Below are 62,961 nucleotides of genomic sequence, written 5' to 3'. Positions count from 1 at the left end.
CATGATCCCACCTAAGTAAGTGATACTTCATTTCTTCCTCAATTACGCATCATTCTTTCAATTTTCTTTATCACTGAGGCTGACACTTGAATAAGAGACATCAAGTAGATTGATAAATTAGATAAACAAGAACTTAGCAATGTAACCCTACCACCCATAGACAGGTATTTCGATTTCCAAAGATCCAACTTCACTTGAATTTTCTCTAACATCTTACCCCAAACTGTTATAGAGTGCCTAGAATTTGAGATTGGCATTCCCAGATAAGTAAAAGGAAAAGAGCCCACCAAGCAACTCAAAAGATTTGCCAAATATTGAATCAAGGTCGGAGAACAGTTAATACCCATCATTGAGGTCTTATGAAAACCCAAAGCCACCTCACAATAATCTAAAAATCGAGCAATGTTTTTCACTTGCGTCTCATCTGCTTCATAAAAAATAAGCGTATCATCTGCATATTACAAATGAGAAACTCTTGGACCCATCTCAGCTATTATAAATCCAAAAAAATTCTCACAACCTTCCACTTTATGAATCATTAGGCTAAAACATTATGTATAGATAGAAAAAATGAATGGTGACATGGGGTCCCCTTGGCGAAGACCCTCGAAAGCCTTAAAGAAACCAATAGGGCTTCTCTTAAAAAGTATTGAGAAATGGGCAGCGGATAAACATCCAAATATCCAATTCCTCCATTTAGCCTCAAATCCCATATTCTTAAAAATTTCCATAAACACATTCCATTCAACTCTGCTATAAGCTTTTTTCATATCAAGTTTAATATTGACTCCAGGAATTTGACTTTTCACTCTAGAATGAATACACTCTTGAGCCACCAAAATACTATCGGTGATTAACAAATTGAGTGTTAGAGATAAGAAAAGGTAAGACTGACTTCAATCTTTCAGCCAAGACCTTTGCCACAATCTTATAAAGACTGGTCAGAAGACTGATGGGCCTAATATCTAATAACTCTGCTATCACTGATTTTTTAGGGAAAAGAGCTATATAAGTGGCATCAACCCCTTTGAATATCTCACCCCTAGTTATAAAAGCTCCAACCATCGCTAATAATTCAGACTTAATCAAGTTCCAAAATCTATAGGAAAAAGAGAGAGGAAATTGGGCCTAGAGCCTTATCACCAGGTAGAGCAAAAACGGCCCCCTTAATTCTTCCATAGAGATGTTATGCTCCAAATTAGAACTCATCTCTACTGTCAAAACTTTAAAAGATACCCTTTCCAGTTTTGGAGTGAACTTCACCTCCGTCGACAAAGCCTTATTAAAATGGTCAATAATCGCCCTTTCCATTGCCATACTATCATCTGCCTCAATACCAGGAATAGTTAATATCTTGTCTTCCTTTATCTTGGGGATAGTTTCTTATGGAAAAGTATAGAAAGCTTTAGCCTCTTTTGCCAAAACGAAATAAATCTGACGACGCTAATTGGCGCTGTGGATTTTTCCCGTTTAAATTCAACTAATTTCTCTAACAAATAGAAAATTCCAAGATCATGCACACTGCATTTGTTTATCTTCGTTTATCTTGGGGACATTTTCTTATGGAAAAGTATAGAATGAAATCATTTACCTTTGGTACAAGGTGGTCGCATTAATCTGGACCATTAGATGTAAAATTGTGTGGCTACAATTATTCCATTGACTAAGCTCAAACTTCAAAAGAGATTTTTTTGAAATTCGTGATACATCAAGTGTTCATCAAATCGAACCGAAACGGTTAACCGGACATGAGGCCTGAAGCGGTTTAACCGCCCTAACCGGTAAATCGGTCGATTCAACTGTTCTAACCGAGCAAGTCCTAGGCGGCCAAAAAATAGTTGAAAAAAATAAAAAAAAATAAAAAAAAGTACTAAAATATGAAAAACATTGAAAACAAAACACATTCAAATGAAGTTGAAAAATAATGAAAAAATGGATTTTAAAAGTGAGTATTAATGATCAAAACAATTTTTAATATTAACCATAATATAAAAAATATTGAAAAATATATTACAAATCAAATTCCTTATTTTTGGGATTTTATAGATATTTTTTGATTTTTTATTTTTAAAATACCGACCGATCACAAAAACCGCCCGAAACTGGAATTGGCAAGGGGCCTGTTCCGATCTAACCGAACAGTTACCGATTAGATCGAGCGGTTTTTTAAACAATGGATACATCCAAGCTATCAAATTTCATATCCGATAATTGTAAGTAATTGTGACCATCTTATATCAAAAGTAAATGCTCTCATCGTATACAATCCCTGTTCTTATTGTGCTATTCTTTAAATACTTAAGCCATATCTCTTTCTTTTTTCTCTTGTTCTTTAAAGTGGTGTAAATATATCGTTAATCACGCACTTTCTCTATAGTTCTTAGAGGCGCATTATTGAAAATCTCAAACTAGTTCTTAGTGGCACATCATTAAAAGTCTCAAAATAGTGATTTGAGAATGTTACCAAGGCATATCCCTTTTATTTTGCTTGGAAGTTTAATTTAGATCAACAATTAAATAGGCTAAGTACAGGCACCGAGTTGAAGTGAAAGAAAAGAATCACAATCCAATGTTTCGAAAATACTACCAAGATTTTAAAAATATCATAGATTTTTTATATATAGGTCTTTCTCTCTCCTCTCTCTCTCTCTATATATATATATATATATATATATATATATATATATATATATATATATATATATATATATATATATATATATATATATATATATATAAGTGTCACTTCTCAGCCATTCGATTTGAATGGACGGCTGGGATTGCTCATCACAATGTCATGCAAAAATACTTCTTGATTTTTAATTTTTTTCCTCTTGTGTACAGTTCTTTCTCTAAAATGGTGCAAGAATATCGTTAATTAAGCACTTTTTCTTTGAGACACATCGTTGAAAATCTCAAAACGGTGTTTTGAGAATGTTACCACGGTACATGCCTCGTATTTTATTGAAAAGTTTAATTTATTTCAGCAATCAAATAGTCTAACTATCGGCATCAAATTGAAAGGAAAAAAAAATACAATCCGATGTTTTCAAAATAATGCTAAGATTTTTAAAATATCATAAAGTTATTTATGGGATAGTATACTATGAGACTATTTATTTATTTTACAAGAAGGCCACCATTGCTTTTGTCCGTTCAATGTGAAATCCAATAGATGAAAGTGTATCACAACATTGTATATATTTTGTTTTCGATATTATGCCCAAACAATAACACTTTTTCCAACCACCCGATTTTAAATCCAACAATGATTGTGACCTCCTTATCAGTAGGAAATATGGTTTTACTATTTGCATCATGTAAACTATATCAGATGTATATAAGTCCAAAATTTGGCTACAAATTATTTATAGAATATAAAATAAAAAAAATACTATGAGCCATCAAATCAAGATCTGACGCTCGAGAACTAACTTGTGACATAGTAATCAATGCCACCCTAGCGGACTATATAGATGTGACAGCTGCTAAGAGTAGGGTTCACATATCTATATATTATATATTAAGTGAAAGCAACACCCTCTTTATGGAGGATTCCTTCAAAGGACTTCTTGTAAAGGACATCGTCTTTGATCAAGAAGTTGATTGAGAATCTTCTTAAAGCATCCCTATCTCTCTTTGAAGCTCCTTCGGGGTACGTTCCATCTTTGAGTAAGACTGATACATCATGATACCAGGGTTTATCTTTGACTATCTGGTTGGCCCCGAGGGTGAACATTTCTTCTCCCCTCTTTGATTCTTGATCTTGATCTTCTGACTCCATCTTGAAAGGAGAGTGATCACTCTTGTGTCTAATGTAGAATGATTGGATACTCATTTGGGGAGGAATGTCCACCATTAATGCGAGAGTCGTCACGGTATCGGCGAACCAGTTGTTTACCCGAGTCACATGTTGAAAGGTTACTTTTTTGAAACATTTTGACGACTTTACAACTGAGTCCTTGTAGAGCTGGAGCTTTTTGTCTTTATCCTTCCATTCTCCGTCAAGTGTCCCTATTTTCTCTTTCCCAATAAATCTCTCCCCCACCACGTTTTTCTCTTTCTTCATCAATATTCTCATGTACTTCCTATCTCTCTCTCCTAATAAACCAACTTCCTTAAAATTTCTCTTATATTTACTCACTCTTCATAAATCTCTCCCCCAACTTTTTTTTCTTTTTTCTCTCTCCTCACCAATATTCTCATGTACATCTACTCTCTCTTTTTGCTAACAAATTAAATTTCTTATAAATATTTCAACATTTTATCTCTTTTTCCTAATAAATCTTTCCACCTCTCTCTCTTATTTAAAAGTTTTTAATTTTAGGTTTACTACAGTTAATTTTGATGATTTTCTCTATATAGGCAAATCACATAATTTACATAGGCAGCTAGAGGTGAGGTTATTAGTAATTTTTTTTTCAATTTCCTATTTCCTTGCAGTAATTTTTCTACACAATTTTTAATGAATATAATTTTTCCCAATCCTTCACTTGAGTAGGAATGGTTGAAAAATGACAAACCATTAAATTGTAGATAAAATAGAAAATTCTTTATGAGCATAAATGCATACTATGAGTACATCTCTAAATTTTATTTTCCTGAAACTATACCTCTATATGTGTGTGTTAAGTATGTTGACATTTCAATTTTCCTTGATTCCCATCAAATTGCAAAGGAAATAGAAGTTAAAAATAATATTTCTTCAAAGGCATAAGGCATCACAATTGGACATGATTGCTATCTCCAGAGAAGATCAAAACCTTGATTTATATTCTTTTATAAATATATTCACTAATTTAGCATTGAAACTATAATATATTAATAAACTTATTCTTCTTTTTGGTAAATCACAACATATTATCAAAAAGAATAATATTAATATGAATAAATCATCTTTTTAAATATTTTTGTAATTAATATAATCTAAATTATGATATATTAGTAAATAGATTATTTATTGCTGAAAATTATTTGTTGCTTTGAATTTACTTTGGCTATTATTGTATTTGGATATTTTATTTTTCATCTATTTTCTATAATGTCTTGTGATGTTAAGCCAATCTATGCTTAAATTTTTTTGGGTTGAATACAAATAATATGATTAGAAATAAATTCTAATTAGATTGTTTCATAATTTGCTTAACTCTATATGAGCTTTTTTGTATATGCCAATGTGGTCCCTCTCTCTTTTTCTCTAATGCCCAACCCTAAAAATTTATTCTAAAAATATATTATTTTCAGTTTTAGGTTAATTAAGTAGTAATGAATTATTTTTTAATTTTAGGTCTATTACATTTAATTTTGATGCTTTTATCTATACAGGAAAATAACATAATTTACATGGGCAGCTAGAGGCGAGCTTATCAGTATTTTTTTTTCAGTTTCCTTGCAATAATTTTTCTAAATAATTTTTAATGAATAAAATTTTCCTCAATCCTTCACTTGAGTTGGAATGGTTGAAAAATGGCAAACTGTTAAATTGTTGATAAAATAGGAAATTCTTTATGAACATAGATGTATACTATGAGTACAGCTCTAACATTATTTTCTTGAAACTATGCCTCTATGTGTGTGTGCTAAGAACGTTGAAATTTCAATATTTCCTGATTCCCATAAATTGCAAAAGAAATAGGAGTTACAAATAATATTTCTTCAAAGGAATACGGCATCACAATTGAGCATGATATGTTATCTCCACAGAAGATCAAAACCTTGATTTATTTTCGTTTATAAATATATTCACTAATTTAACATTGAAATTATAATATATTACTAAACTTATTCTTCTTTTCTGGTAAATCATAACATACTATCTAAAAGAATAATATTAATATGAATAAATCATCTTTTTAAGCTTTTTTATAATTAATATAATCGAAATTATGATATATTAGTAAATAGATTATTTCCTGCTGAAAAATATTTTTTGCCTAAAAGTACAAATAATTATAGATTATTATATAAAAATCTAAAAATAATATTAGACAACATAAATCAAATTATAACATATTGGTAAATATATTATTTTATGTAAAAATATATTTTTAAAAATAACATAAGAATTTTCTTTTTCATTTTTTTTGTATTTTTGTCTTTTTTGTTTTTATTTTTGCAACTTCTAACACCCACAACAAAATTGAAAAAAAATACTCTATCACTTTTATTTATGCAATTTGAATTATTTAATTGTTTATGTTCTAATTTGTGACAAATGGATATGTGTTAATTAAATAATTTTTAAAAAATGTATCAATTATAATTCCTTGATATAATATTCAATTTCAAATATTCCTCTAATTAAAATAGCAATTAAAATTTTCTGATATCTTGCTAATCTTATTTTATCACAAATAGTACATCTAAATTATTTATTTCTTTCATGGTTTTAAAAAAATTATAATTATCTCATAAAATTATTCAATTGTGGGAATAAATTCAATAATTTCTAAGATCATGTTTTATTAAAAATATTTTCATTGATAAATATGCTTCAATGATAAATATTAAATATCACTTGCAACGCACATGCATATTACTAGTTATATATCAAGCGAGAGCAACCCCACCCACCCTATTATTGCGCCACGTGTCCCTATTTTCTCTTTCCCAATAAATCTCTCCACCCAACTACGTTTCTCTCTCTTCTATCTTGTCACTAATATTCTCATGTATCTTCTCTCTCTCCTAATAAATCAACCTTTTTAAAATTTCTCATATTTTCTCTCTTAATAAATCTCTCCGCTAATGTTTTTCTCCCTCTTCTCTCTCCTCACCAATATTCTCACCAACCTCTACTCTATCTCTTTGCTAATAATCAACTTTCCTATAGATATTTCCACCTTTTCTCTCTCTTTCCTAATAAATCTTTCCACATTTCTCTTTTATTTAAAAGTTTTTATTACAATTTTTTAAAAATATCTCTATCTCTCTCCCCCTCCCTACATTTTTCTCTTTCTTCTCTCTCCTCATATTCTCACGTATATCTCTCTCACTCCTAATAAATCTTTCTACCTCTCTCTCTCCCTCTTATTTAAAAGTTCTTACAACATTCTTAAAATCTTTCTACCGCTCTTCCCCACGTTTCATAACTTATCTCTTTCATATCTTCTCTTAACTCCCCCTTGTTTTCTTCTATTTTTTCTCTCCTACCCAATTTTCCCACTTACTCTAAATGTTTATAAACATTTAAAATTCTCTCATATCTCTACCATTTTGCAAACTTCTCTTCTAAAATGCTATTATTTAAAATTTTCTCCTCTCTGTCTACGATTTTCGCAACATTCTCTCCCTCTCTACGATTTCTCTATCTCTCTCTACCATTTGTCTTTCTCATCCTCATGGGCAAGTGCGTCCACATTTCTCCCCTCTCACGCTCTTTCCGTCAAATATGGGTATGTTTGAACTTACTTTGGCTATTGTTGTGTTTGGATATTTTATTTTTTAGATATTTTATTTTTCTCCTCTTTTCTCTAATGTTATGTGATGTTAAATTAGTCTATGCTTGAAATTTGTTGGCTTTTTTTTGGGGGTTGAAATACGAATAATATGATTAGAAATAAATTCTGATTAGACTGCTTAATATTTTGGTTTACTCTATTGGATTTTTTTTGTAAGTTCCAATGTGGTCTCTCTCTCTAATGCCCAACCCTAACAATTTATGCTTCTAACTTATTCTAAAAATATTTTATTTTCAGTTTTAGGTTAATTAAGTGGTAATAAATTATTTTAATTTTAGGTCTATTACAGTTAACTTTGATGGTTTTCTCTACACAAAGAAATCACATAATTTACATGGACAGTTAGAAGTGAGCTTATTAGTATTTTTTTTTCAATTTCCTATTTCCTTGTAATAATTTTTCTACATAATATTTAATGAATAATTTTTTCTCCAATCCTTCACTTGAGTTGGAATGGTTGAAAAATGGCAAACTGTTAAACTGTTGGTAAAATAGGAAATTCTTTATGAGCATAGATGCATACCATAAGTACATTTCTAAACTTTATTTTGCTGAAACTATAGCGTTATGGGTGTGTACTAAGTATTTTGACATTTCAAATTTCTTTGATTCCCATCAAATTGTAAAGGAAATAGGAGTTACAAATAATATTTCTTCAAACGCATAAGGCATCACAATTGGGCATGATTTTCTGTCTCCACATAAGATCAAAACCTTGATTTATTTTCTTTTATAACTATATTCACTAATTTGGCATTGAAATTATATTATATTAGTAAATTTTTTATTCTTTTTGGTAAATCATAAGATACTATCTAAAAGACTATTAATACAAATAAATCATATTTTTAAGTATTTTTGTAATATAATCTAAATTATGATATATTAGTAAATAGATTATTTCTTACCAAAACAGATTTGTTGCTTTGAATTTACTTTGGTTATTGTTGTGTTTGGATAATTTATTTGTCTTCTCTTTTCTCTAATATCTTGTGATGTTAAGCCAGTCTATGATTGAAATTTTTTGGTTTTTTTTTGGGGTTGAAATACAAATAATAAGATTAAAAATAAATTCTAATTAGACTGCTTAATATTTTGGTTTACTCTATAGGATTTTTTTTGTATATGCCAATGTGGTCTCTCTCTTTTTCTCTCTAATGCCCAACCCTAACAATTTATGCTTCTAACTTATTCTAAAAATATATTATTTTCAGTTTTCGGTTAATTAAGTAGTAATGAATTATTTTTAAATTTTAGGTCCACTACAGTTAATTTTGATGTTTTTTTCCACAAAGGAAAATCACATAATTTACATGGGCAGCTAGAGGTGAGCTTATTTGTATTTTTTTTTTCAATTTCCTATTTCCTTGCAATAATTTTTCTATAGAATTTTTAATGAATAAAAATTTCCCCAATCCTTCACTTCAGTTGGAATGTTTGAACAAGGGCAAACTGTTAAATTGTTGATAAAATAGGAAATTCTTTATGAACATATATGCATACTATGAGTACATCTATGAACTTTATTTTCCTGAAACTATACCTCTATGTGTGTGCTAAGCATGTTGACATTTCAATTTTCCTTGACTCCCATCAAATTGTAAAGGAAATAGGAGTTACAAATAGTATTTCTTCAAAGGCATCCGACATCACAATTGGACATCATTTGCTCTATCCACAGAAGACCAAAACCTTGATTTATTTTCATTTATAAATATATTCACAAATTTAGCATTGAAATTATATTATATTAATAAACTTGTCATTCTTTTTTGGTAAATCATAACATACTATCTAAAAGAATAATATTAATAAGAATAAATCATCTTTTTGAATATTTTTATAATTAATATAATCTAAATTATGATATATTAATGAATAGAGTATTTCTTGCCGAAAAAGATTTGTTGCCTAAAAGTACAAATAATTATAGATTATTATATAAAAATCTAAAAATAATATAAGACAACATAATTCAAATTATAACATATTGGTAAATATATTCTTGTATGTAAAAGAATATATTTTAAAAATAATATAAGAATTTTCTTTTTCATTTTTTTTTGTATTTTTTTTTCTTTTTGCAACTTCTAACATCCATAACGAAATTGGAAAAAATACTCGATCACTTTTATTTATGCAATTTGAATTATTTAATCGTTTATGTTCTAATTTGTGCCAAATGGACAGTATTAATTAAATAATTTTAAAATTATGTATCAATTATAATTATTAATACAATATTCAATTTCAAAGATTCTTCTAATTAAAATAGCATTTACACTTTTTTGGTATCCCATTAATCTTATTTGATCACAAATAGTATATTTTAAATTTTTTTGTACTTTTCATGTTGCCTTTGGTTTTGTTACACTTTTATATTTTACATTTTTTAAATAAATTTTTTGATTTTAGAAAATTTCTTTTTATGTTGCATTTAATGAAAGTTTCACACACACTCTCTCTAAAATGTCGCTCTCCACTCTCTATGGGCTGGAAAGAAACTCTCGCTCTAAAATCAAAATAATCTCCCTCTCATAGGAATGCCTTAAAAGATTATTTCCCTCTTTTGTAAATTTAAAAGTTTCGAAATGCAATGTATCACCATAAAGACATGTAATTTGGAGGGTTTTAAATGTCAAGAGTGTCAGGTTTCTTTGAAGAAACTCAGTTTCCATTAAACATATGAATATACAAGCTTGTCTTATATAGAAAAATATAAATGACAAGAATATCAATAAATCAATGATTATTATACTATATCTAAACTTACCATAAATAAAAGATATTCTATCTACCATTCTCAAATATACAAATTACAATGTACACATTCCATATTAACCTGGTAGACAATATATACTTTCTTTCACACTCCCGCTCAAACTCAAGATGGTATGAGAGAGAGCAGCTGCAGTTTGAACACTTATTGAGGAAGCTAGCAGTTGGATCTTCAAGTGTATAGCGTGACCAGTAGAAGCAGTGGTTGTCATACTCAGATTACTTGAACAACATGCATATAAAGAAGCAGCAGATCAACAAGCCTTAGAAATAGGAGGCTCGAATAGAGCAAATATGAATAGCAACAAATCAGCAAGCCTCAAGAATAGACGGCCATATCAGAGTAAGCTTAAGCAAGAGACAAAAACTCCATATCTTCTCTAGAGACCGAAAAACAGTTGAGTCAACGAGAAAATAGAATGACACTTGGAATAGCCAATATAACTCATTGCATATCTGAGACAGATTCGACTGCTCCCAAATAGTTAGACATGATCGAGGAACATAACAAGCAAACTCTATCATTAGACATGATCGAGTAACAGAAAATTCAATCATTATAAAAGATCATTTGAGAGGGGTGACATTTAAGAAGGTGGACCATGAGATCAAGATCCAAAGGCAAAAACAGGCAGAGGGTTAGTTTAGAGCTTTCTTTTTTGTTAACAAAGAAAATTGGGCGTCACATTTTATAAAAGTGGTCCATCACAATTTACTGGTACAAGCCTAAAATATTCACATTTTTCCATCGAGTCAAGCGCAAAACTATATGTATCACTAACAGTTGCACGACCAAATGAACACAGTGGACCACCAAGAACAATATGGGCCACCAACTCTATTTGTCTTTTTCAAAGCAAAATTCACCCAATCTCGTTACTTCAAGAATACTTCAAAGACAGAGAGAACAAGGTAAGAATTAGTAGTAGAATATGACATGAGTTTTGGGGAGAGAAAGCGACGGAAATAGTTTCAAGGACGATGTGGATTAGCAGAAAACAGTCACCATATCAAAAGGAGAGATAGATAGTCAAGGTTAGTCCAAACCCAGTCTTCAGGAGTGAAACAAGAAATCAAAAACAAAAAGAGACAATAGAAGGCTTGGACAGTGGCTGATGGGTCAGTAAAATAATTGCGGAAGGTGTCAAAAGAACAACAAATTGGGCCAAGGATGATTTTTTGGCAGATCTCTACTATTTTTTTTTTTTTCGGTAAATCTTCTATCAAATTGGATGTTCCTGTTAACTAGGTCAGAATTCAGATGGATCTAATTAGGATAGGAATCGATTAACAACAAATTAACAGACTCGATCGTACATGAATGAATACGACGAAGATAAATCTGGCTATGATACAATGTGACAAGTCTCAGGTTTATCTGAAGAGACTCATGGTCTATTAAACATATGAATATACAAGCTTCTCTTATATAGAAAAATACCGATGACAAGAATAGAAATAAATCAGAGATTTATATACTATACCTAGACTTACCATAAATATAAGATATTTTATCTACCCCTCCCAAATATATAAATTACAATATACACCTTCCATATTAACCTGATAGACAATATATACTTTCCTTTCACATCAAAATGGTAGACAATATATACTTTCCTTTCACATCAAAATGGTAGACGATATATACTTTCCTTTCACATCAAAATGGTAAACAATATATACTTTCCTTTTACATCAAAATGGACCATGTCCCGATCAGGTTTGGGTCAAAACATAAATGGTTAGGGGTCAGGTCTGGCTCGACCCATCTCTATTTGGTCCTGACTAGACCTGATCAGACTCTACTCTCATGTCACTCCTTTAGGGGGGGAGAGGGGGTAGAGGGCGGGGGGGCTGGGGGGTTTAGTCTAGTGGTAGGACTTTTAAGTTGGGATGCAGCATAGCAATTGTCAATATGTTAGCCAATCAAGCCCAAGCCCATATCCTAAACCCAATAATTCTTTTTTTTTTATATGTATTAATACATTCATCCAACATGACATTAGAACTTCAAAGTCTATTAGTTGTCATCCAAACAAAAATGCTTATGAAATTTTAGAAACACACCTGGCATTCCTGGCTGTCTTTGGGGTCTGAAAAATGGGAGAGGGTAGATATAGAAAGGTGTGGCCACAGGTTCAATCTTCCAAACTGAAACTTTGTTGTGTCGTTCCAAAGAACAAGAAGTAGTTTATTCTTTAACTTTCTTTTTGTTGCAAAGGCCAAATGTTTTAAGGTAGAGATTATAAGACTATTTGAAAGAAAACAGATGAAGCATTGCATGAAAAGAAGTAACATCCAACCTGAAGGTTACGCCAATGCGAACCTTTCCATCTTATGGGATCCAGATCACTGATGCCTGTAGTTGTTCCATATACCTAGGCACCCCTGAGTCTTCTGTCTTGATCATCGTCCTGAACTTCATTCCAAGGATGCTTAGGAACCATAGATTGATTTGTTGTATTTGGATAAAGGGATGACAAATTCTTAGGGACTTGTCCTCGGATCCATTAAGTTAAAGATCTTAGTAGGTAAGCAACTCAAGCGTAAAATTTAATGGGAAATACCAGTTATTAATTCATCATCTTCAGTTGAATGAGAATGGTGATGGACAGAGAGGGACCCACAACGACAAGATATCACCTCCCCAATGGTAGTCCCACTCTCTCTCTACCACTTCAATTGGCAGTTATCTGTCAATGGGCAATGGTGTTCCAATGGACTGTGGTTTTCCCATAATTCGTTTAGTTTATTTAATGTTCCCATGCTTAATAAGCATTTTGAAATGACCATATAAGATTTGAGGTCTTGAAAAGTACACCTTGGAATGTAAAATATAAAATATAGAGAACAGACTGTTGTTTGCAACAACAAAAATTCCAATACGCATGCTATTACTAGACAAGACTGAGGATGACAAAGTAGGCAGCTGCCTATTGGCACGCCTTACTCCCAAGCAAAGTTGAGATTCCTCATCTCTGAAATACAAAGTAGGAGAAGGAGAACAAATTTCTAATGGGGCAATTTTAACATTAAAATTAATGGGGTCTAATTTTCAGCCACTCTTTTAGTAGGTGCACCCATCTATGAATTTCAGACCCATACACATTCAACTCTTCTCACACATAAACAATCTGAATTGCTCCGATGGGTTTAGCTACTAAATAAGCAGGCCAAAACTTGCCTCCTGATTAATTAACCCAATTGATCTTATTTTTCATACCGTATAAATATGACGGAATCACCAGCAAAGAGTCTCTTTGTACTAACTAGCACACTCCAACCAATTGTACACAGATGTCTTTTTTGTTGACCTGCAATCACACTTTCAAGCATAATTACAAAGGAACTTCCAAACCCATAATTTGGTCCAAGCCCTAAGACACACATGCATCAGTTGTTGTGTTCTATAATCTCCCATACGTATTAAGAATCAAGATACTTACGTTATTCTACCATTGTTTCTAATGCAAGCTTGACAGTCAAAACTACAAGTCAACATCTCTGTATGCGGACATGATTCCACAACTATGCTTTCTAATGTGAATGGAGACATAAAAGATTCATTGGTCAATGATTCATTAATAGCCGATTAAGTCTTAATAGACCTGTAAATCCAATCGAGGGAAGAAGATTAAGCTTCGATCAACAAGAACAAGTCGACCAAAAGCAAAAGGGTCCAATGAAACCAGTAGGGTATAAAATGATAAAATTACTTGTGTTCCTAGGTAATTCTGAAATTTTACCTTCTAAAAATTTACAAAGTTTGAATGTTTCTAGAATTCAAATAGGAAGAAATGAAGAAATCATATTTTCTCACAATCAAAACAAGAAAAAGTATTTGTTTGTTTTAGGAGAATTCAATTTTTTGATACAAACCATATCACCTTGATATTCTAATTGACACAGGGGCTACAACATGCGCTGGTAGTCCTACAACACTTCCATTAGAAAAATGGGAAAAAACGGCAAGCCCATTATGTGCAACTGGAATGATGGCAATAATACTCTAATCGAGTATAAGGCCATTTTCGAAGTAGAAACTGAATCTGAATCTGAAGACAGTGATTCAAAAATAGTTTTTATGATGAATGATGACACTATTTCAGAAGCTTCAACATATGAGACTTCAATTGAAGAACATCAAGTTCTTAAACTTGGAGATATAATACAAGAAGAAATTACAGATATAGCATCTGCAACTTCTTTTTGGTTTGTTGTTATTTTTCTTAACAATATAATTTTTTTTTGTTAATGTTCATTCAAATTTGTTCCATTTCCACTTTTTCTATTTAACTTTTTTCTGTTTGAAATTTTCTTCTGATATTTTTTATCACATCCAAATTTTAAATTATTTTTAAGAATTTGGTTACACTCTTTTAGGTTAAATCCATTTTTAACTTGTTTTGTTGCTTTTAGATTTAGGCAATAAGTTTCAATGTTTTTGAAAACATACCTAATTCTATTTTCAAGGGTATTTTTAGCAACTGTATCTGTGACATGCTTTCCTAAAATTTGATATCATTTTTGGTGTTCTTTTGCAAATGGTTCGAAATTTTGAATTTTGCATAATTTCAGTTTTGACAAAGTATAATCCGCATCTCTTTGCAGATTAAAATCTTCAACCTGTCCACAAAATTCTTCTTATTTTTCTGGTCTATTTAAAGACTCCAAAAACAACATAAAAACAATAATATATATTAATCATGACGAATGGTGCTATGATGCAATTTATTGGGGAATCGCTGGTAGACTAGTCTTTGAGCATCTAGAATGGATGCAAATAAGACACTTCCCTAATTTCATAAAAAGTATGCTTTATAAAGTTTCAAAGTCATGGAAATAGTGACTTAATAAGTTGTCCCTAGAATCCAAGAAAGAATAATGAACAAAAAAACGTTACAAAAAGTGCTTTGCATGGGCTATTAAGTGTAGAAAGAAAAAACGACAAAGTAGTTGTATAACCTCTCTCTCTCTCACACACACACAAATAGTGATTATATAATCTTTCAACATACATTAGACATAATGAATAAATATGAGTATTGTTATGCTAATCTTGAAATTCATAATGTGTGTGTGTGTGAGAGTTCAAGTGAAAGGAAAAAAGCAACATTATGAATTCATAGAACGGATAAATATGAGTATTACCATGCTAAACTTGAACGTCACCTTTTGAAATGTTGAAAATAGACACCTAACTGAAAAAGGATAAGCCATAGTTACCTAAATCGATTTGAAAACTGAATTGATTTAAGAATCAGAAGCAAGGAATAGCCTGCAATTGGAAGATTCTTATTTGTATGAATCGAGATTCGATCAAAATAGAATCGAGATCCCTATATAGATGACCAAAATAGAATCGAGATCCCTACATAGATGACCAAAATAGAATCGAGATCCCTACATAGAAGGAATCGAGATTCCTAGCTCTTTGGGATTGAGTTTCCAACCAAGTTGGAATCGATCGACATGGAATCGAGATTCCTTCATTTATGGAATCAAAATTCCTTAATTTATGAAATCAAAATTCCTTCATTTATGGAATTGAAATTCCAACGTCTTTGGAATCGAGAGGGACCTGAGAGAGAACCAATACACAATAATGTCATTGATTGATCGACATACCATACATACATTATTCTAACATCTTGGAGTTGCGATCATTCCATTGGAATCAATCAATGCATACTTAGAGAATTAAGTAGAGAACATTTACCATCACTTTGGTTTCTATTATTCATTTTGTACCAAACCTTGTAGCTTGATATTGTATGTCTAGCTCGAGTAGTTTCAAGCCTTGAAAACATCATATCTCAGAAAAAAAAAAAAAAAAAAAAAAAAGGTGGAGTGGGGGGGGGGGTGTTTGAGTGGTAGAAGTGCGAAAATGTGGAAACAAGTTTAACATGTAGAATGAGATTCGCCAATTGTGTAGTCGAGAATCATTAAATATTAGACATAACATGCATTTAGAATAATAGTTAAGTGATTGGAGATATTTCAGAAAAAATCCAAAGAAGAAAAACATAAAAATGTGAAATATGACAATAAAAACTCGCAAATCGTTGTACATGCCCAAGTTCTCTGCTAAACAAACAACCAAGTCCAAGTAACTTGACCAAGTTTTGAGCTATAATTGTGTGTTATACATTCCTTTAGCTGATTATATTAGTTAGTTATTGCTCATGCCTCTTTCATACTATCTCCTTTTAGTCAATTCACCAGATGCCTTTGGTTGTTACCCGTGCTTCATTCTCATGGTTCCTTTCCTACTTGTGACTACTTTCTATTGTGAAGTACTTGTGTACAAAAAATCGACTCAGTTGATGTACTTGGGCCTTGGGCAAGACAAGTTACTTGGGCGAGTCCAAGTAATACGCTCAAGTTCAGCTTGAGTTAGACAAACACAAATAAAGGGAAAGAAAATATGATATATATAAGGAAAAAGTTTATATAGAGTCGAGGCTCTAAACAATCAAATTAGAGCCCACTTCAAAAATTTCACTAGAAGAGGTTGTTATGATCCCCAAATATCCTCAAATTGATCATCTCGACATCAAGAAGCATGGACATGAGAAAAAAATGGATTTCCAGTTCTGGAAATAGTGCATCTTGTAACGCAATTTGGACCGTCAATTTTCAAGATTTTAAAAAAAACTACATTAATTGACTTAGGTTTTTTCTCAAAACATCCAAATTTAATATTAAAATATATGTCTAGTATTCAAAAGTAATTTTATTGCATTCACCTACCAAGTCTTTACAACTACAAAACAAGCTATAAAGTCAATATTACAATTTTATTTAAAATAAAGTATGACTAAAGAATGGTTATCAAAATCTTGACAAAAATTTCTTTTTCGCAAATTTGAAGACTTTATGAAGAGATCATCGTTACATGCAATACATCATATTACTGGACATTATTAGGAGGATGGCCAATAAGACCGAGTTCTATCAGAACACTCCCTTCATGCTTACATATTTGAATGAGCCACATCCATATCTCGTATCTCATACTTAGGGCTCAAAGCCCTTAATCAAATCACACCTCCATGTGTATGACTACCTTAAGTAGTTCATACGCTTAGCACAAGGAGACGCTATAACACATGGTATTTATAAACAGACTATTTCAAATTTGTTAGCACATGTCATTCAATGTCCATATACTCCATACATATTCATAAAACAATTAGCCAAAATATATAACTAAAGCGTATAAAAAGTTACTGAATCATCTTTCCCTATATGACCTTACCATGTAATATAAGATATATTTCATACCTCAAAATCATGTAGTGTGGTACCTGGGTTTTTTTGATTCATTGTTTTTATAATTGTTTGACGATGTTGGAAGAGTACACCATTGATGGAGAATACAATGGCCTTTGCTTTCTCATGTCGTGATGTGTCAATCTCTTCGGCATTTGGATACTTCATTGTATCACACTATGAAGGAAAACATCTTCTTCATCCCATCATTTTAAATATCATAAATTTGATTCTCTCATTGATCTTTAGCTTTTCTTTGCTACCTCTAAGCCTCTCTATGTATCCCTCTATTTTGAAGAAATCAATACACTTTTATAGGTATTGTGTTTCTTTTTCTTTCTGCTATTCCCAAATCAAACATTCTTCATATAGAGTGTCGTACCTTACAAACTCTGTATTATTTCTATCTGAAGTTTTATTATAATAAACCATATGCATGGCACACGATAAAATCCCTTTTAAAAGTGACCTAAAAAGATCTCCATTACTAATAATCTAAAGATGTGCATTAATATGTCACATCTTTTGATTTACTGTAGAATAGAACATGAGCATTCTATGATAAAAACATTGTATCTCTTAACTCATAAAGAGTTTGTCTCCAAATCCTTTTGAGTACTGAAACAAAGACTCAAAAAATATAAAATAGTGCTAAGTTCCATCCAAAATCACACCATTTCGTGAGTCTATCTTTTAGTGACTTTTTACATCACAATGCAATTTTCTCAACAGAAAATCAGGTTGAGTATCTCTCAATAAAAAAATTGTTTATCTCAAACCTCAAAGAATTTCTTCTTGAAATCTCGTGTTGAAAGCTAGACTCAAAACCAAATCATAACATTATGGTGTGAATCCCAAATAATATCCTTCCTTCAGAGAAATAAATAAGTTGACATATACATCATAAAATAACTCATACTGCAGAATTCCTGGATGAACATTGTCTAGTAAAATTGTATTTTCTTTCTACCTTTGTGGAGTTTTCCTTTCAAACTAATTTTATTTAAAAGTAGACACATAATGTTAGGATATATATTTCCACAAGCCTCATATCACTCTGCTAAGTATGCTTGACAATTATAGATATTTAAGTCTCAATGAAGAGCACACCATAATTGTAGAAAATTCAGGATGACCTCTCTTCAATCCAAAATTTTTATTCCTCTCTCTCCATAGATTTTTCTCTCTCAAATAAATTTCATTAGAAACTAAACTCAAAGGAAGTCTAAAAACTTAGTGTGAACCATAAAATATTTTGTTAAGAATAGAAATAAAATCTTGACTTCCAAGTCATGAAAATAATTTTCATTGCAGAAAACAGCACTTGCGTACCCTTCAATAAATCGATTATATCTTTCAAACCACAAGGAATTTTTGATGAAACCTTTTTTGTTTGAAAGTATACTCAATTTTATGAGTCACAGTAAAATTTTAACAAAAAATAAAATCAGATCATTAGAGGGAAAAATCACGGAACTCAATGGACAGTTCTTGAATTTTGCAGAGTCAAAATTAGCACCCTTCATTTATGAGTCCATAACTCTCAATTCCTTTAGAATCTCCCACTGAAATTTTGTTGGTAGATCCTACTCTCAAAGACACACAAAGTCATTAAAGTATGTAATAGAAAAATACATAATATCTTTTATATAACTACTCCAAAATAGCACAGAATACCCTTTCTGCATTGTGCCTTTTTCGGTGTTTTGAATATTTCAATAATTCTTAACCGGGGTGTATTACGTGATCACAAAGAGTACTAGCTTTCTCATATCTCATTCCCAAGCTTGCTCTTGACTCAATAAAGAGAAAATACATTTAATGGTATCAAATATGAACATCGCTCTGATACCATTAGAAGTTCGACCAATATGATCTTTATCGAAGATTTTTTTATTTATTTTTCACCCCTTTCCTTTTCTTTTCTTTTCTTTAACAAAGATCACTTGCAAGTAGTCTTATTACAATAACTCTTGCGTCAAATAAAATAAAAATTTACCAATCCAGGATCTCAATAACTTTGATGCCATTGAACCAATTTTCTTTAACCAAGAAAATAATCACAAATCTTGTGCTTGAGAATATAAAGACTATAGAATTAAATATTCAAGAATCAAAAGAGAATGCCGGAGATTACCTCAACTGGGCTTATTATACCCCACACGGAGTCACCACCATCCTATGACGCGTGATTGACGGTCTTCGTTCAATCTTAACTGGGAAAGCTAATTTCGACCAACCTCTTCAATTGAAGCTTCCTCAATGGAACCATTATGCTTATCCAAAACTCTTCAGGATCAATCCTAAAAAAAATCACCTAAAAATTTTTTCATTTTTAATTTCTTTTCAAAGCCCAATACTAGAAATAGAAGAGAGTGCTTTTAGAATGGGGTGTGGCCTCCCTTTATATAATGTTTAGGTAGAGAGAGAGAATGAGGCGGCCCCCCTTTTATCTTCTATTGATAAAGCATGATGACAAAGAGTATGAGATAAAAGAAAAAAATGAGATAAAGTAGGAGTTACGTGAGAGGGAGGAGAGAGCGAGTGAGTTGGATAAAGTATGAGAGAGAGAGATTTTTTGGATAAAGTATGAGAGAGGAAAGGAGTTTGGTGAGAGATGCTGACGTGAACCTCATATTTATTTCCTTAAAAAATAAAATTTTGAGAGAAGAAAAAGGGGTATAATATTGGATTTAACCTTCCCATTGCTTGTCTGACAAAATTGAATCTGAATCGTCATGAATGCATCCACCTAAGGCTTCAGTGATGCATGAAAGTATGTGTGAACTTACTAGTGAGATAGATTCATGTTCTTAGCTGTGCAAATTTATGCGTGATGTTTTGTATGCATGTAAATATACGAACACATACTAGCACACATACATATTACATTCTACATTGAAGCGTATGCCCGTCAACAACCAAGTGCTTGTAATGCATTCATGAAGACACATGGACATTGTAGGCTCATGTTCTCATAATAAAAGACACATGCATGTGTTCATCTAGATATATGTGCATGCCGTTGTATTTGGGTATGGTCATGCGCTCGTATAAAACAACTTCCACATGCATAAGCTCATAACTCGAATGCATGTGTTCATGTTGATGCATGTGCTCATGTTGATGCATGTGCATGCCATTGTGTTTGTGTTTGTTCATGAGCTCATGGCATATAATCCGGGCATATGTTCGTGTAGATGCATGTGCATGCCATAGTTTTTATGTACATCCATGCTCAGAGCAAGGAAACCCACATGTTCACCACCCCCAATGAAAACATCCTGAACACACACATGGATCTCAAAGGAAGGGCGATCAGCTTAGGCATTCACTTGGGCTTATACAACTATGGACCCAACTGGCTACATAAACCATTTATAACATAATCACAAGAGAACTATCAAAAGAAAGTGGTACATAAACCAAATAGAATTAAACCAATCTATATGAAAGAGCACTGTACTTAGAGATAATGCAACCTATAAGCCTAGTAGTCATGAAGTAGAAAAACAAAATCTAAAAAAAAGAAAAGAAAAGAAAATGGAGGGTGAAGCTTTCAAGTACATGAAAGTAAACAAAATTAAAAAAAAAATAAGAAAAAGAAAATAGAGGGTGTAGCCTTCAAGTACATGAAAATAAACGAAATGTCAAACCATAAACAAAATGTCAAACCAACCAGCCTACAACTACAAAAAGAGGTGAGGTAGACTTCTCATGGCCCATGACTAAAAGAGTTGCAACCTACCGTCCCAAACTGCCATGTCCATACATACCTAAGTCATTGCTTTCCCAAAAAATGTCTTAAACTGATCCTCCTTATGGTATCTTTGTTGATGGGCAAAACTATGCATTTCCATAAGGAGCTCTGGAAATATATCTTCAAATGGTTTGTAAATTTCAATGCAACAATTAGAAAAGAATTTCTGCAAGGTACATTAAATATAACGTATGAGAAATTAGGTAGTTTTTATTTCCTTGTATATACAAATAGGCTAAATACTACTAACATAATAAATTTTATAGAACTAAATGTATCCATTACCTTGATTTCTAGTTGTAGATCATTAAAATGGACAGATATGTTCCGAATAAAACTTAGGAGATCGGATGGCAACTTAAAATCGTAATCAGGTTTCTTCTAATGTTTTGTATATTTTGCCGCTTCTAGTTGTTCCATAGCCTTGAGCATCTCCAGTTTCAAATGACAGTCTCATTTATATCTTTTCTACCATTGTGCTCCACATGGTGATTTTTTAGTACTTTTATGGGATTCTTATCCAAAGCCATCTTACCATATCCATCAACTCAACCGTAGAGCTCTACAAAAAAATGCAATCGCTTCCAATCATCCCAAAAGATGGGATGTTACAAGATTTGATATGCGCTGAAAAGCAAACATGTACAAAGCATATTTCTAATCAGCATTAAATTTATTGAGAGGTATATAGAAAACAATTTATGAAAATGTGGAAATAATACACTTGCCTGGGGGATCATGTTTAATCATGATATTTGTGAACTTTTTGAGTTCTATGTAACCTTTAACGTGCTCTTCGTCATGTTTTAAATCAATGATATCTTTGAATATTATCCTAAGCTATTAATATCTTTTAAATCAATGATATATTTGAATATAATCCTAAGCTATTAGTATCTCCAACCGTGATAAGTAAATAACTGTAAAAAAAGTGTACAACAAAATAGCCATCAAGAAAAAAGCTTTATATGAGAAGCAAATAATGAGGCTGATTCCCTAACAAAGGTAGCTACAACCTTGTATCATGCCAATCTGAGTCCCCCCTAAGGGACTATTTTTGGCTCGGTTTCCTAACACAAATTGGAATTGATATCATTAATGGCTCAGTTCATGTAAAGTATTTTTTATCTAGCCATGATTTTTGTACAAGGCGCCCCTTTGTGGGTAGCCTATTTTTTGGCCAGAGCCCGTATGTGAGAATCCTGCTCCCCTTTTTTCACACATTTTGTACTCATTTTAAGTTTAATAGTCAAAATATTAACAAAAAAAACATTCAACCATAATTCAACTGATTTGACGTATTAAACCCACGATACGTATGCAGGGAAATAAGATCGATTTCTCAAAGTATTTGACCTCAAAAGGCTGCAAGATCACATTCATGCACAACCTCACTGTCGGCTTCCGAAGCATCGAGGAAACTGAAAACAGCATTCCCATCAAATCCAACGAAGTGAATGTTTTGAAGTCGATTTTCAACATGCACTCAACATTAGTGCGATGCTGCACCTGTTGCGGAGAAGATGCAGAGCCCAATTGCTCGCATCTCTGATAATTGCATCATCATCATGGCACAATTTTGCACTGCCCTGCTTTATTTGCATCAATTGTTGCCTTCAGGTTTGTTGGGGTGACTGGTGCAACCTATGAATGGTTTGTATATTTAGTAATATAATAGATGTCTCTCATTTCTTTTCTTCCCCTAGTCTAGTTGTAATTTAATAGTTGAATTGGACTCGGACCCAATGCATCCCCGACTCAACCCACAGATCTAGGTCTATAGAGAACGAAATATATGAAAAATATAGTATCTTATATTACATCCTTAATAATATTAGCACGTATTTGTATTAACGTACATTGAGTTAGGTCAGGTCGAGATGACCTGACCCGTTATTATCTATGCCAGATCTGGACTAGGACTCGAACATGAATCCAACCGAGTTGGGTCAAAGGTCGAGTAGACCCAATCCCAACCCCTTGGGTCCAAAATCTGGGTCTAAACTTGAATCCAATCTGGTCGACCTGACATAATTCGCACCCCTCATTCTGACTATTGTAATTTGTTAACTTAAAATGAGTTTATATTGTAACACTACTGTGTAGTATGTCCGAGTGACAACAAAAAAGATTCCCATCTTTGGAGAGGATGTAGGATTGTCTTAAAAATGGAGAGTTTAGGGCAAATAACACAAGGTATATTATCCTTCCATCATCTCTCTCTCTTGATCAACAGAAAACCTCGCTTAGCTCCTGCCATCAGCCCTCTCTCTCTCTCTCTCTCTCTCTCTCTCATATTTTGCTCCTTGCATGTGGTTACAAGGTAAACTTCCAAGTTCTGCTCCATTGAGTCTCCTTCAATAGACGTCTCTCTCTCTCTCTCTCTCTCTCTCTCTCTTAAAACCACATACTAGGAGTTACTAAATCAACCACCCTACGACAACAATACCACTCTTAACCGGCCTTTCAGATCTTGGGAGAGACGAGGCATGAAAAAAAATGGTTTGCTCTGAAAAATATCCATGAAAAATAGATTCTTGTTGTTTGGATGCACCCTGGAATTCCCTACACTTTAGATACATCGTATCCTTAAACATATTATTGTGAAAGGAAGAAGTCCAATCAATATTAAATATCTACACCTCAAACATATTAAGAGTGAAATGATCATCAAGCAAAACACTAAACTTATTGAATCTAAATCAAGGTATACAAAACTAGACATCCATAAAATAAGTGTGAAAATAAGTGCGAGGAAGGGCCTTGTAAATCTGTTTTTCACAAATGTAGCTTGGTTCAAAAGAGTTCTTTACTCAGGATTTTATTAAAAGTCCTTTCTATTGTTGCTCAAATCTAGCTTTGAGAAAGAGCCATTTACTCGAGGTTTTCTTTCCAAAAAAACATAAAAAAGAAAGAAAGATAAAAGACACTTTTACTCAAGGATCGCGACTATGAAGCTGTTGATATTGAGATGGAGAGAGAGACCACTAAGTAGAGACAACAGAGAGAGACCAAGCTCGCTTCAAGCAAGGCATGGTTGAGATCATATTTTTTGCATTACAAAATAGATGAGCACCACTTATTTCAGCTGTTATGACTTCTCTAAATCAAGACCACGACCAGATTTCTTACTAGATTCAGCTCTTACCAGTTTTTTGGAACTTAGAACATTGAACCTGTCTTGCATCACATTCTCCAACACATGTTCATCGACCTGTACTTCATCACCTGAACCTACCAAGATGTGATGGAAGGTCTCTTGTATTTTGCTGACTCCTTTTCTCCACAGGCTCTATTGCTTGGGTTATTGTTAGAACCACATCCTTCACAACCTGGAATTCACAACCTGAAATTCCATAACCAGTATGTATGAATGTCAATGTAGGCATTTAGAACATATTATGCACATGAACATGTAAAATAGATGAGTCATCATAGTCATGAATGCATCCACCCAAGGCTTCAGTGATGCATGCAAGTTTGAGTGAACTTACTAGTGAGATAGATTCAAGTTCTTGGTTGTGCAAATATATGCGTGATGCTTATGTATGTATGCATTTAAATATACGAACACATACTAGCATACAGACATATTACATTCTACATTGAAGCGTATGCCTGTCAACAACCAAGTGCTTGTAATGCATTAGGCTCATGTTCTCATAATAAAGACATGCATGTGTTCATCAAGATATATGTGCACGCCGTTGTGTTTCTGTAACGTCATGCGCTCGTATGGAACAAACTCTACATGCATGCTATTGTGCTTGCTTATGTCCATGAGCTCACATAAGCTCATAACTCGAATGCATGCATGTGTTCATGTTGATGCATGTGCATGCCATTGCGTTTGTGTTTGTTCATGAGCTCATGGCATATAATCCAACATGCAGACATATGTTCGTGTAGAAGCATGTGCATGCCATAGTTTTTATGTACATCCATGCTCAGAGCAAGGAAACCCCAATGTTCGCCACCCCCAATGAAAACATCCTGAACACTCACATGGATCAAAGGCAGGGCAATCAACTTAGGCATTCACTTCGGCTTATACAACTATGGACACAACTAGCTACATAAACCATTTATAACATAATCAAAAGAGAACTATCAAAAGAAAGTGGTGCATAAACAAAACAGAATCAAACCAATCTAAATGAAAGAGCACTGTACTTAGATAATGCAACCTATAAGCCTAGTGGTCATGAAGTAGAAAAAAAAAATTAAAAAAAAAAGAGTAGAAAAGAAAATGAAGGGTGAAGCCTTCAAGTACATGAAAGTAAACAAAATTAAAAAACACACAAGAAAAAAAAATGGAGGGTGAAGCCTTCAAGTACATGAAAATAAACGAAATGTCAAACCGCAAACAAATGTCAAACCAACCAGCCTACAACTACAAAAAGAGGTGAGTGGCCTTCCCATGGCTCATAACTATAACTAAAAGAGTTAACCCCAAACTGCCATGTCCATACATACCTGAGTCATGGCCTTCCCAAAAATATCTTAAACTGATCTTTCTCAGGGCATCTTTGTTGATGGGCAAATCTATGCATTTCCATAAGGAGCTCTAGTTTGTTGATGGGCAAATCTATGTATTTACATAAGGAGCTCAAGAAATATATCTTCAAATGGTTTGTAAATTTCAGCACAACAATTGGAAAATAATTTCTGCAAGGTACATTAAATATAACGTATGAGAAATTAGGTAATTTTCAATTCCTTATATATACAAATGAGCTTAAATACTAATAGCCTAATAAATTATCTAGAACTAAATGTATCCATTACCTTTAAAACTTAGGAGATCGGATGACAACTTGAAATCATAATCAGGTTTCAGCTTATGTTTTTCATATTTTGTCTCGTACTTTTCTAGGATTCTGATCTAAAGGCATCTTTTTCTGAGATTATGATCCAAAGGCATCTTACCAGATCCATCAAGTCGACCGTAGAGCTCTACAAGTGCAATCGCTTCTAATCAGCCCAAAAGAAAGAATGTTGCAAGATTTGATATGCGCTGAAAAACAAACATGTACAAAGCATATTTCTAATCAGCATTAATTTATCGCGAGGTATAGAGATAGCAATTTAGAAATACACGAATCATCCTAACATGAAAATGTGGAAATATTATACTTGCTTGGGGAGATTATGTTTACTCATGATATTTGTGAGCTTTGAGTTCTAAATAGCCATCAACATGTTTACTCATGATATTTGTGAGCTTTTTGAGTTCTAAATAGCCATCAACGTGCTCTTCGTCATGTCTTAAATCAATGATATCTTTGAATATAATCCCTAAGCTATTAATATCTCCAACTGTGATAAGTAAATAATTGTTAAAAAACATGTAAAACAAAACAGCAATCAAACAAAAAGGAAAGGCTGGCTAGCTCTATTGGAGAAAAGCAACACACGCAAGCACGCGAACACAAAAAAAAAGATTTATACGAGGTGCGCACCTTAAAAACTCAAACTGAATGAATGAACTCACTCTCAAAAAAGAAGAAAACATATTCTCCAAACTACTACAAAATTTCCATAAAAAACGCAAGGTAGATGATTGCAATCAAAGAAAAGAACAAAGAACTCCTCCTTGATTGTTATAGTGCCTAAAATTTTTGCACCAAGTGCATTCAATTGTAAAGAGAAAAAATAGGAGAATAAGTAAGAAATAAGACATTAACAGACATCATGCTCAGTCTATCAAGAAAGGAGATGAGCAAAACAAAGAACATTTTGGTAGAACATTTTGGTCGAAATGGCTATAGATATATACATTTTCAAGTACCGGCATAAGGAAAATGATAATTAACCGAAATTTTTATTTAAAAAACTAGAAAGAAAAACAGAAAATAGCTCTAGCTAAACTATCCTTTGCGATACACTTTAGGAAGAAAGTCCAATGTCCCAAAAAGAAGAGAGAAAAAAGATGTGCCCACATAAACCAAACTAAAGAAGCACCAATTCATGAATAGCAATTTCAATACCATGAGCTCACTTCAGCAAATGCTAGAGAGAGAGAGAGAGAGAGAGAGAGAGAGAGAGAGAGAGAAGTTTTTTATACAAGTGAAAATCTAACCATAAATTAGAAGAGGTTATAGCTTTAACCCCAGAAAAGGTAAAAATCAATACAAATCGAAACAACTGATACAAATTAATATTAAATTGATACAAATTAAAACAAAGTTATATCAAATTTATACAAATTGACATCAAATTTATACAAATTGAGTTTGAATAAATACACATAGCTTCAACATTAAAACAAATCCTAAAAAACGTTTCAGTATTAGCATCCCAAAAAAACTCACAATCCTAAGCTCATAACTCTAATGCATGCACGTGTTCATGTTGATGCATGTGCATGCCATTATGTTTGTGTTTGTTCATGAGCTCATGGCATATAATTCAGCATGCAGGCATATGTTCGTGTAGATGCATGTGCACGCCATAGATTTTATGTACTTTCATGATCAGAGCAAGGAAACCCACATGTTCGCCACCCCAATACACTCACATGGATCAAAGGCAGGGCAATCAGCTTAGGCATTCATTTGGGCTTACACAACTATGGACCTAACTAGCTATAAAAACCGCGCGAATCAGTTATAACATAATCACAAGAGAACTATCAAAAGAAAGTGGTACATAAACCAAATAGAATCAAGCCACTCTATATGAAAGAACACTGTTCTTAGATAATGCAACCTATAAGCCTGGTGGTCATGAAGTAGATAAACAAAATTAAAAAAGAAAATGGAGGGTGAAGCCTTCAAGTACATGAAAGTGAACAAAATATCAAACCAACCAGCCTACAACTACGAACAGAAGTGACGTAGCCTTACCATGGCCAATAACTAAAAGAGCCCATAACTAAAAGAGTTGCAACCTACCATCCCGAACTGCCACGTACCATACATACCTAAGTCATGACCTTGCCAAAAAATATCTTAAAACTGGTCCTCTGTATGGTATCTTTGCTGATGGGCAAATCTATGCATTTTTCTAGAAATATATCTTCAAATGGTTTGGAAATTTCAATGCAACAATTGGAAAAGAATTACTGCAAGGTACATTAAATATAACATATGAGAAACTAGGTAGTTTTCATTTCCTTAAATATACAAATGGGCTAAATATTAATAGGATAATAAATTATCTAGAACTAAATGTACCCATTACCTTGATTTTGGGTCGTAGATCACTAAAATGGACAAATGTGTTCCGAATAAAACTTAGGAGATCGGATAGCAACTTGAAATCATAAACAGGTTTCTGCTTATGTTTCTTAAATTTTGCATTCTCTAGTTGTTACATACAAAATAAATAACAAAAAGTAAGAAATAAATAAAGGAGCAATATTTATAGAATGCATGAGGTTATAGAGAGAGTAATAGATGGAGAAAAGAGCAAAAAATGCAATGTAATGTAAACATATGGGACTGGATATGAATCTATTTAGGAAATAAAAAATTTTCAATTAATTCTTCCGGCATCTCTTTCAATCTATAAGCTTCCTATTTGATCTTCCCATACTTTCAATTAGTAAGCTCCCTATTTGCTCATCCCATGTTTCCGTACAAGGTGAAAAACAAAAGATTCTTATCCCAAAATAATCTCCATTTTTTTAAAGGGAAAATCTTCTTGTTATAGCAAATTTATGTCTCCTGCTTTAGGGCTGTTGCATTTGCACGGATGACTAGAAATAAACTATATATAATGTAACTAAATACCTCGTCGGGGAAAAGTTCCATCTCACGGTTACTCCATCCTAACCGGTCTCACTTCCAAGCTGCCATCTTTTTATAATATTTTTCCTCTCTACCCATTGCTACTATTTTTATTTGCTCTTTCTCTTACCATCCATTTTGCTCTCTCTCTCTTCCCATGCTTTTCCAAGTTTTCAAGGAAACACATCTTGTGTTCGTTGGATAACACGAAATGAACCAAATTTATGAGGGATAAAGGGATGAAAGCCCGAAGCTAAGAACAAGCTTCTTACCAAGAAAACTATCACACACTGTTTTCTTTCTCTCACTACCACTTATGTTTCTCTCTTGCTTCTTTATGCTCCCCGAATTTTTGGGGCCATGAAGGTTTGATTGGTCTAGATGTTTTATGGGTTTGGTTTGGTTGATATTCTGGACTCAAGAAAAAGAGATTTTGGATTTTCTTTGAGAAACTCAATGGAGAGAGCATGCTTGGGTTTTTGCTTTAGAGAGAGAGAACTCTAGCAAGAGAATGCCCCAGATTAGTCATGTTGCTAAGGTTTTGTAATTAGAGACAGAGAGAGAGAGAGTGTGTGTGTAAGGAAAGAGAGGCTGTTCTCAGAGAGTGCCATAGAGAGAAAGGGCTTTTTTTTGGGTTTTTGCGAATAAAATGCTAGTATCAGGGGAATGTTGCCCCATGTAAAAGAACTCGTAATGCTATTAAAGAGGAAATAAAAAGTTTATGAGTCATGTAAATATGAAAAAAGATAGAGACAGACATCCATATCAGAGATGAGGTCTGGAGTTAGGGTTAATTACTATGATGATGATAGTGATGAGGATGGGGAGGGGTGTCAAGACATACAACAATCCCAGCTTAAGGGAGTTGTAGTTGCTTCTGGGAATGAGGGGCTTAAGAGGCCTAGGGTTAGAGGGCTTATGGATTTTTTTTTTGTAGGAGAGAAAACAAAGAAGTAAACCACGATTGAAAATAGACTCAAGAAGGATGAGAAAGATAGAGTTGCGCAATATATTGCTAGATGGTTTTATGAGGCAATGATTCCTTTCAATACTGCTCGCCTAAGCAGCTTCTACACCTTGGTAGATGCAATTGGCCAATTTGGGCATCGAATGAAACCCCCAACCCATATGGGCTTTCAGAGTCTTTTTTTAAAAAAGAAGTGAGTATCACGAAGGAGATTATTGTTGATGTTCAGAAGGATGTATGGGATCGGTATGGAGTCTCTCTTATGACCGATACTTGGAGTGATAGGAAGAGAAGAAGCCAAGTGAATTTGCTTGTGAATTGTCCTTTGGGGACTGTTTTTAGGTCAATTGATGCCTTTGATTATAGCCATGATGCCCATTACATATTCCAAATTATGGAGAAAGGAATCAAGGAGGTTGGGGAACAACATGCTATACAGGTTGTCAGAAACAATGCTGCTCCTAATGTTGTTGCTGCTAATCTGTTGGGCATAGCGTACTCTAGAATCTTTTGGACACCATGCGCAGCACATTATATAGACCTCATTATATAGACTTCATGCTTGAGGCTCTTGGGGGTTTGAGCGAAATTTCAGGTGAAGTGAAGAAGGCAAAGTTAGTTACGAATTCCATTTATAGCCACACTATCACCCTCAGGTAACAATATTCTTAAGTTCCTCAAGTTCAAATTTCATTTCATGACATATGTAGTTTGTCTTAACTCTTGATATTTCATGTATCATTAACATTTATAAATTTGTAACTGCAGCCACTTGGTGGAGCCAACAAGCGTTTAGTGCTCCAAATTTACAAAAGTTGGTCATTGGGATCTTAAGCCTAACCACTATCTCGTCTGGCTGTGAGCAGAATTTGAGTACTTTTGAGATGGTAATTTGTATTACAGTACAAGTAATTTAGTACTTTGGAAGTCTATTGCATGTATTACTATTATGCATTTTTAATTATTTATATTAATCAAATTCATTTGATTTTATTGAATTCATCCAAAAAAAAGGAATATGCATGAATCAAAGAGGCTCAATGATCTAGTTTATATCAAGTATAATCGATACTTGAAGGGGACAAGTTTGCCAAGAGAGATACAAAAGACCCCCTTATATAAAAAATATGGCACAAAAAATAAGGACCCCCTTCAACTCTATATACTATATTTCTTTCATCTTTATTTTCCTCATCTTGGTTGTGTATTGCGGATTTGTGGTCACTGATTTGGTTTGAAAACATTGGTTTGTAAATTTTAAGTTTTAACTATGTGTGGAGTGTGGACTATGGATAATTGGATATGAATATGTGATATACTAGACATTTTTCTTTCTACTGGGTTGCCCAGGTTCTGAGCAGCTGCCTAGGTGCTGGGTGGCCTGGAACCCCCCGGCTGCCTAGGCGCCACCTAGTTTTTTTAGAAACACTGGATGCAAAATGATACAAATTCATATCAAATCGATACAAATTGATATCAAACTGATTTAAATTAATATCAAAATGATACAAATTTAACAAATTAATATCAAATTAAGTTCGAATTAATAACCGTAGCCTAGTCACTAAAATAAATCCCAAAAAGTATTTCATATTAGCATCCCAAAAAAACTTGCAATCCTAAGCACAAAACACAAGAAAAAATGCACATAAGACAGACAGTATATTAGGGAGAGTATAACTTGAGAAATAGTCACCTTAAAGACAGAGGTGAAGAACTCCCTTCCCTAACTCTTGTGAATCATTATTCTCTTTTAAGATTTCGTTATTCTATTTTTGAAATAGAATTTTATATACTAAAGAATATCTGTATCAGATTAGGTGCCAATGAATTTTAAAGTAAAGACATGTACTTATCTACTTTAGACTATTAAAAAATTTGTCAATGCCAAGACTTTCCTCTCAAAGCATATATGAGACCCTACGTCTATTCTTGGTATTTGAGAGTTGCTCCCTCTTAGTAAAACTATATGGCATCACTAAAATCTTTTCATAAACGAGTCACTCTCATATATCTCTTTAATCGATCAATCTCTACTGGATTTTCCATATCCATATATCTTCCTATCAATTTTTCTAGAATTCTATATATATATTTCCGAATTAAGTTTATATTTTACACATCTTTATAATATAATATTATACAGTTGAGTGATGAGATACTATTTTCATGTTAACAAAAATATTGTCAAATTTGCATTGATTGAGAGTATTTACAACATACCTATTTTCCAATACCGCCAATGCCGTAGTGTAAACCCTACAAATCAAGTATATAATTAATACAAGTAAATATAATATGACCTATAAATACTACAGCCTTATATTAAGGTTCCATTTTATAATATAAAAAACATATATTAGTCTTAGAGGAATGAAAAAGTAGATCCAAATGTACCTAACACGGTAGGGACAAGGGCTGGCACCAGGCCGGGTCAACCCCGGCCCCAACTCGGCCTTATTTCCACGAAGGCCGGCCTTGGCCCTATCCAGGCCGAGCCACATAGAGTAAAATTAAAGGCTAACAAAGTAAAAAAAATAATAATAATAAATAAATATGAAAAAAGTATGTGTGGGGCTGGGCTGGGCTGGACCAAGCCACCCGAACCATTGCCACCCTTAGTAGATACCAGCCTAACACCATTGACTTGATGGATGGACAACATTGGAGACTGAGGGAAACCTACCTCTGGATCCTTTCATGTCTTGAATGGCCACACATCTCTCCAACACCATCCATCCATCATACTTGTCTTTTATCAATTATTATGCTGCCAACCACACTATGGTCCAACTGCAAGTAAACAAATAAAGGAAAAGATAATAAGTACCAAAAATAATAGAAGAGTAAACTAAAGCGAAGTTTAATAATAAGGTAAAGAGGTTGCATATTAAGAATACTGACTTTAGGTACAAGGAGGTCGCAATCATTTTTATTCATTGGATGTAAAACTCAATACATTAAAGTGTATCACAATACTTGAGAAATTTTATTTTGGACTTCGTGTCTAATCAACGACACATCCTCAACAACCTGATATCAGGTCCAACTTTTATAATAACTGTGACTTCCTTGTATCAAAAACAAATTATCTCAAAAGAAGTACAACCAAAACAAAAAGCAACATTCAAACATTCAAACAAACACAACCCAATTTTATGCATTAACTAAATATGTATTACATAAACACACGATGGTCAAAGGGAACTGATCAGCACCTCCCACTGTATAAATTACGTATCCATAAATCTCATATTAAGCGAATTATGAGTAACGTTACTAACAAATAGCTTCAAATTTACTATTAAAAGACCAGTGAATAACAATATTACTAAGTATCAAGTTTACTGATTTACTCATACATTAGTAAATAAAATAATAATAAATTTATTTGATAATGTGAGCTACTTCTAGAATTTACTGATAATATCATTGAATTTACTATTAAAAGACCAGTGAATAACAATATTACTAAGTATCAACTTTACTGATTTACTCATACATTAGTAAATAATATAATTCCAAACCAATATCAATTTTGCAAGAGAATATTTTATTGCTTTACTGTGTTGTTGTATTACTAAAAATATCATTTTTACTGATGCTTATTAATGAATAGCATTATTGCTAATAAATAAGAGTAAATGTCAATAGATTTCCATATTCATAATAAATATTAGTAAATTGATTAAAATTATGCTTTACTAAATATTAGATTGATCGTGTTCTAAGAAATACCAGTATTAATCAATTTCTCATACTCCTTCTGAATATCAGAAAATTCATTTCTTTCCCTATAAGTATTAATTAGTAGAATGCAGCGAAAACTAGACTACTGTATCAAAAAGCAACAAAACCTGTTCTATAACATTATCATCACAGTAATGTCCGATACAGCCAAAAAATATAGTGAAAATATCAATTTTTTCTGATAAAAATTCCATAAGGACTATAGTTATTGATAAATATCAGTAAATATCATATTTATTGATAAATATCAGTAAATATCAAGTCCACCTATTCACCAAAATGATAAACCTAACAAGAAGAAAATGAAAGGGGAAACAGAGAGAAACAAAAATGGATTTAGGGCCTTAGAGAGTAAAAGAGAATAATAGCTTGTGACAAAAAAAATGGGGGTTAGTGTTTGAAGAGAGAAAGAGAGAGAAAAACAATATATGTTAGCAACAAAGGAGAGACAAGGGGGAGCATGGGCTTCCATATATATAGAGAGAGTGAGAAGACCCGTACCACGTATTTAAATGATGCATATTTAACAAGAAGTCATGTTTTATGCTATCTTAGAAGCATGGTGTGCATTTAGTCCGTCAGTTTGAAGATCTACCTAAGAGGCTTTTTCCAATCTAAAATTTTGGGAACTATCTAAGAATCGAAAGATGATTATTATCAAAAGGGAAATTTTAAAATTTAATCTATCTAACACTTGATCTCACCATCTAAGAATTAGTCAATCTCTATTTACTCTTGAGATATTATTTTTTTTAAGTGCATAGAGGATCAAATTAGAAAACTTTCTTATTGAGGTTAATCCATGATTGAAGAGTTCGCATCCCCAAAATTTAGAATCCTAGAATTAATATTAGATGGGGTAGCAAAGGAAAAAAGAGTCCAATCCCATAAAACTTTTAATATATTTTGGCTTTAAAAGGAACCATCCACCCTCTCATCCATTAGAGTGCGTTTGATAACTCTTTTTCTCTAGGATTCTCCCCTGCTGCTGAGGAAAGTGAAAATTAGCAGCTAGAAAGCTGGGAACCCTATTTGATAAAAAGTAGTGTTGCTACTTTCGCCTATTTTATTGTATATACCAGTGGTTTAAAAAACGGATCGGTGCCTGGATTGGGCACCCCAAAAACCCATCCGGATCGGTGAATCGGCGATTCGGATCGGGAATCGGCCGAATCGATCCGATTAAGCCTTAAAAAAACTCCAAAAAAATTATTAAAATTTATTATAAATGTTGCTTTTTAAGAATCCAATAAAAAATACAGGTACTACATTATTAACTTTCATTTCTTTTTATCAATTTGTGAATATTGAGATGTTCTTTCCCTTTATGAACTTATGTTAACCATTAAATTTGCATCACATAAAACAAAAAACATAGACTTATCATGGATAAAGTATATAATCATACATAGACTACAATAAATAATGGATTAAATCGATAAAAAATTGGCCACTAAAATCTCGAATTGGCTGAAAACCCCGCTAAAAAAAAAACAATTTAATACAACCTAACTAACTATAATCCAAAATTATTACAACCTAACTAACTGCAATATTATATATTGAAATGAAAATTGTTGGTTTACATTATATTATATAAATAATAACAAATTGAAAATACCTTATAATATCATTTAATTTAAAATGTATTATTAACAACTGTAAAAAAAATAGTACATTACAAGATTTATAATGCAAATAAATAAATAAATAATAAAATATTTGGATATCAATATAAAAATTATTAGAATGCGCATCAATTTTCGAAATAATACTTCAATTTTTCAAAAATATAATTTTTTAGATTTCTAGAATAAATTTAGTGGAAGAGATTGTTAGAGACGGAGAGATATTTCAACCTTGTATGAATCCTATCTTAAAATTAATATTCCTAAATTTATGTTAAAGATTTCCATATTATAAAAATAAAAATTATAATTAGATCAGCTATTCCTAGTTTGTATTAAGAAATAGTTATTGTATTACGAAATACCTTTTATTGATAAGAAATACTTGTTGTATTACCTTTTCTTTTTTTTTTGACGAGAAAATATGATATGTCTTGTATTACCTTTTTTTTTTTTTTTTTTGACAAGAAAGAAAAGAAGATGTTACGTTACCTTTTTTTTTTGCTTGTTGTATTACTTTTTATTTTTTTAGAAGAAAATAAGAAAATGATCCTGCCAATACCTTTTATTTCGTTTTTTCTAACAAGAAATACTTGTTTTATTACTTTTTTTTTTTACAAGAAAAAAAGAAGATGTATTGTCTTTTTTGTTTTTTAGCAAGAAATTCTTGTTGTATTACTTTTTTATTATTTCTTTTTTTTTATGATATTATTTTCTTCTTTTTATTTTTATTTTTTTTTGAAGACAAAAGTAAAAACCTATCTTCTTTTTATTTGTCTTTTTTTTCATGATATTATTTTCTTTTTTCTATTTTTTTTTAAGACAAAAGTAAAAACCTAGCTTCTTTTATTTGTCTTTATTTTATGATATTTTTTTCTTTTTTTTTCGAGACAAAAATAAAATTCCACAATAGCATCCCCAAAGCTCGGATTCGAGCTTGGGATGTCCCAAGAAGAAACCTAGTTGATAACCACTGCAGCCCATCACGCGTTGTTGAACACTTTTCTACCATAATTGTTTATATTGAATAATTTTTCAACATTATATCACTCGGCAAAAAATCCCACATCAAAGATTCAAAGAAAGTTTAAGCGCTATAAATACCTGTACAATAGCATCAACGTTAGCGCGATTGAGAGAAGAGGTACACCTACAGTCCTACCTTTTAAACGAAATTACCAAAATATCCTCAGTTAGTGACTCGTCGACCTTGTGACGTCACAAGTCGTTTGGAATCATGATTTATGACATCATATGAACGATTCACTGTTCAAAATCGCCGGTTCTCCTCTAGGATAGGGCGATTCAAGGTTTTCTCCTCTAGGATTGGGCATTCCCGGTTTTACAAAAGAATCGACATGGGGTGACCAATTCCCGCGTCGACTGGGGCGAGTCCGTTGCGACTTGCCGATTTTTAAAACCTTGGTATATACTATATAATAATGATTACCGATTAATACTATTTTTTTAGTTTACTAATAAATTAGTAATTATCATCACATGCAAAAAACATTTTCGATAAACTTATAATTCTGAATTAATATTATGTTTTGGTTTACCAATAAATTGATAATTATTGTTAAATGTAAACAACATTTTCGATAAATTAATAATTACATTTTCGATAAATTAATAATTATGAATTAATACTATCTTTAAGTTTATCAATAAGTTAGTAATTGCAGTCACATGCAAACACCATTTTTGATAACTTAATAATTATGAATTAATAATATTTTTTGGTTTACCAATAAATTAATAATTATTGTTTCATGCAAAAAGTACTTTCAATAAACTAATAATTACAAATTAATACTATCTTGTGGTTTACTTATAAATTAATAATTATTGTTACATGCAATCAACATTTTCAAGAAGTTAATAATTACGAATCAATATTATCTTTTGGCTCATCAATAAATTAATAATTACTGTTACATTCAAACAACATTTTCAATAAATTAAGAATCACAAATTAAATACTATTTTTTTGGTTTATCAATAAATTAACAATTATTATTACATGCAAAAAATATTTAAACTAATAATTACAAATTAATACCACTTTTGGTTTACTAATAAATTAATAATTACTATTGCATGTAAAAACTATTTTTGATAAATTAATAATTAATATTTACTAATAAAATAATAATTACGAATTAATAAATTTATTACTACGAATTAATTATCATATTTTCAAGGCGACGCCTAAGCCCCAGCCTTTTACACCACCTAAGTGGGGAGCCTTGGGCGCCTAGCTTTTTCAGCCTAATATTGTTTGCCTTGACCACACCTAAGCGTTTTTTAAAAAGGTTCGCCTAGGCCTACGGGCGGCGGACTTTTTGTTCATTGGTATTGGGAAAAGCTTGTTTGACGCTAGGAAAGCACGAGACAACCTGTTTTAACTGTTCAATATGTATTTCCTTGATTTGATGCGTATAATGCATATGTTTTAATAAGAGTTTCTTGCTATTACATATCTAATGCATTACTTACGATGTATGGTTAAGATTGAAATTTAACCTCATAACTTAAGAAATTGCCTTAATAAAAAATCAATTTTCAACCACACAAGTATGCCATAAAGATAACTACAAAATGATATCAAAATTTAATCATGATGCTCAAGTTCTCCATTCGAAGCACAAAATTTATAGCTAGAATTGCACCATCCTCTACCACTTCAATGCCACAAATAGTTCCTACAAGGTACGCTCTTGGGTCACCATTTAAAACTCGAAAAGAGATCAAAGCCATGGCAATAAAAAGAAAGATGATCCATTTATTGTGTTCCGCATAAAAAGAAAGATGATCCATTTATTGTGCATAAAAAGAAAGATGATCCATTTATTGTGCATAAAAAGAAAGATGATCCATTTATTGTGTTCCGCAAACACTACGTTAGCCATTTCTCTGCAAATCTATAACAATTTTCCAAAATCCAAGCCAAAATTCTGTTGTTTCAATCCAATCCATCATCAAATTCCGAAATCCAATTTACCCGGTATTGGGACAGGTTAAGGGAAAGTTTAAGGTCCTCACCGTTATTTTTTTTTAAACAAGGTCCCTCACCCTGATTAGACCAATATGTATATGTGAGGGTATAACAACAAATTGAATGCTTCAGACATCAACATGCATATCATTCATGTGTTCACACATAATGCATCAAATGAAAAGCTTGGTACACAAGCATAACACAGCATTGTGTGCACCACATAATATGTATTAATAAAGAGCAAATTTCAAAACCAGAACTTGAGAAATCAACATGCCACAACATTTAAAGTCGAAACTAAACTAAAACAAACCAAAACAGGTAAAATAGTTCAAACTTACAACTTCCAAACTTAATTATATGACAAACATCTCAATTCAATTTAGAATGATCTTGTCACATACACAATGAAGTAAAGACATTTAAAATTTTCAATTTCATGGCTTTCTATTACCCAGTGAGAGATAATGCCAATTCAACAACAGCATAGCAAAATTAAAACCCAGACCTCGACAAAAGTAACCAAAAAACCCAACAATATATCATTCTGCAAAGGATATTCCTCCATAAATTTCAACCCAATCAGTACAAAAACCAAATAACAGAGAACCCCATAAATTATATAAGTAAACAACAATAAAATAGAACCCAATGTTATAGATATCAAATCCTACTGCATACTACAACCTCTTAAATAAGATTTCATCAATAAAAAATAAATAAATAAATAAAAGAATACTGAGATTATATTAGCTCATAAAATCAAATGAAAATTAATTCTATGACATACCACAAGAACAACATCAACAACAGTAGCAAAAATTATCAATTAATCAAACACCCAAAGCCCAAAAAATTTACATAATAGACACAGAATCAAATCAATCAAATTTTCAAGCCCCAAATAGTTCTTCTCAATAAACAAAAAGCCCACATCAAAATTTATGTGATAAGCTAGAAAAATAAAACATAAATAATAAATAAATAAGCTATGTGAATATAAGCTCTGTGAAAATGGAGGTTTTGTTAATCTCGTTGGGGCCCGTGGCAATGGTTGGTTGAGTTGCCAGGGTTTTGAGTGAGAAAAGTTAGATAGACAAAGGACGAGCGTTATAAAAAGTTGCTTCCTTGAAGGGGCTCTTTCCCTCCTTTCTGTTGTAGGAAAAGTGGGAATCTCTCTCATTTTAAGGTAGCATTTGATAACTTTAACTTTCACGGTAAGGTAGCGTTTGATAACTTTCACAACTCTCTCTAGGAATCACCAAGTATCCTTGCGAAAAACCAATGCTGCTAAAGTTCCTAGATTTTGGGTTGTAGATTTTGGGATGCAGGTGAAAATTAGTAGGCTGAAAAATTTTGTGATGGTAATTTCACCTGGGAAAGCTGGAAATTGCCCATAATAATGTTCATTATGTATAGAATGATCTCCTTAATTAGAGTGCAACTGCAAAAATGGAAATTAGCCTTAGATAATTTTCAAGTGATTTCAGCCCATGAAGAAAACCAGTTACAAGTATTCAAATGAAACAACATCAAAATGAGGCAAACAGAGCTCCTCGCCCATGAGGATCAATGTACAATACTTCCTTTTATGTGGAAATATACTCCATTTTAAGTAGAAATCTTTTTTAAGGTAGAAAAGAAGTAATGCCTCAAAAATTAAAGAAAAAAAGAAAACAATTGCAACTCCCCAACACAATATTCATAAAACTAGTTGCATTAAAGATAAATCAGCCAATCTACACATAATTAGAGCTCAAAACATAGTATTTTACTGATGAATGAGAAGCAGAGAGTAACTACAGGACCAATTAATCAATATTTTGCTTTCGATTATGTGATAACAAAGATAAACAATATAGTGTAAACTGTAAACTTACATGTGCAAGCAATTGTACATATAGGATTAGTTCCCCAAACCTAGTCCTTCACCTCTGCTTGCTGTTTCCCCAAGAAAATGAAAAACCCTCTTCCTTTTCTCGCTCGTTAGGGCCTCTTCACGAATCAGTATAGTTAGGGCTTTCTCTCAAACAACATCGCAAATCAGAGAAAAAAACCCTCTTTAAACTATCCCAAATCAGCATCCCATCTTCTTTTTCTCTCTCTAAAAATCAGTTATGGCCTCCCGCTCCTTTCTCTCGATAAACCCTAATGGCTATAAGCCCAGCCCTAGTTTCTTCTCTTCCTTCTTGCTTTTCCCTCTCTAAACCGTAAACAGACGAATGGGCAGCCCAAATTTTTTCGAGCCTTTTTTCAATTAAAGAAATTTATAAAACATTGTAACGAAAAAACAAAAATAGTGTATTTTTTTGTACCCGCTAAGTAAGTGAGTGTGATGTTTAATTATTTAACAAATAAATTTATATAGTATATTTATCACCATAGAATAGTTAAAATATTTAAATAAATAAATTTATATAATATATTTGTTTTTAGTATATAATAAGTAGGTATGATGTTTCTTAAAGTATTCAATAGGTAGATTTATATCATACATTTATTTGGTATATACCAATTAATTATGTATTTAATATTAAAGTATCTAATGAATAAATTTATATGGTATATTTATTTTTGGTATGTAATAAGTAGGTGTGATGTTTCTTAAAGTATTCAATGAGTAGATTTATATGGTACTTTTTTTGGTATATACTAATTAATTATGTATTTAATATGGGAAGATTGGATGAGAGTCACGAGCCATCTAAATTAATTATATTAGTCTAGTAAAGTTTTTATTGATGAATTAGTAATTGATGACTTTGACATAATTTTTATTTTTTAGAATCTAAAATTTCTAATCATATAAATTTATCTGATTGAGCCTAATTCGATATATTAACGATATTTTTATATAAATTATTTTTGCTAAACTATTTTTTACTTAATTTTTTTATCCGATTTTTTAAAATAAAAACGATTTGTTTCCGATTTTATAGTGAGTAGATTTATTGATAGACCCCAACTTGCTAACCATACTCTATAAAGGACTTGTAGTGAGTTGTTTGTTCGGAAAATAGAAATAAATCCAAGAATTCATTAAGGAAATAAACCCAAGCATTTAGAGCTTCACAAGTCAAAGAAAGAGGTATTGTAGTTGCATAGGATCGCATGCGCTTCAGTGGTACCTCTCTATCGTTGCTGTAAAGAATCATGTGACTTTTCAGCCCGTCCTTTCTAAAGAAAGAGAGTGAATAACTTGTATATAAAGTTTGAGAGGTGTGCCCTATTTTGAGAGAGAGAGAATGTGTTTTGTGTTTTCAACGGAGTGATTTAGAGAGAGAAAGTAAAATCGCATGGCCTGCAATGGTACGGAGAAAGAGAGAGAGAGATGACCTATTTTTCGAGAGGTGACTTTTCACCTTGTCCTTTTTTAGGGGATGAGTAGAGAATAACATGTATATAAAGTTGGAGAGAGGTGCCCTATTTTTAGGGAGAAGTTTTTTTTTTGCAACAGAATGATTTAGAGAGAGAAAAGTGAAGACGCACATGGAGGTGTGATTTAGAGAGAGATGAGCACTTTGTGTTATGATTTAGAGAGAGGGAATGAGAGTTTTTTCCGTTAGCAATGTTCAAGAAAAGAATTTCTACCTCCACCAAAGATAAAAAAAACAAGAAAAATATGGAGCCATACACAAATGTTGAATAATCGACAAAACTTCTTACCACTATAGAGGAGTCGGAGAAAAGAATACTGAGAGCATTGTTCAGAGGCTGAAGTCTTCAGTTTTTTGCCTATATCGAAGCCACATTGCATCTATTTGCGCATGTTTTGGGCCATTTCGGTATGATTCATAGTTAGCAAGTCTTAAAAAGTTGGATGAAACAATCAAGTAAAAAATATGGATAAGCAAAAATACTCTCCATAAAAATATCGCTAATATATGGGATTTGCCTCAAACAATCGGAATAAAAAAAACGGATAAGTTCAAAAAATTTGAATTTTTTTAAAAATGAAAATATGCCAAACCCATCTTCCAAACTAATATAATTAATTCAATCAATTTAGATGTTTTATGAGTCATGACTCTCATCCCATCATCTAAAATTAAATATAAAATTCACTAAAAATATTCAAAATCATCATTTAAAATTAAATATAAAATTCACTAGAAAGATTCAAAATAAAAAATAACACGTACTTCAAAAATGCACCATAAATTTATCATTAAATGCTTTAAGCTAACTATAGCAAAAAAAAAAAACATTAAATTTAGAGAGTTTAGGGAGAGAAGACGAGGGGCAAAGAGACATTGCATTTTAAAGAGAGAGTGAGAGAAGAACACGAAATGGGGAAAAAGTATGAAAATAGAAGTTACATGAAATATGAAAAAGGTACGAAAATAAAAGCTACATAAACTAGAAAAAAGTGTGAAAATAGAAGTTAAATAAAACAGGAAAAAGGCATTCATTTTTCAAAAAAGAAAAAGGTATAAAAATAGAAGTTACATAAACTAGAAAAAAGGTATGAAAATAGAAGTTACATAAAATAGGAAAAAAGTATTCATCATCTAAAAAAGAAAAAGTACACAGGCAAAAAGGAAAAAATAAATTTAACTGAGTTTTTATAGTTTTAAACTTTTTCATGAACAAAACGAGTTTTTTTTACGATCTATTGAAAAAACGTAGTTTAAAACACTTTCTAAAACACTCTGAATTTTTTAAAATTTTGTGTTTAAAACATCGACTTGTTAACAATGGTTTGATTCAGCCTCTCAGGTGGATGCCTACATAATTGTTTTTTTTATTATTGTTTTTTTAGTTATTTGAATTGTTTATTTTACAAAATTTAATATTTTGATATATTTTTATATAAGTATATACTTTATTTATATTAAAGTTTTAAAAAATTTAGAAGTCTTCGTCTGGAAACACGGAATTGTTTTATTTTTAGGAAAAATTATAAAAAAAACCTCAAGACTACACTTTCTATGCAACTTACCCCAACCCGACATTTTTCTCTCACTTTTTCTCCCCAAAATACACTTTCTATGCAAATACCCCAAACCAAAAAATAAATAAATAAATCCCTAAACTACTCTCCCTTACTTTTACCTTACCCACACCTCTCTCTCCTCTATCCCACCAAAATAGGGGTTCCGACACTGTGTCAGTGCGGTCCGACAGTAGGGCTCCAGTACTGTGTAAAGTGCAGTCTGGCACTAGGGATCCGGCACTGCGTAAAGTGCGGTCCGGTAGTTACAAAGGGTGGTTCGGTAGTAGATATTACTGGATTCCAGGGCTCCTGCACTATGTAAAGGGCAAACCGACAGTACTCACTTTCAGTCCGGTACTTGTGTTAGGGCGGTCTGGCACTTATGCACTCTGGCAATGTGATGGTGCACTCCGGCAATGTGCTACTGGGATCTAAAAGTCCCAAAATGATTTTTACGTTTGGGAAGGGCATTTACGTCTAAAAAAATTAACTTTTTCCTTGGGGGTATTTGCGTAGCAAGTTTGTTTTGGGGTAAAAAGTAATAGAAAAAGTTAGGTTGGGGCTAAATTGCATAGAAAATGTGGTTTTGAGGTTTTTGTAATTTTCCCTTTTTTTTTCGACCAAACTAAATAAAGCACCGAACCAAAATTTAAAACACTGATAATAGCAATAAACATTTAATAACAATGAACATACCTAACAATATGCTTAACAGAAACATGCGATCTCTGTCTCTTAAATCTAGTTTTGAACAATAGGATTTGTCTAATGTGTAAGCCCAATCTAAGAATAAAATTAAGAATACAAGAGATCCAAATCCTACGACTTATCCCCTCCTATTATCGTAAGATATCTTAATGGAAGAAAATGTGATTTCTCAATGGAAAGAATGGATTAAGATCCAACATGTTGATTTATAGTTTTTAAAATGAGAGGGGAAGAGAGGTTTTCATGCAGAGAGAGAAGGTTTCGTTGATTGAGACGATCTCGAAGTTCCATAATTTTCTTAGTCGGAGGTAATGCTCTCTCATTCGCTTCATAGTCTTCTTCAATTTGGTGAGAGAAAAATGAAGCAATTATGTGTTTCGACCGATTCAAAAGAAGACATCAGATTTTTTTTGAAAAAAATTAATATAAATAGGAGAGTCTCTCTACATACACGATGGTGATTTACAGTGGATGAACTTCTCGCTTGTCTCAGTCTTTGAGGTCTATCACCTTCCAATTATTGGAACTCTCTCATTAACTTTTTAAGATACATTAGCAAATATGACATGTGGGAGCAAACCATAAACTGGAGGAAGGTTTTGGTAGGGATTGCTGCTGATGGTGGAGTGAAAGGGGAGGCTTCAAAGCTCTCATCGCCTTTGGTAGTGGTTGATCGTGAAGAGCTGGAACTTTTCGATGTTAAAACTGAGTTTTTTGGTATCAGGTTCCTTTTCACCTCCTATGAAGGATTTTTTTGGCTTGGCTAATTGGGCTCAAAGAGGATGGACCATGTCTTACCGTCCTGATGTTAAGATAATTGGTTCCAACAAAGTCATCTTCAAATTACGCTCGAAGGAGGAAGTGTCCAAGGCGCTGTCTAATAGATTTTGCAAAGTTCAAGGTAGTCTTTTGTCTCTGGATTAGTGGAAGGTATTGGACCTTGCTTTCGTCAAACGTATGGATCATGTTTGGATCAAAATGTGGGGTATACCTTTATCGGCTTGGAACTTGTCCATTATAAAAAGGATCGCAAAACAATGTGGGGTCTATTTGGATGTAGATTGGGATTCCTTTCTTAGCCTGACATGTCATTTTGGTTGTATTAAGATTGGTTTATGTACTGATATGGTTATCCCTGGTTCGGTTTTTTTGTGTGCTGATGATGTGCTTTTTGAAATTTTCATCTCGGATGATGATGGTATTCGTCCCTCCAAACTATTTTCTATGGAGAGGAGTAAAGCAGAGACGAAGTCCGTATCCAATAATCCTAAGTATGATGGTAAGCCTTATGGTAGTGTTCACGATGCTCCTCTAGAAATTCTGGCCGGAATTTTCCCCAAAAAAATTATAGGGATGCCAAGAATTTCAAGTTCAAAAATAAATTAAAAAATTAAGAAGCGATGGATACCTTTTGGATAGTTCTCGGAATCTTCGTGCGATTTTTCTAATGTATTCTTGCAGATTAGGGTGACAAGTGCATGTTGGCTGTTTCTCATCTTGGCTCGGGAGTTCATGAGCCTATTACGGGCCCTTCTATAGTCCATCAAGGTGAGCCGGTAGGACCACCTTTTGTGTGTTAGGATAAAGGTTTGGAAAAAGGAGAGATAGCGGCGGTAGATCCCCCCATTTCGAAAGGTTGCTTGTTGGATAAAGATAGTAGGGTACATGTTTATTTTCTTTCCCTTTCAATTTACGAGACAAATCGGTTCTCTCTCTCTCCTCCTTTTGGAAAGAGATTGAGTTGAAAAGGTTTGTGGGTGTTCACCTCTCTTCACTGGTGCTTCTCTGTTGTCTTGTTATCTTGAAGGAACCTTCCTGGTGGGAGTTTAAACATAGGGTTTGAGGTGTTTTGGTTTCGCTGAAGCTTAGCATGTATCCACTATTCTTTCAAGTGGCTATGGCAAAGGGGGTGGGAAAGAAGTCCAGGTCGCGGTTCGACCCACTTCTTATTGATCAGGAAGCTATTGTCCTGGTTGATGAGGAGTTACCGGATAACCTGCCAGCTACTCAATGCTTGAGGATGGAGCTTCAATGGAAGAAGTGTGTGATGGTGGTTCGATGGTTGTGGCTGAGTCAGATTAGCCATTACCGATTCCTATGATTCAAGATGCGAAGTCTCCTTTATTGATAACTGGCCCGTCTGTTGAACAGGTTCAAAATGTAGTTGGTGATGGGAATGATACACCGATAGTGGGTCAGATGGTGCAGGATTTGGGCATGGATGAGGTGCTCCTTTGTGTGGTTATGGAGGAGATCAAGGTTCGACGTAGGGAGTGTTTGGTGACTCAGCAGGAAAAGGAGGTGCCCAATGATGTCTCGCGTCTTGAAGGTGGTGCTTATGATGGGGTGGTTGCGAAATCACCGCCTCGAACTCCGGGGTTTGGCAAAAAGAAGAAGAATATGGCTGAATGGGTTCACGCTCCTCTGCTAGGCTCCAAGCTAGAGGGATCATCAAATCTACCCCTTGTAGCAAGGATGTGGTTTTTCATGAGCCGGAAATGGTACACCTTGACACCTCCTCTGATTCTTCTCTGAGTGATGTAGATGAGGAAGTGGCTTCCCGCATGGAGGACTTGCACTTTGATTTTAGTCATGATGGACCAGGTTCTTCCTCTAACCCTTTCCCTCCTAAATTTTAATGAAATTTATTTCATGGAATGTAAGGGGGTTAGGCCACCCCAGTAGGAAGAAAGATGCTAGGTTTCTGGTTGTTAAGTACAAACCTATGGTGTTGTTTTTGCAAGAAACTAAGTTCCCAAGTCCCACTGTTTCAGGGGTTCAAGAGATTTGGGGGTCAGGTGTAATCGATTTTAAGGGGATTGATGCTACTGGTGCTTCTAGAGGACTGTGGATCCTTTGGGACCCCATAGTTCTTTCGAATTTTGAAGTTATTTTTAGAGACAATTTCCTATTATTGGATTTTTACGTTCCCAACTCTGACTTCAAATGGGGTATGTGAATGTTTATGGTCCATCCATTTTGGCTTTGAAAGAAGTCTTTTTATGTGAGTTAAATTCTGTTATTCGGTCCTTCGGTTATCCTGTTGTGATTAGGGGGGATTTTAATCTCATTCAATGACCGTGTGAATGTTTGTCTGGTACTTCTATTAATACCTCTATGAGGTTATTCAATAGATTCATTGAAAGTAATTATCTTTTGAACCCTCCAATTGTGGGTGCAAAATTCACTTGGACAAATAATAGTTTGGCCAGACTGTCTATGTCTAAAATAGACAGATTCCTTCTTTCAATAGAGTGGTTGGACTCTTTTCATATCGCTACAGTAAGGGCTTTAACTAAGCTTTCTTTGGACCATTGACTCATTATGCTCAATATTGGAATGGTAAAAGGTGGCTCGAAACCCCTTTAGGTTTGAAGCTGCGTGGCTGGAGGAGAACGAGGTGCTGAAAATTACTAGAACCACGTGCGCCAACATGATTGTGGTAGGCTCCTTGGATTTTCAATTACACAAAAAATTGGTTAATATCAAACAAAAGTTGATTTTATGGAAGCGTGAGAACCAGTTTGATGTTAAGGCCAAAATTTATAAGGTTTTGGGAGATTTACAAGCAATTGATTGCTATATTCAGAAGAGTGGTTGTATTTCCCAACAGGTTATCAGTGATCGTACTTCAAAATGTAATGAGTTAGGGGAGCTTCATAGGGTGGAAGAGATCTAATGGAGGCAAAGATGCAAAGATCTAAATCCAAATGGCTTAAAGAGGATGATTTGAATACAAAGTATGTCCATTCTATTGCCAGTGCTCGTAGAAGTCGGAATGACTTTTTTGACCTCTCCATTCCTGGGGTGGATTCTGAAAATGATAATGCATTAAAAGAGGCAGTGATTGGTCATTTTAGAAGGATCTTTTCTTCAGAGGTTAATGTGACACCTTCATTGAATAGAATTCCCTTCAAAGTTCTTTCTGTGGATGGGAAATTACAGTTGGAAAGCGAGATTACCATGGAGGAGTTGCATAAGGTTGTTTTTGCGCTCGGCCCTAATGGTTTTCCCATTTGTTTTTTCCACCGCTTTTTTAATGTTATTAAGGGAAACTTATTGGTTTTCGTGACAAACTTTATGGCAATTGGAAAAAATTTTAAAGGGATAAACTCCACTTGTTTGGCCTTGATCCCAAAAAAGGCTACAATTTCAAGCCTCTCTGATATTAGACCGATCAGTCTTTTAACTAGTCTTTATAAAATTATTGCAAAAGTCTTGGTTGAAAGACTAAAGACTGTTCTCCCTTCTCTTATTTCTTATACTCAGTCTGCCTTCATTCAAGATCGACAAATCACAGATAGTGTGTTGATGGCGGAGGAATGTATTCACTCTAGAGTTCTTAGCAAGAAGTTGGGTATTCTGTTAAAACTGGATATAGAGAATGCATACGATTGGGTCGAGTGGGGTATTTTATTTGAAATCATGAGAGTGATGGGCTTTGGTGATAAGTGGCAATCTTGGATAAAGGGATATTTGTCCTCGACGTACTTCTCCGTGTTATTTAAAGGAAGCTCGATAGATTTTTTTAATGCTTTTAGAGGATTCAGACAGGGAGATCCTTTGTCCCCTTTCTTGTTTACAATTTATGCTAAGTGCTTTAGTCTTATGCTAAGAAAGATGGAAAATTTGAGGTATTTTTCGGGGTTTTCGATTTCTAATTCTGACCCTCCTTCAGTATGCAAATGATACTTTGATATTCTGTGATGCAGAGGTTGCTCAGGTTTCTAATATTGGTCGAATTCTGGAGATTTGTGAAGTAACTTTGGCTCTTAAAGTTAACTAAATCGTCACTGGTTGGGATTAACTATTTGGAAGGGGTGGCTGGTGATTTGGCTACTTTGTTTGGATGTAACATCAGCTCCTTCCTTATTTTATATTTGGGGCTCCCTATTTCTGACTCAAGACTTACCATTATTGTGTGAGATATTGTGCTTGAAAGAGTACAAGGTAGATTGGCACTCTGGAAGCACGAGTATTTGTCTTTAGGTGGTAGGGTTACCTTGTTGAGATCTTACCTTGCTAACCTCCCGATGTACCAAATGTCTCTAATCCACATGCCTGCTTCTGTTGCTAACAGATTGGAAAAAATGATGCGGGATTTCTTGTGGGGATCAACTAATGTGAATAGGGAGTTTCATTTATTAAAGTACGATAGAGTTTGTTCTCCAAAGACGGAAGGTGGTTTGGGCATAAGAAAAATAAAATTGGTGAATCAGGCATTGTTGTGTAAGTGGTGGTGGTGTAGCCTTATTTTTAAAGATCAGTTGTGGTATAGAGTGCTTACTTCAAAATATGCGATTGAGGGAGAAAATAATTGAATTGGGGGTGGTAGAGGTTCTCAGACCTCGCATAGTGGGAGGCTGTGTATAATTGTAGACCAATTGTGTCTAGTTATTTCAAATGGAGTGTGGGGGATGAAAGGAATGTCTCCTTTTGGCATCACAAATGGCTGGACGAGTACCCCTTAAAAGTGGCCTATCCCGATTTATTTAGGATTGCTACTCAACCGGATGTAACTATTTGGGAGGCCATTGACCGTAGGGGAGAACTAACTTCTTAGAATATTACATTTACATACAACCGGATGAGTGAGCTGATTCTTTCACAGTGGTGTGCCCTTATGGAATTATTGAATGGGGTTTATGTCTCTTATAATGCTAAGGATGAGGTGATTTGAGAGATTGAACATGATGGTATTTTCACAGTAAAGTCCTGCTACAGACTTCTCTTTCATGACTGATGGAGAGCCTCCTACCTCTCGCTTGCTAAAGTTCCAGTTCCTCATAAAGTTCAGGTCTTTATTTGGGTGACAGCTCTGAATAAGGTTCTCACTACTGACAATCTTATCAAAAGGGGAAAAATTTTACCTAATGTTTTCCTCGTCTGTAAAGCGGATGAGGAAATCGATGCTCATCTGTTTATTCATTGCTCCTTCACAGTGAGAATTTTGTTTTGGCTCTTTAAGTTAATCGAGGTTTCTATGGTACTCCCTTCGTCTGTGGCTGGCATTGTTTCTCAACTTTCCATTTCTCATTTGCCTAAGATGGGGAAAATTATTTGGCAGATCGTTAAGGGAAAATTATTTGGCAAATCGTTAAGGGAATCATCCTTTGGGAAGTTTGGAAAGAGAGAAATAGACAAATTTTTTAGGGGAATTCTTTGTGTTTTTTTGTTTTATTAAACAATATCAAACTCTCTATTTTGAATTCAATTTCTATAAACAAGGAAGGAAATAATATCGGCAAGGTAGATGTAATGGCTAATTTTGATAGCGTTTTCCTGTTGGGGAGACTAGGTACAAGGTTAAGAAGACTTTGGATGGTGCCTCCTGGTGATTGCCTAAAGTTAAATTTTGATGGAAGTTCATTGGGGAATCCAGGTATTGGTGGGGTGGTGTGTGACTATGCTGCCAATATTATTTTTTCCTTCGCTGGCCCGATTGGAGTTAGAACAACCAACTATGCTGAGCTTAGTGGCTTGCTGTGTGGGGTTAAAATATCAATTGATAAATTTCTGGGTTGTTCTTATATCTGTGAAGGGGACTCTTTAAATGTTGTTAAATGGTGTAAAAAGGAACAATGCTTACCCTGGGAACTTTGTGGCCTTTGGCTGGAAGTCATGGATTTAGTTGAAGCAATCTTTGTTTCATTTGTCCATGCTTTTAGGGAAGCTAATGCCTTGGTAGATTCTTTGGTGAAAAGTGGGGCTCTTTTATCTTCTCTTGTTGTTTCGAATGATGGAATATCTCTCCCTACTCAGCAATAAAATCTTTGTCAAAAAAAAAAATACAAATTAATTATATATATATATATATATATATAATGAAAAAATAAAAAATAAAAATTTAAAGAATAAGAAAACAAAGAAAAAATATAGTTTTATATAGATAGTTCTTGGCTTTAACCGAAGAGGCTGAAGCTTCGACCGAATTGGCCCTAAGTAGCTTACTAAAGCGGCCCAAAACTGACCAAAGCGGCGACACCAGGTTTCACTTCACTTCGGTCTAAGCCTAAAATCCGAAAGCTTTAGCTTCTTTTGCCAAAGCGAAACGAATCTGACAACGCTAATTAGCGGTGTGGATTTTTCCTTTTTCAATTCAACTAATCTCTCGCACAAATAGAAAATTCCAAGATCGTGCACATTGCATTTGTTTATCTTCGTTTATCTTGGGGATATTTTCTTATGGAAAAGTATCGAATGAGATCATTTACCTTTGGTAGAAGGTGGTCACATTAATCTTGATCATTGGATGTGAAATTGTGTGGCTACAATTATTCCATTGACTAAGCTCAAACTTCAAAAGAGATTTTTTTGAACTTTGTTATGCATCCAGTGTTCACAAAATCGAATCGGGACGGTTAACCGGACATAGGGTAAGAAGCTGTTTAACCGGCCTAACAGGTAAACCAGCTGATTCAACCATTCTAATCGAGCAAGTCCCAAGTGGCCAAAAAATTGTTGCAAAAAATAAAAGAGATGCAAAAAAATCTACTAAAATATGAAAAGCATATAAAGAAGGGTGTGGTTTATATAAGGTTGCAACATTAAACAATCCAATTACGGTGCACCTACAAATTTTATCATAACATGTAATTTTGGTGTAAATTTTCTTTTTAGGATTGTATGAAAATCTATTTTCATATCAAATTATAAAATTTTAAACTCAAAAAATGGTTAAAATAAAGTAGATCTATAAACACATGAAAATCTTGAAAATGGACGATCTAGATAATGTGCTGTAAGATGCATTATTTTGAGGACTCAAAATCTTTTTTTTTTCATATTCATACATATCGATGTTGAGATGATCAATTGAAAGGCTTTTCAACATTAAAACAACTTTTTCCGCTGGACTTTTGAGGTGCATGTGTAATTCTTTATTTTAAGGTTGCAACCTTATATAAACTTTTTCCTATAAAGAATGATGAAAACAAAACACATTCAAATGAAGTTGAAAATTAATGAAAAAATGGATTTTAAAAGTGAGTATTAATAACTAAAATAATTTTTAATATTTACCATAATATAAAAAATATTGAAAAATGTATTACAAATCAAATTCCTTATTTATTAGATTTTATAGACATTTTGTGAATTTTTATTTTTAAAATACCGACCGATCACAAAAACCACTCGAAACCGGAACCGGCAAGGGGCCGGTTTCGATGTAACAGAGCGGTTACCGATTAGATCGAGCGGTTTTTCAAACAATGGATACATCCAAGCTATCAAATTTCATATCCGATGATTGTAAGTAACTGTAACCATCTTGTATCAAAAGCAAATGCTCTCATTGTATACAATCCCTTTTCTTATTGTTCTATTCTTAAAATACTTAAGCTATATCTCTTTTTTTTTTCTCTTCTCCCTTACGGATAGTTCTCTCTCTAAAGTGGTGTAAATATATTATTAATCATGCACTCTCTCTATAGTTCTTAGAGGCCTATCATTGAAAATTTCAAAACAGTTCTTAGAGGCACATCATTGAAAATCTCAAAACAGTGCTTCGAGAGTGTGAGCAAGTCATATATCTTGTATTTTACTTAGAAAATTCAATTTAGATCAACAATCAAATAGGCTAACTACGGCCACCGAATTGGAGTGAAAAAAAAAGAAGCACAATCCAATGTTTCAAAAATACTGTGGAGGAGTGATTCGAGTTGGGATGGAAATGTGGTTCTTTCTTATGCAGGTCCTCTTGCTGTTCAGACTGCTAACTGCGCTGAACTCTCTGCCCTTCTTTTTGGTCTGCGTACTATTGTGAATAAGAAATTGGGGCATGAGTTCATTATAGAGGAAGATTCTCTTAATGTGATATTGTGGTGTAAGAAGGAACAACTTCTCCCGTAGGATCTGAAACCATTGTTGTTGCAAATCTTGGATTTATCCGCTTGCCTCTCTGTTTCATAGATTTTATATATATATATATATATATATATATATATATATATATATATATATATATATATATATATATATATATATATATATATATATATATATATATATATATATATATATATATATATATATATATATATATATATATATATATATATATATATATATGCGCCACTTCTCAGCCGTTCAATTTGTATGGACGGCTGGGATTGCTCATCACAATGTCATGCAAAAATACATCTTGATTTTTAATTTTTTTTTTTCTTTTCTTTTTCTCTTACGTATAGTTCTCTCTCTAAAATGGTACAAGAATATCGTTAATTAAGCACTCTTTCTTAGAGGCACATCATTGAAAATCTCAAAACGGTGCTTTGAGAATGTTACCAAGGTACATGCCTCGTATTTATTGAAAAGTTTAATTTATTTCAACAATATAATAGTCTAACTACCGGCATCAAATTGAAGGGAAAAAAAGTACAATCCGATGTTTTCAAAATATTGCTAAGATTTTTAAAATATCATAAAGTTATTTATGGGATAGTATACTATGAGACTATTTATTTATTTGTACAAGAAGGCCACCATTGCTTTTATCCATTCAATGTGAAATCCAATAGATGAAAGTATATCACAATATTATAGAAATTTTGTTTTGGATATTGTGCCCGAACAATAACACATCCACCAACAACCCGATTTTAAATCCAACAGTGATTGTGACCTCCTTATCAAAAAGAAATATCGTTTTACTATTTGTATCATGTACACCCATATCAGATGTATACATGTCCAAAATTCTTCTACAAATTATTTATAGAATAGAAAATAAAAAAAAATACTATGAGCCATCAAATCAAGATTTGACGCTTCAGAGCTAACTTGTGACATTGTAACTCAAGCCACCCTAGCCAACTATATAGATGTGACGGCAGCTAAGAGCATGGTTCACATATCTATCTATTATATATTAATCGAAAGCAACACCTCCCTATTTTTGCGACACGTGTCCCTATTTTCTCTTTTCTAATAAATCTCTCCCCACTACTTTTTCTCTCTCTTTGTCAATATTCTCATGTACTTCCTCTCTCTCTCCTAATAAATCAACTTTTTTAAAGTTTCTCTTATATTTACTCTCTCTTCATAAATCTCTCCCCCAATGTTTTTGTCTCTCTTCTCTTTCCTCACCAATCATATATCTACTCTCTCTCTCTTTGCTAATAAATTAACTTTCCTAAAAATATTTGCACCTTGTTTCTCTCTCTTTCTTAATAAATCTTTCCACCTCCCTCTTATCTAAAAGTTTTTAATTTTAGGTTTACTACAGTTAACTTTGATGCTTTTCTATATACAAGTAAATCACATAATTTACATGGGCAGCTAGAGGTGAGGTTATTAGTATTTTTTTTTCAACTTCTTATTTCTTTGCAATAATTTTTCTACACAATTTTTAGTGAATAAAATTTTAGCCAATCCTTCAATTGAGTTGGAATGGTTGAAAAATGGCAAACTGTTAAATTGTAGATAAAATAGAAACTTCTTTATAAGCAAAAATGCATACTATGAGTATATCTCTAAACTTTATTTTCCTGTAACTATACCTCTATATGTGTCTGTTAAGTATGTTGACATTTCAATTTTCCTTGATTACCATCAAATTGCAAAAGAAATAAGAGTTACAAATAATATTTATTCAAAGGCATAAGGCATCACAATTGGACATGATTTGCTATCTCCAGAGAAGATCAAAACCTTGATTTATTTTCTTTTATAAATATATTCACTAATTTAGCATTGAAACTTTAATATATTAATAAACTTATTCTTCTTTTTGGTAAATCATAACATACTATCAAAAAGAATAATATTAATACAAATAAATAGTTTTTTAAGTATTTTTGTAATTAATATAATCTAAATTATGATATATTAGTAAATATTATTTATTGTCGAAAAATATTTGTTGCTTTGAATTTACTTTGGTTATTGTTGTGTTTGGATATTTTATTTTTCATCTCTTTTCTCTAATGTCCTGTGATGTTAAGCTAGTCTATGCTTGAATTGTTTTTGATTTTTTTGGGTTGAAATACAAATAATATGATTAGAAATAAATTCTAATTAGATTGCTTAATAGTTTGGTTTACTCTATAGGATTTTTTTTTTACATGCCAATGTGGTCTCTCTCTCTCTCTCTCTCTCTCTCTCTCTCTCTCTCTCTCTCTCTTTCTTTTTAATGCCCAACCATAACAATTTATGCTTTTAACTTATTCTAAAAATATATTATTTTCAGTTTTAGGTTAATTAAGTAGTAATGAATTATTTTTTAATTTTAGGTCTGCTACAGTTAATTTTGATGCTTTTATCTGCACAGGAAAATCACATAATTCACCTGGGCAACTAGAGGTGAGCTTATTAGTATTTACCTTTCCAATTTCATATTTCCTTGCAATAATTTTTTTACAAAAATTTTAATGAATAAATTTTTACCCAATCCTTCACTTGAGTTGGAATGGTTGAAAAATGACAAACTATTAAATTGTTGATAAAATAGAAAATTCTTTATGAACATAGATGTATACTAGTAGAAAAGATCAAAGCTGATGTCATTTTCTGGGCCACCCACTGCAAACATTTCAAAAATCTTTACCGCTCTAATTTTCTACATAGTTGGACTCCCATTTTTTCCTTCAATGGAGACCACCCGAAGCACCCCACATCAAACTTAACTTTGATGGGTGTTCTCTCCAAAATTATGGCCTTATAGGCACAAGTGGCTTGTTTCACGACCACAACAACAATACCCTTTTGCTCCTTTTCTATTCCTATTGGCGTCTCATAATCAACAGTTGCGGAGGCTTCCTATTGGGTAGCGGGTGGAGCCCATCCGTGAGAATCCTTCCCCCCTCTTTTCACACATACTGTACTCATTTTAAGTTTAATAGTCAAACTATTAAAAAAGTAATAATATATTCACCCATAATTCAACTGATTTGACTTATTAAACCTACGATATGTATGCAGGGCAATAAGATCGATTTCTCAAAGTATATAACCTAGAAAGGCAGCAAGATCACATTCATGCACAGCCTCACTGTCGACTTCGGAAGCATCGAGACAACTGAAAACAACATTCCCATCGAATCCAGTGAAGTGAATGTTTTGAAGTCGATTTTCAACTGCACTCAACAGTAGTGTGATTGGTGACTACTGCTGCACCTGTTCTGGAGAAGATGCAGGGCACAAGTGCTCTCGCATCTCTGATAACTACATCATCACCATGACGCAATTTTGCACTCCCCTTTCATGCTTTGTTTGCATCAATTGTTGCCTTGAGGTGTGTTGTGATGACTGGTGCAACCTATAATGGTTTGTATATGAAGTAGTAATATAATAGATGTCTCTCTCATTTCCTTTCTTCCCCTAGTCTAGTTGTAATTTAATAGTTGAATTGGACTCGGACCCGACGCATCCCCTACCCAACCCACGGATCTAGGTCTATAGAGAAAGAAATGTATGAAAAATATAGTATCTTATATTACATCGTTAATAATATTAGCATGTATTTGTACTAATGTACATTGGGGCAGGTCAGGTTGAAATGACCCGACCCGATATTATCTAAGCTGGATCTGCATCAGGAATCGAACATGAATCCAACTGAGTTGGGTCAAAGGTCGAGTACATCTAGTCCCAACGCTTTGGGTCCAAAATTTAGGTCTAGACTCCGATCTAGTCTGGTAGACCCGACCCAATTCCCACCCCTCGTTCTGACTATTGTAATTTATTAACTTAAAATGAGTATTTATACTATAATATTACTATGTAGTGTGTCTGAGAGACAATAAATAAGATTCCTATCTTTGGAAAGAATGTAGGAATGTCTTAAAAATCGAAAGTTTAGGGCAAATAACACAAGGTATATTATCCTTCAATCAGCTCTTTCTCTCTCTCTCTCTCAACAGAAAACCACACATAGTTCTTTCCATCAGCTATATCTCTCTCTCTCTCTCTCATTCATATTTTGCTCCTTGCATGTGTTTACAAGGTAAACTTCCAAGTTCTGCTGTATTGAGGCCCTCATTTAAGAGACGTCTCTCTCTCTCTCAAAACCACATACTAGGAGTTACTAAATGAACCACCCTAATAAAACAGCACCACTCTTAACGGGCCTTTCAGATCTTGGGAGAGACATTGCATAAAAAAATTGATTTGCTCTGAAAAATATAAATGAAAAATAGATTCTTGTTGTTTGGATGCACCCTGGAATTCCCTACACGTAGATACATCGGCTCCTAAACATATTATTGTGAAAGGAAAATGTCCAATCAATACTAAATATCTGCACCTCAAACATATTAAGAATGACATGATCATCAAGCAAAACCCACTAAACTTATTGAATCTAAAATCAAGGTATATAAAACTAGACATCCATGAAATAACTGTGAGGAAGGGCCTTGTAAATCTGTTTTTCTCAAATCTATCTTAGTTCGAGAGAGTCTTTTGCTCAGGATTTTATTAAAAGTCCTTTCTATTGTTGCTCAAATCTAGCTTTGAGAAAGAGCCCTTTACTCAGGTTTTCTTTCCAAAAAAACATAAAAAAGAAAGAAAGATAAAATAAACCTTTACTCAAGGATTGTGACTCTGTTGATATTGAATGGAGAGAGACCCCTAAGTAGAGATAAGAAAGAGAGACCAAGTTCGCTTCAAGCAAGGCACGGTATAGATCATCCTTGCATTACAAACACTAAGAAATTCTCCAATGGCCTTGCACAAGAAACCCCTTCATAAGGGCAAGCATTGGCGCCCACCCATGAGCTTGTAATGCCAAATGGGCCATCGAGTGGGGCATGAGTTAGATAATGCCCCTCTAAAACAACATTGATTAAATGATTGCACAAATAATTACATAAGCTGACCCAAATAGTTAGAAAAAGGCTATAATCATATAACGATGAGTGATTACAAAAGGCTTCAATGAAAGCAAGCACAATGTCATATAAAATAAAATAAAAGGGGTTTTCCCATGTTCTAAATTTAGAGCACCACTTGTTTCAGTTGTTTATGACTTCTCCTCTAAATCAAGACCACGACTAGATTTCTTACTAGATTCAGCTCTTACCAGCTTTTTGGAACTTAGAACATGGGACCTGTCTTGCATCACATTCTCCAACACATGTTCATCGACCTCTACTTCATCACCTGAACCTACAAAGATGTGATGGAAGGTTTCTTGTATTTTACTGACTCCTTTTATCAACAGGCTCTATTGCTTGGGTTATTATTAGAAACACATCCTTCACAACCTGAAATTCCATAACCAATATGTATGTTAGCTCATGTGCTTCTCTCCTACATCCATGTGTCATGAATGTCAATGTAGGCATTTAGAATATATTATCCATATGAACACGTAAAATAGATGAGTCATCATCGTCATGAATGCATCCACCTAAGGCTTCAGTGACGCATGCAAGTATGTGTAAACTTACTAGGGAGATAGATTCAAGTTCTTGGGTGTGCAAATTGCTGCGTAATGTTTATGTATGTATGTAAATATACGAACTCATAGTAGCATACATACATATTACATTCTACATTGAAGCGTATGCCCGTGAACAACCAAGTGCTTGTAATGCATTCATGAAGACACATGGACATTGTAGGCTCATGTTCTCATAATAAAGACACATGCATATGTTCATCTAGATATATCTAGATATATGCACATGCCGTTGTATTTGTGTATGGTCATGCGCTTGTATAAGACAAACTCCACATGCATGCTATTGTGCTTGCTTATGTCCCTGAGCTGACATAAGCTCATAACTCGAATGCATGCATGTGTTCATATTGGTGCATGTGCATGCCATTGCGTTTGTGTTTGTTCATGAGCTCATGGCATATAATCCAGGCATATGTTTGTGTAGATGCATGTGCAAGCCATAGTTTTTATGTACATCCATGCTCAGAGCAACGAAACCCACATGTTTGCCACCCCAATGAAACATCCTGAACACTCACATGGATCTCAAAGGCAGGGCAATCAGCTTAGGCATTCACTTGGGCTTATACAACTATGGACCCAACTAGCTACATAAACCATTATAACATAATCACAAGAGAACTATCAAAAGAAAGTGGCACATAAACCAAATAGTATCAAACCAGTCTAATGAAAGAGCACTGTACTTAGATAATGAAACCTATAAGCCTAGTAGTCATGAAGTAGAAAAACAAAATTTAAAAAAAAGAAAAGAAAAGAAAATGGAGGGTGAACCCTTCAAATACATGAAACTAAACAAAATTGAAAAAAAAAACATAAGAAAAAGAACATGGAGGGTGTAGCCTTCAAATACATGAAAATAAATGAAATGTCAAACCGTAAACCAAATGTCAAACTAACCAGCCTACAACTACAAAAAGAGGTGAGGTAGCCTTCCCATGGCCCATAACTAAAAGAGTTGCAACCTCCCATCCCAAACTGCCATGTCCATACATACCTAAGTCATGGCCTTCCCAAAAAATATCTTAAACTGGTCCTCCTTATGGTATATTTGTTGATAGGCAAATCTATGCATTTCCATGAGGAGCTCTGGAAATATATCTTCAAATGATTTGTAAATTTCAATGCAACAATTAGAAAAGAATTTCCGCAAGGTACATTAAATATAACATAGGAGAAATTAGGTAGCTTTTATTTCCTTATATATACAAAAAGGCTAAATACTAATAACATAATAAACTTTCTAGAACTAAATGTATCCATTACCTTGATTTCTAGTTGTAGATCATTAAAATGGACAGATATGTTCCGAATAAAACTTAGATCAGATGGCAACTTTAAATTGTAAACAGTTTTCTGCTTATGTTTTTTATATTTTGCGGCCTCTAGTTGTTCCACAGCCTTGAGCATCTCCAGTTTCAAATGACAATCTCATTTCTAGCTTTTCTACCACCGTGCTCCACATAGTGCTTTTTGAGTACTTTCCTGGGATTATGTTCCAAAGCCATCTTACCAGATCCATCAACTCAACCGTAGAGCTCTACAATAAAATACTATCCCTTCCAATCATCCCAAAAGATGGGATGTTACAAGATTTGATATGCGCTGATGAACAAACATGTACAAAGCATATTTCTAATCAGCATCGAATTTATTGAGAGGTATATAGAAAACAATTTAGAAACACAGGAATCATCTTAACATAAAAAAATGGAAATGATATACTTGCCTGGGGGATCATGTTTACTCATGATATTTGTGAGCTTTTTGAGTTCTACGTAACCTTCATCGTGCTCTTCGTCATGATTTAAATCAAGGATATCTTTGAATATAATCCCTAAGCTATTAATATCTCCAACCGTGATAAGTAAATAACTGTCAAAAAAACACGTGCAACAAAATAGCCGTCAAGCAAAAAGAAAGGGTTGGTTAGCTCAGTTGGAGAAAAGCAACACACGTAAGCACGCGAACACACAAGAAAAAATTTATATGAGGTGCGCACTAGTTTTCATTTCCTTATATATATAATGGGCTAAATATTAATAGCATAATAAATTATCTAGAACTAAATGTACCCATTACCTTGATTTTTGGTTGTAGATCACTAAAATGGACATATGTGTCCCGAATAAAACTTAGGAGATCTGATAGCAACTTAAAATCATAAACAGGTTTTTGCTTATGTTTTTAAAATTTTGCCGCCTCTAGTTGTTACACACTAAATAAATAACAAAAAGTAAGAAATAAATAAAGGAGCAATATTTATAAAATGCATGAGGTTATAGAGAGAGTAATGGATGGAGAAAAGAGCAAAAAATGCAATGTAATGTAAACATATGGGACTGTATATGAATCTATTTAGGGAATAAATTTTTTTCAATTAATTCCTCCGGTATCTCTTTCAATCTATAAGCTTTCTATTTGATCTTCCCATACTTTCAATTAGTAAGCTCTGTATTTGCTCGTCCCATGTTTTCCCTACAAGGTGAAAAACAAAATATTCTTATCCCTAAATAATCTCCATTTTTTTAAAGGGAAAATCTTCTTATTATAGCAAATTTATGTCTCATGCTTTATGGCCGTTGCATTTGCATGGATGGCTAGAGCTAAACTATATATAATGTAACTAAATCCCTCGTCTAAATGGGGAAATGTTCTATCTCACAGTTACTCCATCATAACCGGTCTCACTTCCAAGTAGCCATCTTTTTATATTCTTTTTCTCTCTACCCATTGCTACTATTTTTTCTGCTCTTTCTCTTACCATCCTTTTTTTTCTCTCTCTTCCCATGCTTTTCCAAGTTTTCAAGGAAACACATCTTGTGTTTGTTGGTTAAGACCAAAAGAACCAAATTTATGATGGATAAAAGGATGAAAGCCCGAAGCTAAAAACAACCTTCTTACCAAGAAAACTATCACACATTATTTTCTTTCTCTCACTACCACTTATGTTTCTCTCTTGCTTCTTTATGCTTCTTGATTTTTGGGGCCATGGAGCTTTGATTGGTCTAGATGTTTTATGGGTTTGGTTTGGTTGTTATTCTGGCCTCAAGAAAAATAGATTTTGAATTTTCTTTGAGAAACTCAATGGAGAGAGCATGCTTGGGTTTTTTCTTTAGAGAGAGAGAACTCTAGCAAGAGAATGCCCTAGATTAGTCATGTTGCTAAGGTTTTGTAATTAAAGACAGAGAGAGAGAGTGTGTGTCTGTATATAAGGAAAGAGAGATTGTTCTCAGAGAGTGCCATAGAAAGAAAGAGCTTTTTTTTGATAAAATGCCAATATCAGGAAAAATGTTGCTCCATGTAAAAAACCTCATAATGCTATTAAAGAGGAAATAAAAAATTTATGAGTCATGTAAATATGAAAAAAGATAGAGATATGCATCCATATCAGAGATGAGGTCTGGAATTAGGATCAATTATGATGATGATGATAGTGATGAGGATGGGGATGGGTGTCAAGAAGTACAACAATCTCAAGTTAAGGGGAGAGAAAAGGGAGTTGTAGTTGCTTTTGGGAGTGAGGGGCCTAAGAGGCCTAGGGTTAGAGGGCTTATGGATTGTTTTTGTCCCGGCCTGACCCTGAGGTTGTAAGAGAAAACAAAGAAGCAAATTACGATTGAAAATAGATTTAAGAAGGATGAGAAAGATAGAACTGCACAATATATTGCTAGATGGTTTTATGAGGCAATGATTCATTTCAATACTACTTGCCTAAGCAACTTCTACGCCTTGGTAGAGGAAATTGGCCAATTTAGGTATGGGATGAAACCCCTAACCCATATGGGCTTTTAGAGTATTTTTTTTAAAAATAAGTGAGTATCACAAAGGAAATTGTTGATGTTGAGAATGATGCATGGGCTCAATATGGAATCTCTCTTATGACCGATACTTGGAGTGATAGGAAGAGAAGAAGCCAGATGAATTTCCTTACGAATTGTCATTTAGGGACTGTTTGTTAGGTCTATTGATGCCTCTGATTATAGCCATGATGTCCATTACATATTCCAAATTATGGAGAAGGGAATCAAGGAGGTTGGGGAACAACATGCTATACAGGTTGTCACAAACAATGCTACTCCTAATGTTGTTGCCATAGCATACTCTAGAATCTTTTGGACACCATGCGCAACATGTTGTATAGACCTCATGCTTGAGGCTCTTGGTGGTTTGAGTGAAAATTTCAGGTGAAGTGAAGAAGGCAAAGTCAGTCACGAATTTTATTTATAGCCACACTCTCACCCTCAGCATAATACATATATTTACAAAAAAGAAAGAGATTGTGAGGCATGGGGTCATGAGATTTGTGATCTGGTACTTATACCTAGATAGCATACATTCGAGGAGAGTCAAGTTGGAGAGCATGGAGGTGGTCCAAAGATCAGGTTGGGAAAGAGTTGAGAGATTTTTGGCAAGGGGTGAAGGGTGCTCTTAAGGTATTTTTTCTTTTTGTCAAAGTCCTTCGCATGGTTGATGGTGACAAAGTTTCTATGGGCTACATATATGAGGCTATGGAGAGATGCAAGAGAGAGATAGCCCAAAATTTAGATGATGA

The 62,961-nt window shown here is 33.3% G+C and overlaps 2 long non-coding RNA genes across 8 annotated transcripts; both read right to left on the bottom strand.

Moving 5' to 3' along the window:
* Nucleotides 1–19,529: 19,529 nt before the first annotated feature.
* On the bottom strand, nt 19,530–21,903 carry LOC148779043 (uncharacterized). The gene is made up of 2 exons (XR_016047032.1): nt 21,562–21,903; nt 19,530–21,442 (listed from the first exon to the last, which is right to left on the bottom strand). It is a non-coding gene; the product is annotated as an uncharacterized LOC148779043 (long non-coding RNA).
* A 2,164-nt stretch (nt 21,904–24,067) lies between these two features.
* On the bottom strand, nt 24,068–40,599 carry LOC105420179 (uncharacterized). Of its 7 annotated transcripts, XR_016047027.1 has the most exons (7): nt 40,236–40,599; nt 32,663–32,769; nt 32,200–32,235; nt 28,202–28,342; nt 26,206–26,293; nt 25,753–25,944; nt 24,068–24,622 (listed from the first exon to the last, which is right to left on the bottom strand). It is a non-coding gene; the product is annotated as an uncharacterized LOC105420179 (long non-coding RNA). The 7 variants fall into 7 exon arrangements; XR_016047030.1 differs by lacking the exon at nt 25,753–25,944; XR_002279959.2 differs by lacking the exon at nt 28,202–28,342 and having other exon boundaries at nt 26,065–26,293.
* Nucleotides 40,600–62,961: the final 22,362 nt, after the last annotated feature.

This window comes from Amborella trichopoda, chromosome 13 (genome assembly GCF_054954075.1).
Source record: "Amborella trichopoda isolate Santa Cruz 75 chromosome 13, AtrichopodaSantaCruz75HAP2 v2.0, whole genome shotgun sequence".
NCBI lineage: Eukaryota > Viridiplantae > Streptophyta > Magnoliopsida > Amborellales > Amborellaceae > Amborella > Amborella trichopoda.
The sequence above is the reverse complement of the archived record's forward strand: the minus strand, read 5'-3'. Positions and strand labels throughout refer to the sequence as shown.